We start from the raw sequence: 72,089 nt of genomic DNA on the forward strand, positions 1-72,089 counted from the left end.
AGATCGCTAGTCACGATGATGTTTAAGTAAACCCTAGGCTAGATTAACATGCGTATTCCATAGTTATGAATGCCTAGTCAATGTTTATGATTTCCGTTGAACTTAATGATCTTTGTTGAATGTCTCTATCATGCGTATTCCATAGTTAGGGATTTTGATGAGGAATAATTTGGTTGTAATGCGTATTCCATTCAATCCAATGAATCTAGGGAAATCTAAGAGTTAATTTAAGCAGACCTAATTAACTTGGAACATTGTCATTCATCGTTTGTTGAAGTCATAACTGGGAATCAAATTATATGCATATGTTCATGTGTGGATAAGGAACCCTCTAACTAGTTTCTCATCATTCTATTTCATCACAATCTGTTTTGTTTTAAGTTTATTTTCAAAGTTTAAAGTTTTAAAGTTCAATTTTCGTCAAAACAAAACCCCTTGCTTTTAAGTCTTGCTTTTAGAGTCAAAACTTGTTTCCTTTAAATCTTTTGAGTCTTTTAAAGTTATATTTTCGTCCAAATCACTTGTTAGGTCTAGAATTGAATCTTTTTTATTGTTATTTGCTGTTTTGAGTGTTTTAAGTTAGTTTTGAGTTTATAGAGTCTAGTTTAGTGTTTTTGAGTCTTATATTTGTTGATTAGCATCCCTAGTTAATCCCCGGTCTAGAACGATCCCTACTTACATCATTACTACAATTATCATCAATAGGGTTTAATTTGTGTGTCAAGTAATTTTCACATCATGAAGTAAAAGACACGTGAAGTTTACTGTTAAATCATCCAACGGCTGCCGACAAGAGTGAAAGAATAGTACCGGTTATTAATTCCTATAAATGTCAACCTTCACCCTCCATTGCAACGCATACATACGTAACCTTTCTTCATCTCCGAGAATGCCTTCCCAACAAAGCCTCTCGAGTCACTCAGTGTCCCTTATTCCTTGGGGTACCTCTGCAAACAACTCATCCAAAGCAAAAGTATTTCATATCATGAAGGTTGAAAGCAAGAGTATCTCATATCATGCTTTCTCTCTGTCCTTCTCCTTGTTGTTGTTTTCATCCGCGGGACAAGGAGAAAGAGAGCAATCAGCCAGTACTTGGTATCAATCTTCCAATCTGGAACCGACTGTCTGGAACCCCTTCCTGATTGCTTACCTAGCCTTGCTCTCGAGTACTCATCTTCAACATCTTATGCTTCCTCTTCGTCTACCACATCTGCTTGGGGAACAGATAAGGGAAGTGAAAATGATACATCGAAGCATATGGAGACAATGTGCTAATTCATCCTCAGCTAGGGACAAGGAGAAAAAAACCAAATGGTGGGCACTTGGAAAGATTGAAAAAAGAAACAGACCATCACCCTCTACCTCGTGCCTCCCTGCCATGTAGAAGAAACAAGCAGAGAAGAATGCCTACTGCACAATCAAATCAACCCAGCAGAAGGAGTCTGATTTGAAACCAAGGAACTCTGATATTCCTCACTCAGAATTCCAAACCAGTTCGAGATCAAAGCTGTGGAAAGTCGCCAAGATCATCTATCTCCAAAACCAGATTTGCGTTCTTAAACTCTACTTTGTCTGGTTTTTACTTTACCATACTTGCCATGTTTATTCATTGTTTGTTTGTTTGCTTGTTTTTTGTGTGAGTTTATGCTTGAAACATTAAGGAGAATGTTTGATTTAAGTGTGGGGGGGTAACCAAGTTGTTTTGCATAAAATTCATAGGAGTTTATCAACCATTACTTCTAGTGTTGTTCCTTACTGTTTTTAAGTGTTTTAAAGCTGTTTTGGAGTGTTTTGGTATGTTTTGACATAAAAATCCAAAAATCTCCTAAATATTTGAAAAATTGTTTTGAAAAACCCAAAAAGAGTTGTTTTTGTGTGTTTATTTGTGTCTTAGGGTACCTTCCAACACAATGATGAGGATTTGTTTTTTTAAGTACATGACTATTAAAAAGATTTATAAACATGGATGAAAATTTGATTTCCTCTTTGGTGTATGCTTGGTTGTGGTTATAATTTATGAATTCACATGCAATCATAAAGGAAAAATCAGTTTTTGTAACATGCTTGAAGGAAGGAACTCAAATGAACGCTACAACCTTGTGAGACTTGAGCCTAAACATTTATTTGGAGAGTTAATAATCTGTGCATCATTATTTTCTAAAGTCGTTGCATGATCTCATTATTCTTTGCTTGGTTGCTACTTAGAAGGTGTTTCATCATTTAGTTCCAAATGCTAGAACTCATGCCTATTTCATTCAAAGCATGCTATTGATTTGCATAACACATATTCAAGATGAAGTTGTGTAGTAACCACCAAAGCCAAATTGTCGTGCCCCTATTTCATTATGTGTTTAAGTTTAACCCCATTGAGCCTTGTTAAGCCTATGTTCTTTGTTAACCCACATTATCCTTACCTAGCCTAGTTTTAGGACCATCTATACCCTTGTTCTTGAAGCATAGTAGACCTAAAATGAACTCCTCTTTGATCAATGTATTGCAAAAAGCAAGTGTAGGGGGAAGTGATTCTTGTGTGTGTGTGTTCCAAAGTCCTTAATAAGGCATGGGTAGAGAAAAAAAAGAGTATGGAAAAGAGCTCTAAAGTGGTGTTTGTTAAAAAATGGTCCAAAACATTGAATTCGGCCCTAAGTGTTGCATGAATCTTCCCTTTGTATGTAAAAGTTGATTCTGCATTCTAAAGTGAATTCCAAGTGTCTATTTCATTGCTTTGCTTGCTATCGCTTTAAGAACGTTTTTCATTCCTATCCTTTCTTTGTTAGCCATTACCCCCAAGCCCTGTTACAACCCTTGACTTCAATCTTGAGTGTTGTGTGTTTCAATTTGTGGAGTTCGAAATTGGTATGAGCATATGATGTCAGTGGTTCTCGCATCTAAGTAGTAGCATATCATTCATGAGATCATATCGAAACATGCTTCCTTTGTTATAACATATGTGAGTCCCAGTCTCTAGTGTAGGATGTGTAGTCAGAAAATGTGTGTGAAAATAGAGAGTATCTTGTAAGGAATTGAGCAAATTCTCTAAGGCATGTTACTACATTCAAAACATTGTTTTAATTGGTTAATTATGAATTAGTAAGTAGTGACTGTGATTAAGTTTGTGCTCAAGTGTGAAGATAACCAAAATCTATGGGAATGATGATTTTTAACATATCATGTGCATTGGAAATCCCTAAGGCAAATGTTGGAAGGTTAGGTTGTGTTTTGTTTGTTTTGTTTCGTTTTGTTTCTTTTGTTTTGCTCAAGGACTAGCAAAAGCTAAGTGTGGGGAAATTTGATAGGAGCATATTTATGCAAGTTAGTTAGCTTGTTTCTTGGCATTTACTTAGTTTAATTCTAGTTATTTTAGTACTTTAAGCTATTTTCGTGTGTTTATAGGTTCAAATAACAAAGTTGGCAACAAAGTGCTATTTGGAGCATTTTTGGGCCAAGATTGGATAGTGCAAGCATGGAGACATGAGGATGGACATTTTTGAAGATTAGAAGGCTAGAAATCACCATGTGTGTGCAAGTGTGTTGACCTACAACTACAAACATCCATCCACTACACCCATTACATCCACTCATTACCAAACATTCACTCACTACACCCATTACATCCACTCATTACCAAACATTCACTCACTACACCCATTACATCCACTCATTACCACAACACTCACCCACTACACCCATTACATCCACTCATTACCACAACATACACCACAACCACCATAATTAGATGGTGGTCCTCTCCCTAGCCTATAAATACATCCACCTTTCACCATACCAAAGGGGGGGAGATCCATCCAAAGACACATTCACACGGACAGTTTAGGGAGAAGGGAGAAAGACACATTATACCGCAAGGCAGAGTCTTTTCTTCTTAAACATTCTACACATTCCCACAACAAAAACACAATTCCATGTACCTTCATTTCCCTTTCCTTGCCGTGACCTCCATCCAACCTAAACACATTCAGCCATTCCCTTCCATATATCCATACGCATCCATCAAACCACACCTTGTGCCACAACAAAGAGAAGAATGAGGACCCTTGGACGTGCTTGCCATTCAAGTTGGATTGTTGGACCGTTTTTAGGTGTTTTCATTCTTTTGTTTTCAATGTCTAAATTTGTTTATCTTTGCTTTGTGAGTATGAGGAACTAAACCCCCCTTAGCTAGGGGGAATTCGAAACCATGTTCATGCTTGCAATATGATTTGATTTCTTTCAGTTGTGATTCATAAGTTGTGAATTCAATTTACTTATCCATTTGAATTAAAAATGATTTGTGTATGTTGGTTGAGAGTGCACGCTTAATTTTCATGTAGAAATCTGATGCTAGGATATAAGGGAGTTTCACCTAATCGTTATGAACTTATATTCACAAGTAGTAAAGGTTGCTCATCACAACCGTGTTAAGTAAATTCTTAGCATAAGTTTCATGCAATTCATAGTTACAAGTGTTTCGTCAATGCTTATGATTTTCATAAAACTTAATGATTCTTGCTTATATCTCTATTATGCAATTCATGTAGGGAACTTGTAGGGAATGCTTTGGGTTGTTGTATGCAATCATCCAATTCAATGAAATTAGGAAAATCTGAGGGTTAATTAGTGCAATTCACAATTAATCTGGGGCGTTGAGAATTTGTAGTTTATTGAAAAGTAACTGGAAATCGTTTTGTTTGCAAGTGTGTCATGTGTGGAGAAGAACCTCCTAGCTAGCCTTCCATCCATTCAATCTACTCAAATTCGTGCAGATTTCATTAGTTCTTTAATTTACTTGTTTTGTTTTCAAATTCGTCAAAACCAAAACCCCATTTACCTTGTTAGGTCATATTAGTTAGAAACTGATTTAGTTTGTGTTTTTAAGTATTTCGAACCAAGTTAAAACCAAAATTCGTCCAAAAGTGTGTTTAGAGTCCAAATCTGCCCAGTTTGTGTTTTTAGGCAAATTTGAGCGTTTTTAGCTTATTTTGAGTTCTTTGAGTTTGTTTTGAATTCTTTGAGTCTAGTTTAGTGTTTTTAACTTTGTTTATATGTTTTTAAGTTAGTTTAGAGGGTATTAGCAAGCCCTCCTAATCCCCGGTCCAGAACGATCCCTATTTACATTCTTTACTACAATTGATACAACAGGGTTTAATTTGTGTGTTAAGTAAATTTCGCACCAGAAGCACTAGTGGTCTTACATCAGTCGTTGACCTTCCTACGACGATCTTTGAAGACAATGCAACATGTATCGAGCAGCTGAAGAAGGGATACATAAAGGGAGACAACACCAAGCACATAGCGCCGAAGTTCTTTTACTCACACCAGCAGTAGCAGCATCAGAACATTGAAGTCAAGCAAATCCGTTCCCAGGACAACCTGGCCAATCTCTTTACCAAGTCATTGCCCAAGTCTACATTTCAGAAGCTCGTCCAAGGAATCGGTATGCGTAAATTATCTGAGTTGAATTGCTTGTAGTTCTCTTATTTAGAAGTTATGTCTAACTCATTGGGAGTATCTAGAAGCATACTCACATGATCTTAATGTATTTTTTTTCCTACGATTAGCAGCATCCTGCCTAACGAGGTTTTAATGAGGCACCCATCCTGGGATGATCATACTCCGATAAGTTCACTACCTTTGTCCAGTTTGACGAGTGTTTAGACATTATGTATATTTTCTTACTTTTCTCCTTAGTCTATTGGTTTTCCCCATTCCTTGGGTTTTACCATAGCAAGGTTTTTGTGAATTTTTACAAATGCATACTTCAAAGTAAATTTGAGACTCGCGATCACCCGTTGTGTCGATGACTTCATCAACTATTCTACCTTATCTGCTGAAGATCTGATGCGATGGTTTGTTGAGTATTTACACACTCAAAGGGGAGTGTTGCATTCATATTTGGAATAGGAATGTGATTGTGTAAATCCTAGGGAATCTGGGAATGTATCTTATATTCCTATTAGGACTAGATTACCTATTGAATGTTGTAATCCTAAAGGGAAAGGTTTTACCTTTCCTACTACTATAAATAAAGGCACAATGGGGTAATCAAACACACCTCACAATTAAATCAATCTCTCTTCTCCCTAAAGCTTGCTGCACCTCTCTCTCTCTAACCTAGATCGCTCAATCAAATAGGCCTACAACATATATATATATATATATATATATATATAGTAAGGAAAATATAAACATAGAGGGGTTCATGCATCATGGGGAATGTTTTCATGCTTCGTGAACGTTTCAAATATCTCCCTTTATTTTAAGTGTACCTGATTGGCAGAAAACAAAGAGAAGCCTTTGAATTTTGTGAAAGATAGCCTCCTACTACGATCCGTCAATTCCTCAGCTTCTAGTAAGAGCATGCTGATAACGTGTTGTAGACCTATTTGATCGAACTAATCTAGTGGATTAGAGAGAGAGGGGGCCGGTGGCAATTAGAGAGAAGAGAGAGGTGTGTTTGAGTCATCTCATTGTGCCTTTATTTATATTAGTAAGATAGACAAAAATCTTTCACTTTAAGATTACAACTCTTAATAGGTAATCAACTCCTAATAGGAATATAAGATACATTTATATATCTACTATGATTTACACAATTACATTCCTATTTTAAATATGATTACAACAAATTTTATGTATTCAGTTAATTGTAGTAGCTTATTTATATGTTTTTATTGTTATATAATAAATTTAATTTTAAAAAAAATAAAAAAATAAAAAAACACGATCAGGTCCCGCTTAGACTCTTAGGGGCTAGGACCTACCCTTCTGTCTGACTACTTGACGCTTTTTAGAACCTAGGTACAGACGTACAGTTAGCAGTCTTGCAGATTGGTGACCATCCACAACTGCCACTGACAATGATTGAAACTTGCCGCCACGAAAGTTTTTCAAAGGCCCAGCGGCTGCAAACAAGTGGAGGAGAGGAGAACATGGACTAATCTGTCGTACATGCTCTGAAAAGAATCTTTTGGTTTTTATTTGTTTTCTGTTTTGTATGTGGTTTTTTTCTCGTACAGCCGAGAGTAAATTAGGCATGGCATCAATGTTAACATGTGCGACTTTCTGCAGTTCTCAAAAAATTCACCAGAGCATCTTCAATGGAAGACGCAAAATTTGGTTGGCCGGAAAACACTCCGGTAGGAAAAATACAAAACAATTACCTTGGTCGAAAGATATAAATAAACATATAAATTACATGTTTTATATATTTTTCAGAGGTTGACCCTGCTATTCAAAGAGAAATAAATACGACATTTCTATATTTGTTACAACTAAGATATACATCTCTCTAAAATGTAAAATAAGACGTAAATGTGATATTTATATCTCAAATTTGCATATCTACATATTAGATGCTCTCAAGGTATTAGATAAATTTAAAAACACTTATGAGAAGAAACTCAAAACTTTCAGCAACTCAAACCTACATGGGAAAGACAAAGTCTGAAAATGAAAAGATAAATCCGAAAGTCGGAGTTGATTTTCACACCCATCTTTTATTTCTGGTCCGAATTGAATAATTCAAACGAAAACAAAGGACAAGAGGTGTGTAGGATGACAAAAAGAGTATGCTTATCAATCCCATAGATAATGGCATACAGATGAAACTCAATAAGTGTTTCTGCATATTCTGAAAACATCATTCATTTATATATACACAAAGAATAACACATCTTTCTGGTTTCCACAGCCAAAATTACAAATCTGAATCACTTTTAGCCGAGGACTTCGTCTGCAGAGTTTATGGTAACCAGTAACAAAACTGTTAGCACAAGAAAGAGTAAAAGACCATAAGCAGCCAAGTTGAAGTTGCTTGTTCTTCGTGTCCTTTCTGAAGTTGAGGAGGAATCGGCCACTATTATTGTCATGCAGAGCTATTGATCCCAGTAGTTTCTAAGTTGCGACATGTGGAGCAAAAGTTCGTCCCTGCCCAAGCCAGTTACACTGCTAGTCATGATCCACGGGGGAGGTACGTGGTAGTTGTCTTTGATAAACTGCTGAAAATCCCTGAGGTTCTCATCTGCCCTTTTACCTTTGCCCGCCCTCATTTTGTCACACTTGGTGAAGACAAAAGTCATCAGTATCTAAAAAGCAGAAAGAGCACACGAATTATGAGCAATTTATGAAGAAGTTAACATAAAGTTATTTCATATCGAAGAGCAGTGTACATTGTTATGTCCAAGCCAATTAGCGCAGTTTAGGTCAATTTTCTGAGGCGGAACACTAGCATCAACAAGGAGTAGGACGATAACAAGAGTATCTCTGTTCAAAAAGAAACCTTTGACATCAACTAGTGCGTATCAAATACACTTAAACTTGGAACTTGTAACTTAAGGGGATATGTGACAAGAACGCTGCACGCTATTAAAATTTTAGTAGCAGAAACAGGGATTCCAGCAAGCTCTCTCCACCACTTATACAAAATACAGCTTACACAACAAGTTCATAAAAGTAATCATTTTCCAATGTCAGTGAGTGACATGATGGAAACTTAGTAAATTAGATTAAGAACTACAGGACCCATTAAGAATAATGTCATAGGACTTAAATATTCAGCATTTGTAAAAAACTCAAGTCACCAAAGCCCTGACCACGACTACCTGGGATGTGGGATCTGGTTGGCAAGAGAGCTGTATTCATTACGAAGCGGTAGGCAATGAAATGCATGTCAAATAATATGTAGGAATCAGGATAACGGTTAGTAAGTGAAAACTTAGTTTCATGTGCGTAGAGCATCTTCCTATACTAATTTGTATTCTTCATTACTTCACTGATACATATACTGACTTGCATGGATTGGTGACACATAATTTGCTTTTCAAATTTGGTCTCCCTGACATTACCTGACTTGCATTGTATGAACAAACTCAAACCCAACTGATCTAGAGCTAATTCCAATAAAGTTCAAGACTTTCTTCAGCGCAACTAGTTCCAAACAGTCACAAATGGAGATAACATAACCTAGGAGATTAAAGGCCACAAGCTGGTTTTTTTTTTTTTTTTTATACGAAAAAAGGAAGTGCCTTACCCATAACCAGGCAAATCCACAAAGTACCAACTGTTCGAGTCAGGAATTTTCGTCGGGGATGTTTTCTGGTCGACGAGCACACAGCTCCCCTGGAGGTTGGCACCGGTTGAGGGCTGCTGTCGGGCTTCTGCTTCGCTGTCGGGCGTTGTCGGGCAAGTCTAGTCGGGCAAGTCTCGTCGGGCAAGACTCTTCAGGCAAGGCTCGTCGGGCAAGGCTGAAAGAGAAGGACAGCGTTAACTTTGAAAGGTGCCTTTGTGGTGCCTTAGGTGTAGGCCTTGAGGCTCACAATCAAGGTTAACATTTAGGTGCTCAGGCGTGCCACTGCCATCTTTAGCATGGCAGATGTAAAATGGATGTCGCGTTTTAGTTGCATATATGTATGTATCCAAGAAACCGTGTTAGTTATAACAGGTGCCTTTGTGGGGCATTAGGTGTAGGCCTTGAGGCTTCCCATCAATAACTAAACCGGTGCTCGAACACATCATATTTGTTTTCGTGATTGCCGGAGTTTTCTAACTATTACACTTCTGATTACCTGAGTCCAAGAAGTAGAATGAACCCAAATAGGTGCCTTTGTGGGGCCTTAGGTGTAGGCCTTGAGGCTTCCCATCAGAGTTCATTCTTATACTCAAACTCTCTAGATCGCAGAACGGAATGAATCCAAATGGATGCCTTGGTGGGGCCTTAGGTGTATGCCTTGAGGCTTTCCATCAGAATCCATTCCATGCTCAAGCGTTTTATGGTAATCGTAATATAATAGAAAGAAAACTAGAGGGTAGGTCGATTACTTGCGCCCCAAGTAACTTCGGACTTCTCGTTTATCAAGGACTGTCGTGGATGGGTTAAGTCCACATAAGGTTCTTTTTTATGCCTTGAGGCCAAGGACTTTTAACTGATCAGATTTACATGCCCAAGGGCTTAGGACTTGGATCTGGTTTAAACACTGACGATATATTCAAATCGGATTCAAGTACTGAGAAAGCCTTTTAATAGTCATATTGCTAGAAATAACTTGCATATAACTGGAAGTATACAACATATTGAAAAGACAAAGACAAAGCAAAGAAGGTCGGGCAAGGTTAAACCTTATCGGGTAAGGTTGCTCGTCTTGCAGGTTCCTATCTTTGTAGTTTTGTCAAAGGTCTGAAAGCTTAGAGGGATAGAGAGAGAGATTACAAAAGATGAATCGATACTACAGCAAGGTTGAACAAGGTAGCAGAGCTATTACAAAGGGTTGAAGAGAGGGTTATCCCGAGAGGGATGAAGGCTGACTACAGCTTTGTTTTGAAGGCAAATCTGGCTTTGAGCAGAGTTTGTGCTTGCATTTGTTTGTTTGATTGAGTGTCCTTATTCCTGATTTTTCTTTCTTCTTATATAGACAACTCGGCTTGGTCTTCTGTAGCAACAGCCTTGCCCGAATGCGGTTTGAGGGTGATGACTCATCGGCTTTTTTACATGTACTGCCATCATAAAGTACTTTTTATGGGCTGTGTAGCTGATCAGTCTATACCACTTGGCCCTTGGGTAGGTAAGCAAGTGGTCTTCATGAGCTGCACCAGGTCAGAAAAGGCCCTTTCTGCCTTCTGGGTTTTGACTGGGCTTCGGCTATCTTCCCTTTCGGGCCTCCTTTTGGGCCAGCTCCTTTCTTGAGCCCAAAGTTAACTTTAAATCCAAACAGTGCCCCCTTCAATCAATGTTAAGGTTGGAATCCCAGGCGCCATCATTGATTGAATATCCGCATGCGTGTATCTCAATCTTTTGGAACTTCGTGTTTTCTAAACAGGATGAAGGCAACCCCGTTCCCCTTGCTCTTCTCACGACCTTTGAACTATCCCCTGGGGCTCTATAAATTCTGGCTCGAAATCTCTTCTGTCAAGCCATCAAATCCTCTTCAGCCTTCTCCTCCATCATCTTCGAGCGTTTCAGAAACTGAGCAATGGGTTCCTTAGGCTTTGAGTGGGGTTTCCTAAAACTCCCTTTTCGTGAGAAAAAGGGCTTTCATCAAAAGACTGCTATCTCCAACACCCTTGGTCGAACACCCCACTATCTCCAACACCCTTGGTCAGACGGTTTCCTCTCGCAGGCTCGTCTTCCCGCTTGTTGCGGTGATAAATCGGGCTTGACCATCACCTACGGCGATGGTCTTGTCTGAGGATCCTTTACCAAGCCCATGTTGGCCGCACAACCCGATCATCCAATCGGGTTCCATCCATGAAGACATCGGAAAATCAGCTGAAGATCCCATTGCATCCAGAAAGAGAATTGACTGTAATGCGTTGGCTTAGAACCTTTTGTAAATTTCATCAATTTGTCGAAATGAAATATATATTGTCTCAGCAACACTTGTTTTTCCATCTTCTTGAATGATTGATAAATATATACTGCACATTGATATCCCGAAGCTTGCTTTACCTTGCATCTTCTTCGATATAACAGTCTCTGACATCCCACAACGTAGGACAATATTTCTTTAAGAATCTAACATTAATGGGATGTTTATGCCTGTTTCCCTTAAGGTCCGCCAAGTAGTATCCCCCTCTATCCAAAACGCGACTAATAATGAAAGGACCTTCCCATGTCGGGCTCCATTTTCCAAAGCCCCTGAGCTGAGCTTCTAGAGGGAGGACTGTCTTCCATACTAAATCTCCCTCCTTGAAGGATTTCATCTTCACCTTTTTGTTATAAGCTCGGGCAACGGCTCGCTTTCCTTCTTGAACCTGGTTCAAAACTTCAATTCGGGCGGCATCCAAGTCTTCAATTCCTTGACACATGGCTTCGACATACTCTTCACTATGCAATCCAAATTGATTTTGAATTCTTAAAGAACTCACATTGATTTCCACGAGGAGCACTACATCTTGCCCGAAAGTTAAAGCATAAGGAGTTGTCCCTGTTCCTGCTCTCTTAGAAGTTCTGTATGCCCACAAAATGTTCCCCAGATTTTCATGCCATTTTTTTGGGCTATCGATCACCATCATTTTGATAATGTTGACCAGGATCTTGTTGCTGGCTTCTGCCTGGCCATTTGATTGCGGGTAGTACGGACTGGACTGGATCATCTTTATTTTGTACTTACTTGCGAATTCCTCAACTTCTTTTGAAATAAAAGATGGCCCACGATCCGTTACTATGGTTTCGGGCACCCCATATCTGTGCAGAATCTTGGTCTCGATAAAATTCTTAACTGTGGCTGAAGTTATGGATTTTACTGATGATGCTTCCACCCACTTGGTGAAGTAATCTGTTGCTACAATTATGAAGGTATGCCCTTTGCTAGAAGCTGGATAGATTTGCCCGATGAAGTCCATCGCCCACCCTCTGAAGGGCCAAGGCTTGACCACTGGATTTAAAGGTACCGAGGGCACATGCTGAAGAGGTCCGTGCCTCTGACATTCTTCACAACCTCGGGCATAAGACTTGCAATCTTTTTCTATGTCGGGCCAGAAATAACCATACCTCATAAGCAACCATCTCATCTTCGTTCCAGCCTGACCATACTCCTTCATGTACTTCGGCCATTACCCTCATGGATTCTTCTTGGCCCAAGCATTTCAATAGTAACCCATCTGGAGTTTTTCTTAGCAAGTTCATCGCCCATAAGACATACTTGGTTGCTTGCTGTCTATCCTTCTTGCTTGTAGGCGAGGAAGGATCCTTCAAATGATGAATGATAGGTGACCTCCAATCTTCTATCTCAGCCTCTAGCACCATTATATCTAGACTGAATCCCCTTTCTAAGATGGAAGGAATGTTTCTCCTTTGGATCTCGACATCTACCCCATATTTCCTCTCCTGTATTGGCACTCCTGAGGCTAGTTGTGCCATCTCGTTGGCCGCTAAATTGGATTCCTTGGGAACATGATTGACCGATATCTCAGAATCCCAGAAATTCAATAATTGCGTAGCTGCCAAGTAATACCCTGCCATTGTAATATGTCTGCACTTGAACTCCTCATTTAACTGGTTTATTACCAACTCTGAATCCCCAAAGACCTCTACCTCTACTGCCCCCAAATCCATCAAGATATCCAGACCAATAATTAAGGCCTCATACTCTGCCCGATTATTAGTATTCCCTTGGTAGTCCAAGAGAAATGAATAATAATGATAAACTCCCTGAGGGTTTACAATTACAATTCCCGCTCTTGAAGCCTTCTGAGTGTAGGATCCATCGAAATACAACTTCCAAGGAGTGATCCAGAGACCAGCTACTCTTCTTATCTCTTGCTGGACCCAGTCTTCTTTGCCCGAAATATCTTTTCTCGGCGGGATCCAAATGCTAGTAACCTCTAAGCTTCCCGGGATATTGATCACCTCACTTGGAGATTCTTGATGCTCGGTTAGGAAGTCGGCAATTGCTTGACCTTTAACTGCCCTTTGGGTACGTACTGAAAACTGAATTCCGATAAAGCTAGAATCCATTTCCCAATCCTTCATGTGAGCATTGGCTTTGACAACATGTACTTTATCACATCTGGCTTGGCGATGATGTGCACGTGACAAGGTAACATGTAATGCCTTAATTTACTGGCAGTGAAATATAAAGCCAAGCATAATCTCTCTACCGGGGAATACCTTGTTTCTATCTCGGTCAGAATTCTACTGAGGTAGTACACTGCCTGCTCCTTCCCGCCTTCATTATTTTGGGCTAGCAAACTCCCGATTGACTTTTCAGAGGCAGAAATATACAGCTTCAAGGGTTTTCCCCTTTGAGGTGGCACCAACACTGGTGGAGAAGTTAAATAGGCCTTGATGCTGTCAAAGGCCTGTTGGTGCGGTGGTCCCCATTCAAATTTCTCTTTATCTTTCAACCTTAGTAAATGAGTCAGTGGCTGGATCTTGCCTGCTAAATTAGCAATGAATCTCCTTAAAAAGTTAATTTTGCCCAGTAACCTCTGGAGTTGCACCTTGTTGATGGGTGAAGGTGACTCCATTATTGCCCGAGATTTGTTCTTATCCACTTCTACACCTCTTTGATGCACCAGGAATCCCAAGAAGTTGCCCGCTCTAACTATGAAATAGTTCCAAAGCAAATAGGCTCTGGCTTCCATCCAGGGGTTGGCACCATGATTAGATCTTCTTGAGCTCTCCTCAAGATCCTATACATCTCATGGTGTTGGCTCTGCGGCACGTGATCCCCCTCGCCTTCTGTCTTGCTGTTGGCCTTTTCCACCTCTTTCTTACTTCTCCAACGGAGCTGACTACTTCCCCCAGATGCTGTTTTCTCCAACTTGTGATTTTTGGAGGATTCGGATGTTGTGGGGGTCTTCAGGGCATTTATGTAGGCTTTGTGCTGCCTTTGAACCCTCATGACCATGGAGGCTCCCATTGGTTTGGTAGGCTGTCCGTTCTTCCCGACTACGTACCATTTTCGCCCGAGGTGGGCAGGATGCTCTTTTCTAACAGGATTGGTCATGCCATCAATCCTCTTGATTTCCCTCCCCATCTGGCCACATTGAGGATGATCTGTACCCCTTCATATTTTGGCCTCCATATCTTCTGCTTCTTCAGAAACTTCATGGTTTCGAAATACTTCTGACAAAGCTTTGGGTTGGGAATCACCTCCTAGTCGTTGAAAAACGCTTCGAGAAGTGTCCTTTTTTGTTTCCTGCTTAATCTTTTCGCGGGCTTCTCTTCTGACGTCTTCTTCCTTTCTCCTGATTAGTTCACGGTCAATGAGGACTCCAACCGGGGGAATTTCGCACTCACACTCGCATTGGCACTTACTGCACATAACCATCCCCTTGATTATGGCTGCTTTTGGATATTCGGGTGTTTTAATCACCCCTCCTGTAGGTTTTTCAGCCAATTTCTTCTCTTCTGGTTCCCTTGTAATTCTTTCTTTTCCCTTTTCAGCCCATGTCATATTGATCATATTTACAGGGACTTCTGAAAAAGGAACTGCAGGTTTGTCTACCACCAACTCTTCAGGCGGGCTGGTTTTAAGTCTCTTTCCCTCGGGAGGAACCAGGTCTGTTTCTTTTCTAAAGCCTGTGGAAGCTTTCTCCAATCTTTGCAACATTTGTAGTAACGTGGTTTGTAAACCTTCTGGCATTTTGACATCTATCTTTTGATCCAATTGAGATCCCACCGGGCGTGCCAAAACTATGTTCGCGTCAGGAATTTCCGTCGGGGATGTTTCCTAGTCGACGAGCACACAGCTCCCCTGGAGGTTGGCGCCGGTTGAGGGCTGCTGTCGGGCTTCTGCTTCGCTGTCGGGCGTTGTCGGGCAAGTCTAGTCGGGCAAGTCTCGTCGAGCAAGACTCTTCGGGCAAGGCTGAAAGAGAATGACAGCGTTAACTTTGAGATGTGCCTTTGTGGGGCCTTAGGTGTAGGCCTTGAGGCTCACAATCAAGGTTAACATTTAGGTGCTCAGGCGTGCCACTACCATCTTTAGCATGGCAGATGTAAAATGGATGTCGCGTTTTAGTTGCATATATGTATGTATCCAAGAAACCGTGTTAGTTATAACATGTGTCTTTGTGGGGCCTTAGGTGTAGGCCTTGAGGCTTCCCATCAATAACTAAACCGGTGCTCGAACACATCATATTTGTTCTCGTGATTGCCGGAGTTTTCTAACTATTATACTTCTGATTACCTGAGTCCAAGAAGTAGAATGAACCCAAATAGGTGCCTTTGTGGGGCCTTAGGTGTAGGCCTTGAGGCTTCCCATCAGAGTTCATTCTTATACTCAAACTCTCTAGATCGCAGAACGGAATGAATCCAAATGGATGCCTTTGTGGGGCCTTAGGTGTAGGCCTTGAGGCTTTCCATCAGAATCCATTCCATGCTCAAGCGTTTTATGGTAATCGTAATATAATAGAAAGAAAACTAGAGAGTAGGTCGATTACTTGCGCCCCAAGTAACTTCGGACTTCTCGTTTATCAAGGACTGTCGTGGATGGGTTAAGTCCACATAAGTTTCTTTTTTATGCCTTGAGGCCAAGGACTTTTAACTGATCAGATTTACATGCCCGAGGGCTTAGGACTTGGATCTGGTTTGAACACTGACGATATATTCAAATCGGATTCAAGTACTGAGAAAGCCTTTTAATAGTCATATTGCTAGAAATAACTTGCATATAACTGGAAGTATACAACATATTGAAAAGACAAAGACAAAGCAAAGAAGGTCGGGCAAGGTTAAACCTTATCGGGTAAGGTTGCTCGTCTTGCAGGTTCCTATATTTGTAGTTTTGTCAAAGGTCTGAAAGCTTAGAGGGATAGAGAGAGAGAGATTTCAAAAGATTAATCGATACTACAGCAAGGTTGAACAAGGTAGCAGAGCTATTACAAAGGGTTGAAGATAGGGTTATCCCGAGAGGGATGAAGGCTTATCCCGAAAGGGATGAAGGCTGACTACAGCTTTGTTTTGAAGGCAAATCTGGCTTTGAACAGAGTTTGTGCTTGCATTTGTTTGTTTGATTGAGTGTCCTTATTCCTGGTTTTTCTTTCTTCTTATATAGACAACTCGGCTTGGTCTTCTGTAGCAACAGCCTTGCCCGAATGCGGTTTGAGGGTGATGACTCATCGGCTTTTTTACATGTACTGCCATCATAAAGTACTTTTTATGGGCTGTGTAGCTGATCAGTCTATACCACTTGGCCCTTGGGTAGGTAAGCAAGTGGTCTTCATGAGCTGCACCAGGTCAGAAAAGGCCCTTTCTTCCTTCTGGGTTTTGACTGGGCTTCGGCTATCTTCCCTTTCGGGCCTCCTTTTGGGCCAGCTCCTTTCTTGAGCCCAAAGTTAACTTTTAATCCAAACACCAACTTTTGTTGACCAAGAAATGATTGACGAGCTTCGTCTTCCCTGCATAAGTTTACACAAAAATAATCAAAACCCAGATGCCAAAACACATTCAAACTGCATAAGTTCACACAAAAATAATCAAAGCCCAGAACAAACCTGGTTTCTTAGATGTAAGAACTGTTGAATTGTAATCTTGTCTTGGCCCAAAGATAATGGATCTAACCCATGCACAAAGAAAGATCTATGCACATGCTAGAGAATTTAGCAAAGTTCAAGTTAGTGGAAGAATCTAGAAGAATGGTGAGGATTCCACCAACATACAAGATTAGTGTAGATAATTCTATCTTAGGAAGGTAGTGGAATTATCTAGATATCTCTAGCATGATGCTTCCATGCTTCTCCAAGGTTCCATCCATACCTATAAAATGAGAAGGCATCCACACCATTTGAAACAACGAAGAGAGCAAGAAGTGAAAGTGCCAAGTGAGAAAATGCAACAAAGCTTCTAAAAGTGTTTGAGTATTCCTCTTGTTCTAAGTTTGTGAGTGAATAAAAATCTTGTGTAATATTTGAGTATTCTTTCTTTCTCTTACTTTGAGTATTCTTTCTTTCTCTTACCTAGCTGCATTACATTCTTCTTTGTGAGATAATCTCCGAAGTAGTGAAGTCTTTTTAAGCTCCAACAAGAACAACATCCTTCTTGCGAACCAAGGAATTAATGAGCAAGGACTTGCCCACATTGGACCGACCCAGAATAGCGAATTCAGGCCGGTCATGTTTGGGACATTCCTTAGCTCTGGCACTGCTCTTCACGAACTCCACCTCCTTAATCTTGGCGTCGCCGGCGTAGGGTCCGAGCACGATGTTCGACCCGGGTAGGACCATGTTCTCAATCTTCCCCTCGGCCGGGTCGACCCCGGGCGACATGAACAGGACGGTCTTGTCCAGGATTGAGTTAGCCGTGGCTTTTGGAGCTGAGACATGGCGTTTCGGGTTTGGGTTTTGGTTCCGACAGGTAAGGTTTGAGAGGAGGGTTCGGAAGGAGAGAGTGAAAGGTCGGGTTTTGATAGGTGGAAGGGGAGTCGGTGATAAGAAGGAAGTGATATGCAGGGCCAAGAGGCGGTTTCTGAGTAACATTGTGTGGGTTCAAGAGAGGTTTCGTTTTGTGAGGTTATAGGAAAGGCTAATTAATAAGGCCATTTTGGTGACAATGGAGGCTTGGATTTTTGCTAAGTTTGAGCGTAATGATCTTTATTTTTATTTTTATTTGTTTTTCTTGTTTTTCTATTCGTGCTATATTTTTTATAATCAAATTTGAAGTACGAAGATGAAGATTGAGCTGAATGACTAAAGAGAAGTCATGACATCGGTCATAAAATTAGCCTTAAATGCATGTTTGTAGAGATTAGACAGAGAAATTAATAAAATACCGAGCGTCAACTTCTTATGTTCCTAGGAGTTGTAATCAAATGCCCATGAGCTGGCTAAATTTGCAATGTTGTGCGATGATATTGTAATTTGGGATGGGAGAAGATTTGAACTCGAAATGATTTGAAAAGGAAAACTTAATTATCAGGATAATTCATCACTTGTAAGTAAGGATATCCATTATAATCTCATCTTTTAAAAGTTTGATTTTATGCTTGTTGAAACTTAATTTGTAGTTGACGCATTTGCTTATTTAGGATAGAATATTCTAACGCTATCTTGATTCATTTTATTCCTCTAGTAGAATTCCTGATTTTATTGTGACAATATAATTTGGGCTAGGTCATGTTGGAAGTTTGTTGATATAATTTCATTTTAATAAAATGATATGAACTTGTTATTCACAAAAATTAAACTTTAAGACGTTGAATTTAAAAGAAAAGGAAATGATTATGAGTGGCGATTGCTAAGCAAAGCTTTCCTAGTTTTAGTTATGGTTGTGGTTTGTTCAATCTCATATTCTATAGCCGGGACTGTTGTTGGTAGTGGTGTTTATGGTTTGTGCACTCGGAAAAGGACCATGAGAAGGAAACTCGGCGTTTGTTGGAGGGGACTTATAGAAGGGCTTCTTTACCAACAATTGTAAAATCATTAGAGATTGGTGCAGCCCTTTCTTCGTGGAGCCTGTACGACTCTCGGGCTTGCAATGTGTTTAGTCCTCATGATTAAGGTCTAGGGGGCGTTTGTTTGCCCTCGCTAGCTTTCATTGGACTAGACTGGATTAAATATTAGTTAGTTTGTGTTTGTTGCCTTCTAGAACTAGCTTTAATGTGACTAATGAGGACTCGCCTCACCTAAAGAACTCGTTAGACTTTCTTAGGGAGAACCCCTAAACCATGGACTCCATAAAAGCATTTCTACCCTAAACAGCTCCTCGAACAATAGGCAATTCAATCATCCCAAGCGAATAGCAACTGTCTTTAGTGAACAGTAACTACCCAAGTGCATCTCAAATCCTAAACTAAATAGTTGTGGCAATTCATATTAAAAAAACTATTTTATAAAATAATAAAAGATAATTTAATTTTTATTTCGGATGATAATAAAATATTGATTGGAAGTATTTGAAAATATTGAAATGTGGTATAAGGTGGAAGAACATGGTTAGGTATTTATAGAAAAAAAATATATATTATTTTTTTTAATTAATTTTTAGGATTTTTTTTAATAATTCTTTTGTAGTTTTAATTAATTTTTTTTAGATGTCAGCCTTGCTTCACATGGCCTAGGACTAGGCTAGTAGATTTTAGCCTAGGTGAGTGGAATGGGGTGGAGGAGTTTTGGGGGAGGGAGGGGATTCATAGGGGTGTATTCAATTAGGATTTTGAGAGATATTAATTATTTTAATGAATCTAGAAGTATTAAATTATGATTTTAAGTGATTCTCTAAAATTATTTTAATTATTTTAATGAATCTAGGAGTATTCAATCAGAATTTTAAAATAGTTTATTAAAATCCTTAGAAATCCGAGGGTATTCAATTAGGATTTTAAAGAAATTTATAATATTTTAGGTGATGAAGAATTTGAGAGAATTTGAGAGATTTCATAGTGTATTTTAGCATTCCCAAATCTCACCTCCTCCCCTGAGATTTCGAGGAAAATGAATCAAAATTATACATAGAATCTCTAAAAATCAATTAAACTCATCAAATTCTATGGATATATAAATCCAATAAAATACCTTAAATCTCAATAGAATGCACTCTCCTTAATTTGCTATCCCCTAGGAGATTTGAGAGGGGAGGAAGTGCTCTAAGACCTTTGCTTCGTCATGTTCTCTTCTTGCGTCCTCTCCTTTTCAACTAGCCCCGAACCCAAAATCACGAACAAGGCCTCAGATTCGAACCTCAATCGAAGAACCCACAAGCTCCGTCATCCAATTCACCTCAAACTCGACCTCGATTTTCGACGGAACGGGCTTTGGGCTCCGTCCTTCTTGACGTTTTAATTGCTTTATCTTCGACAAGGCCCTCATCAATTGTGTCATCTTCGTCGTTTGCTTCGCATTTTGGGGTTTTATAAAAAAAAGCCCATAAATGACATCGAGTACGTATTGAAATTTCCCTCTCTGTATCATAATTTTTGTTTTGAAATTCTTTTTTTTCTTTTATAAATTTTTACAAATTTATCTATGAATTTGGTGGTAGAATTTGTGTAAGGCTTTTTATATTAGTATCCCATAAAATGTTGGATGCATCCCACATTAAAATGTAATATTAATGACTTATTTACCCTACTATGCAATGAGAATTTTGACCCTATTAGGTTTAAAAAAATATAGAAAAATTTTAAATACACCCCAAATCACTTTTAACATATTATTTATCTTCTTCAACTATCAAAACCCCTCTCACCCTTCATTGTTGAATAAAACCTAATCAATGAAACTACAAACATGTTGATTGAGAAAAATTATTTTTGACGAATGGAACACGAAATCAGTGTTTCAAAAGCTTCACATGACGAATGTGAACGGGTTTAAATCTCCTATTTTACTTGCAAGAATCACAAGGTTATTGTAGTATAAACGGATTTCGCAAGATCATCTCCACAGGGATTATTAAATAATTCGAACTAATCAGATTCCATTTAATTATTGTAAAATAGAAATTGAAGTGATTGATTTTATAACCTAATTAAAATAAAAACGAATTTAATGAATTAAAATAAACAATCTGCAATATTAGGATTAGAGAGAAGAAAACAGTTTTGAGAAAATCAAATTAAGAAAGCACTAGGGTTCCACCATCACCTAGCAATCCTATGAATTTTTACCAATTACTTATGATCTACACATGCCACTTTGAAGGTTAGATTTTCCTAATTCATATTCTACTTGGAACCTCCAACATAGAACGTATATCTAACATGCAACCTGTCCGGACGTTCGGATCAAATCTAAACATGAAAGACTCATTATGCTTTATGAAAATCCTTTGAAAAACCATGCAATCCTTAAGACGTGATATTCATCTTAAGAGAAATTACAATTATTAATCACAAGAAGCCAGCGTCAATTTCAGGGAACCTTCCGACCAAAATTGCATCAAATTACTTTTCTAAAGATCCTAATGGTGATCAGGCATTAAGACAATTAGATAGTTTTTATCCCGGTGATTAACAATTCAAAATATGCATGCAATCAATCATAAACAATTAAATAAAAATCACATATTCATGCTAAGGCTCAAGGCTTCGCCCTAGCAAAAGAAATTAGTTCCACATATTCATAATTGAAATCATAGAAAATATTTCTAAGAAAAGGATTGAAAACACCTTCAAGTAGAAAATCTTCAAAACCCTAGCACTTCTCTCTGTCTCCAATATTGCGTAAAATAAAGCGTAGTCCTAAAACTGTAGACGGCCAAGCAATATATTTGCTAAGCCACCACACAAACCCTAGCAAACTAAAATTAATAAAAACCCTAAATAAAAATAGTAAAATTCGTCTAAAATCTGAACAGCCACGTTTTGGCCCAAAAGCTGCTCCAAAACTGGCCCAATATAGTTGGATTGAATGTTTGGAATATTCTGAACACTTTTCCAGAAGGCCACGAACCCATCCGAGGTCATTTTGGGCTCCAAAAACGCAATTAAAGCCCAAAAACGTCACTTTCCAGCACTGCGCACTGCTTCTTTATTTCATCGTCAGAAAATAACCGCTTGGTGGAAAAATCCAAAATTTTGATACGATCAAGCTAAGTGACTCACGAACGTCCTCCAATTGGAATTACTCCAAAATTCGTCCATTTGGTCCTGTTTTGCTCCAGAGGAAGTCGAAAGTCCTATATTGAAAATACAATTCAAAGTATCAAAATTCTTCCAATATATTAACCAAAATATACTAAGATTAGGGTAAAATATATAATATAAAATCTACTCATCAGACAACATTGATAATTATTTAATCTTGGTTTTGCTGCATTATTTAAGCTTCTATGTTCATATTCATCTTTTAGCGATCACAGGGATTACATGAAGAATTAAATACCTAAAATTACCACCTAATATTAAAAATAGACGACATGGGTTTTAATGGTGGAATTGAAAACGAACCCACATATGCTTAAATCCCAGGCGACATCTTTTGTCAAAATTACAGTCGGCATCCAAATAAGAAGCTTTATTGACTATTTGCATAAGACTATGCCCCCCATTTACTGATTAAAGTATTAGACTAATATTGATATTGAGTTGTATGATGATTCTTAGCAAATAAATGAGGATATGATACAAATTTTTGGTGTATTTAAACAAGATAGCATACAAGGCAATGGTTGTATGATTCTTAGAAACTGAACTGAAATATATCCAGTGTCAGGCGAGAGTACATTTGTAAAAAGAACACTATTTTTTAATGGTGATTTTCAACTAGGCAATGGTTGCAGTGAATATAGTATGGCTATGTCCTTATAGGAGATCATGAACTGATTGTAGAGTGAGAGCAAAAGCCATGGCCCTCGAAGTCTTACTCAATCTTATAATTCAATAATTAGCACTTATGAATCTCATAATTCAAAAACCATGGCCCCTGAACTGCTGCGCTATTCTAAGATGCTTTCTTGCAGGTCGACTTGGTTCGACCAAAATATGCACAAGAAAATGGAAACAACATGGTAGCTTTGAAATCATTATTAATGTTATTGAAAAACGTTCAAATGAACCTAAACATTTTTCAAATCATTCGGAAAACTAACGTTCAGATGGTTTGAAATCATTCGGAAAAATAAAAAATGAGTGTTATAAGATTTGAGAAATGTGAAGTGTATAAAAAATGTGGGGTGTATGTAGAAAATGTAAGATGTATTTTGAGAATGTGGGGTGTGAGGGTATTATGGGGAAGGAAGTGGGGTGTATTAAGATAATTTTTAATTGAAATAGCAAATATAGGGTGTATTAAGTATGAGAGGTTTATTCAATAATTTGTGGGGTATTAATATAATAAGCTTTTGTGTAAATTGCTGCCATTATGTTATGGATGTTTAGCAAAATGAGCATAACTGTCAAAAGATTTGCAGTTTTTGCAATATTTTTAGCAAAATGGGTATATATTTTGATATGCTTACATATTCATGGCCAAATTGTTATTTGTGATTGCTGCCTATGATTACTGTTTTTTTTTTTTTTTAAGCTAAACATTTCTTCACATCATTCGGTTTGCTTTTGTTTATATCCAATCTCAGAACCCAGCTTGTTTCATGCACAAAATATGCTACTGTATTTGCTACCGCTCCAGGTCTCACGCTTTCGTGTTATTGCAGCCAATGGAGGAAAACTAAGAAAATTTTGCAGGGACATTGCTCTCTAGCTCAGTGAGAGGTACAATTGTTGGTGTAAGAGATGCATTATGCTCTGTATGTATTTTAAAATTTCAATATCAATAACACATTGACATCAATTGAGCTGCCCTTGATGGCGTTAATTCAACTTTAGTGTTCATAAATGACACTCAAAGTACTTATCCGCAAAATTATCGTTCATTGCTCATGTGTTCGAATTGACATCTGTATCTAGAAGTCCACAGGAGCATCTCTTTGTGGTTCCCTTTCTGGCCGTGTCCTATGGTACAGGGTCATCTGTGCAAAAGGAAGAATCAACAACTGATGAAAAAGCCCTCGGTTTTAAGGGGCATGATATGCTTGCACCCTTTACAGCTGGGTGGCAGGGTACTAATTTACATCCTTTGATTATAGAATAGTCTGAGGGTAGCTATGTTTATGACAGCAATGTGAAGAAGTATCTTGATGCATCGAAAGTTTGATCTTCCAGCTCCATTTGTATTCTGCACGCTGACTGCCCGTAGTATAGGCGCCATCACCTTCCAGGCGAGATAGAAGAGTTCTCTACGAGACTAGCAAACAATATGACATTGTATCTATTGCCGACGATGGGGACGAGGTAATCTATGATTTCGAAGGCTTGGCTATGTGCATGGGTGTGACAAATAGAACGTTAAACCAGACCTTATATCTGTGTCGAAGGCTCTTTCTTCTGCACATATGCTAATCGGCTTTGTTCTTGTGAGCCCAGAAGTTTCAGATGTCATACACTTTTAGAGCAAAGTTTGGTTCTTTTTGTCATGGGTTTACATATTGTGGACACTCTCTGCCTGTGCAGTACCAATTGAAACACTCAAGATCTACACAAGTAGTTGAAGAATATGTGAAGGAACTCAAGTTTAAGCACAAGTAGTTGCAACTTGTAAATGCATTGATAGCCGATGATGGTGAAAAAAAATATGTAGACTTTCATGTAAAGCAAAGTCCTTTTTCCGTTGTGTTTTCTAAGATGAATGATATTTTGAATAAGACATATTTTCTCTCTTAGAAAAAGAAAGGTTTTTTAGACAAGGAAGTTTTCATAAAAGTAGAAAATAAAATTTAGTCCTAGGTAGTCCTACATCAAACGTTTCACAATTTTAGTATTGGTTAGTCTATGGTAAGTCAATCCAGCTTAGTCTTTGAAACTAGTCAATCTAAGATAGTTCGGTGCAACAAACGCATTAGGGGTTTAGGACTAAGGGTCCTCCATGATTGAAGAATCATATTGTATTTTTGATATGTTTGTAATTGTAGCCTTGTAGGGTTGTGATGTTTTATTGCATGTGTAATCTCTTGTGTTGTTCTAAGAAGCACATTTAACATGTATGTTGTATGTACTTTTTTTTTACTATTTTTAATGCAAAACAAACAGAAGTTCTATCGCTAAAAATAATAATTAGTAAAAAACCTACAATTTTCAAAAAAATTTATTGACACTCTAAAATTTTTATATTAAAAAAAAAGCATACTGTTACGAATAGTGCGCGATTTATCTGAGTTCCAATAAAAGTTGCCTGTGGGCACACTGCACACATGGTGATTGGCGACACAAGATGTCTATGGCTAAATTAAAACGAGGATAAAACGCAACGACGCCGTAAGAAACACTTTAATCCCCAGTTATAGAAGACCGACTCTGCAAGTCAGAAGGAAACACCATCATTTGGCTTTGGGCTCACAGCTTTTCGAACCGGCGTCATCTCTTCCATCCACAATGTCATGGCTGGCTAAATCCATTGCCAACTCACTCAAGCTCGACGACGACGGCGACGGTGATTACGATGGCCCAAACCCTAGCTCCCACAATGGTACAGACCCAAATTCAACCCGACCCGAATCCAATTCACCGTCGGCTCCCACCGTCAAAGGCGACATCTCCGAGCTAACCAAAACCCTAACTCGCCAGTTCTGGGGCGTCGCCTCCTTCCTCGCCCCGCCTCCCGATCCCACTACCCCTCCTCCTCCCCCCAACCCGTCCGATCCGGCCCATCCCTCCGATCCCGAACCTTCCGAGGAGGACGTGATCTCCGGAATCCGCAGCGACTTCGCGGAGATCGGCGGGAAGTTCAAGACCGGGATCTCGAAGCTGTCGAGTAACATAGCGGTTTCGGAGTTCACTAAGATCGCTTCGAATTTGCTTCAGTTTGGATCGGAAGAGGAGGCGGAGGCAGCTGGTGCTGCTTTTGGTGTGACCCAGGAAGTTCTCGCGTTTGTCAGGAATATCTCTATGCATCCGGAGACTTGGCTCGATTTCCCTCTCTCTGACGACGACGAAGACTCAGATGGTATGTTCTGCTTCGATTTGACCATTCCATTGTGTAATTCAATTCAATGTGCTTTGTTTTCATGAATTATTTGGTTATCATTATGCTTTATTTTCATGAATTATTTGGTTATCTTATTGTAAATTAGTGTCGATTTATGGTCAATGTCCGTAAATGATCAATTTGAGCTATTTGTGTTGCCAATATGGAGTTTTCGATTCGTATTTGTTTCAATTGCAGCTTTGAATTTAATGCATTGTATTCTGATTCAATGAGCTAAATCTCAGTTCAGGTTGTGATGTAAGGACTTAAAACTTTTATTTCTTCAGGGAATATTAAAATCCGAGTTGATGTTTTATTCACATGTAATTGCCAATTTGCTGCCTTGTTCAATTTATTTGGATAACTTTGTTGTAAATCATAATATTTGTGCTTGATCAATGATTCAATAGATTTGAAAAACCGTACGGCTTTGGAATAAGAACATTGTGAGTTTTGATTTTCCAGATTTTGAATTGTCTGATGTTCAACAAGAGCATGCTCTGGCTGTTGAGCGGCTTGCACCATCATTGGCTGCTCTCAGAATTGAACTTTGCCCTGAGCATATGTGCGAGTCTCACTTTTGGATGATTTATTTCGTGCTCTTGCACCCTAGACTCACTAAACATGATGCCGAGCTTTTATCTACACCTAAGGTGAGTTGATTCTATGTAGTGCTGACCCAAAACTTGTTATAATTCTGACTCTCCTTTAGACCTTGCTCTGTGATGTATCCGGCAATAGACTAAACTTAGTAAATTAGAGAATAACTAGAAACAAACAAGATTTATACTGGTTCTGCAGAACTTCTGCCTGCGTCCAGTTGTGATTTCTTTGGGTAGAGAAACTGCGACGTCTTTGATTAATAATAGAGTTACATTACTATTGCAAACCCTAAAACTAATCCCCTCTTTCCTTTCTCGGCTGTCTCTGGCTCTTCTCTCTTTTTTCTAGCCTTGCCGCACCTATTTATAAGTATAAGGTGTGGTTTACATGCCTATTCTCTAATTAAGTTTCCTATTCTATATGGAAATAGGAAAGTACTTTATTTCCTATTTTATGTGGAATATGAAGTACACTTTATTTATTTTTCCAAATATGCTTCTAGGATTCCCAATCTAATTGTACAAGGAAACTTAATTCTTTCCTAATTCTTTTAGGACAAGAATCTTGCACCTTTAGTTTCCCTAATACAATCGTAAACAAAATAGGACACTAACATTGACTAGCCAGTTCCTAACAAAGCTCCCTTTCCATTGTTCTTTCTCATTGCCTTTGTTTTCTTAGTTATTTTTTGTTTGAGCAACTATGGTTTGCTTGACTTGATTATATGTCTGCAGATAGTGGAAGCTAGAGCCATGTTGTCTCATCAGCTTAAGAAGGCAACTAATGAAAATTCAGAGACAGACCCTTCAGGAAGTAGCACTACTTATGTGAAAGGAGTTTCCGATTTCCCAAAAGAACAGCATCTTTCTGTGCCACCTAGTGCTCAATCTGACTTTGCACCACCCAATATGTCTACCATCAGATCAGCTCCTCTCCCACAGGCAGTTGATGTCGAGACAGACAAGCACCCAATTCAGAGTAGCGAAACCCAAATTATTGACAAGCCTGTTATTGAGGAAGGACCAGTAAAAGAGACAAAATATCAACTGCCACTCTCTAATTTTTCCTCTAAAGTTGTGGATGAGAAATATGAGGATGATGGTGATGATTGGTTGAAAGAGGAAACTTCAGAGATGGATGGTGTTGGTGGAACCTCCATCCCTGTAGAGAATGATGAGGATGTATCATTCAGTGATCTGGAGGAGGATGATGGAGACGCACCAGCAAGTTACAAGGTCACATCCGGATCTGATTCGTCGACAAGAGACTCAAGAGATTGGGTTCAACTTACCAGAGCCTCTGCCGATTCAGATAAGGACAGCAACTCTGTTGAGATTAGACATTCTGGGTCTGGCCAGGTAAGTGCTCGTAACTTGGAGACCAAGGAATCTAATGACTGGCTTGATGTTGAAGACATTGATGTTATATGATGAATTCATAAGAACCCTTTTCAGGTCAATATGGCCTCTTCTTCTCATTCATACCTTATTGTATAGATGTGAAATGTCTCATGAGTATGAGTTAGGCTATGAAACCGTATTATTGTACATAACGCCTGTTACTCGATTATTGTTTCTGATGAAGAATGTATTTACAAGGAGCAAGATACAACAACATGCAATAATCTGGATTTATTTCATATGAAATTGTGTTTTGTTAATCTCATTCTGGTCAATGCTGGAATCCCTAAGTAGTTGAGGTTTTATTTCTAATCCTTGATTGTTCCCTTGGGATGGTTAGATTTTGTGAGAAAGATAACCTAGGTTGAAGATTTCTACAAGACGAAAACAGGATTGAATGTGGTCTCTCTCGTTAAATGAAACTTATGTGTCATTTAATTGCTTAAAGAAGTTGAGTGATCCTAAGAGCTGGTCCTTGAGAGATGTCAAGCATATCAACTAGGAGTAATCTCATGTTTGTGCGTTGTATGAAATGTAGCCTCACTGTTTAAAGAACTTGAGAAAATTTTCAAGTGCTGTTTAATTGCTTAAAGAAGTTGAGTTATTGTTTAAAGAAGCTTATCATTATAGCTGGTGACCTGAGGGATGCTAAAGCCTATCGACAAAGATTAATCTCTCATGTTACATATAACATAAAAAGTTGTTATTTCCATTTTCGAGAATTATGTGGCGGTAGTTTTTAGTATGTTCTGATAATGTATTTGTTTTGCATTAGTTTGGATTAAACCTCTATTAGCATGTAGTTGACAATTTGGTGAATGCCTACTAGAATGGCGGTATCCCCTCACCTAATAGGGTAAGGTGTATGATTGTGTGCGTGTACATTTTTTGGTGCTTCAGGTCTGAAGCTTTTACTGTGATTTGCTCCTGTTTTTCTTCTGTTATGGAGGTTTATTGTAGTTCAGTTTTTTTTTTGGCTTTAGGGATTTCTCTGTTTGTTATTTGGGGCATCTCTCTATTCTTTCTTTTTTTTTGTACAACGTTTTGTTTTGTTCTTTGTACAACCGACTGACTTTAGTGCGTAGGCTTGCGATTTGCACTCAAGAGAAATGACTCTTCAACCGTAAGGAGCTAAGAATTATCTTTTCTATGTGTTACGTATTAATGATAACGTCCAACCAGAGGGAAAATAAAACGTGTTAGGGATATATTAATGATGGTGGTGGCTGCGGCAGCGATGGTGTTCGGTACCAGTACGTTGGAGGTTATAGATCCGATTACGAGATCTCATCCGTAGAATAAATGCCCATGAGCCTTTGCTCAAGTGGCCTGGGATGAGACTGAAGCTATTATGTGAGGTTCATATCTTCCTAAAAAGTGCAGAGGAAAAAGAATTAACCAAATCTGTACGGTGAAACATCAACCAAGCTAACCGCTGACAACATTCTCATTTACAGGCACAACCACACGTACAACACATTAAACTAAAGGACCAAGTACTTAGCAGCAACTTATGATCCGACGGGTCCGAAACTGCTGGAAAGTCGCTCCAGATGTGACCAGACCAAGCTTCCAAGTGAGAATCTTGGTCTTTCTTCTTCTTCTTCTTCTTCTTCTCTTCTATTGGCTACCTTCTGGCTCGTCCTTGACAAGGAGCCCTCAAGAGCCCACTTTTGTGATTTGTGAACTGCGATAACGGAGTCTCCGATCTCTTTTGTCACCAGCTTCACCGTGCTTGGACTTATATATCCTGTCCTCAAGCCTCTGTGACATAGATTGATCCTACTGCTTTCTCACCGCGAGATTCTTGATATTGATAGCCCGTACTCTCTCAGAACCCTTGTGACGTCGGATAACAGCCCCATCCGATTCTTAGCGCAGAGGTCCAGCCTCAGTCCCTGCAAGAATTTCCGTTTTCCATAATGTAGACAAGCAATGCTAGAAAGATCGTATTTTAGAATCGTAAGATGCAATGGTCGGATAAATGGACATACCTGTGGGATCCTCCTCTCGATTGCAGCCACCAAGCATAGAGTAAGCTTGTGTCTTTCACTCCCTGTGTTCACAGTGGATCCGTCCTTGTGCCGTACGAAGTACTCCTGTGACGTGACATTCGTATTTAAATAGCATCACACACCATACAACGAGAAAGATTTCAGTTGCCGTGCACAAGGTCATTGAAAAGTATGTACCTGATCAGCCATGGTGCCCCTGGAGGAAACCACCGCATGGAACACCACGTACTGCAAGTCAGTTAGGGCAGACACCGTGTCAAACAGTAGCGTAGGACGGTCTCGGCTTCTCACGTTCACAACCCAATACCCTTTCTCCTTACAACTCTCTATGTTTACATGGGTTCGATCACAGCCCTTCTTGTGTGCACTATTTCCACCGCCGTCACAACCACGACAACTTTCGTAATCGTCGGTGGCATACATCAATTGGTGCAGCCGCCGCTCCGTGAGGGTGTGGCCACCAGCCGGGGTGGTCAGCTTTACGCCCCTCTTCTCACCGTTCATGTGATGGGCCTCAATCACATTCCCCAGCTGCTCTTGCACATGAGCCAGTCTAATTGGATCCGTGCTGGGTCCTCCTTTCAACCCATCTTCTATGTAGAAAATGGGTTGCAGCCCAACTCCACAAGGACTGCCGATATTTCGGACATGAGTCCCGGTCGGTCCTTGCTGGTCATCTCTAAGGCCGAGTCCTCCAGTTCCAGTTTTACTTCTCTTCTTAGGCATACTCTCGGCTCCAGTGGTGGAGCCAGGAATCTTACCACAAGAGGTCTTAGTGTAAAAGTCTAAATAAAATTTAGGATGGAAAAACATATTGAAAATGAAATCATAGTACTTTCATTCATAATTCATAACGGAAACAATATTACAAGCTATAATTGTCTACGACGAGGTTTCATATTTTGAAAACGAAGCATTATAGCTTCATTTTCAATACAAGCAAAAATATCTCTCTCAATATAAACAAGTAAGCTATCACTCAACCATTGATCTCCCATTTTGTTCCTAAGTGGACCCTTAATAATATTCATGACAGAAAATGTTCTCTCCACTGAAGCAGTTGCAACTGGTAAAACTAAAGACAATGTAATAAGCAAATTTACATAATTGAATACTTGATGCATCCTTGTCTCCACCATTTTTTTTTTTGCAAGATCACCAATCCCTTCCAATTGAGAGAAATCACTACTGGAACGCACATAATGAATATAAATCTCAAGTTGATCTTCAAGTGTCAAACGATCCTCATCCGAAAAGTCTTGAGGATAAAATTGAGCAAGACGAAGTAACTTTGGTTTATCAAAAGCTACAAATGAATCTTTCGGACTCAAACATGCCAAACAAATAAGCAACTTAGTATTTAGCTCATTAAAGCGATCCTCTAACTCCGTAATTTGCTTATCAATGACATAAATAAAGAGCTTCACACAATAATGATGACGATTTGTCTTTATTTGAGCATTACGCCTTGACCTCCCTAGAAGTAGAAATGCCTCTTCCATGTTAGGAACATCAATATGATGTTTTTCACAAAAAGAATATACTTCATCAACTAATGCATCAAACCCATTATTCCTCATCCAATGTAGCTTTTCCTTGCATGATTTCACTAAAGCCATTGCATTCACAATTTCTTGATCTTTCCTTTGCAATGCTTGTGACAAATCATTTGTGAGTCCCAATATGACTTTCATCAAGAAAAGGTGAAACACAAACTCAAAAGTACGTATTTCTCTCATTAACTTATTTGCTTCACCCGCACTTTCATTGGGATTATCATCAATAACCATTTGAAGCACATGAACCACGGATGAAAACATGGAAATGATGCTAATCAAGGTACCATAGTGTGAGTTCCATCGTGTGTCACCGGCACGTTTGAGACTTGTTTCTTGATTTAAGCCTCGCCTTATTATAAGACAATCATTTTCAAAAGCTATCACAAGCTCTTCTTGAAGTTGCTGTCTAAGTAAATCACGCCGCTTACAAGATGTTCCAACATGATTAACCACACTATTAGCCATTGCAAAAAAAGAAGCAATGTCTATATTCTTCTTTGCTACGGCAACAAGAGCTAGTTGAAGTTGATGAGCAAAACAATGAACATAATATGCACAAGGTTGTTCTCTCAATATCTTTGTTTTAAGGCCATTCAACTCATCTCTCATATTGCTAACACCATCATAACCTTGTCCTCGTAGCTTGGAAATGCTCAAACCGTTGCGAGAAAAGAATGTGTCAATAGCATCCTTTAGTGAACTTGAAGTAGTGTCGGTAACATATTGGATACCCACAAATCTTTCAATTACATGCCCGTTGTCATCCACATAACGCAACACCATAGTCATTTGCTCTTTCACAGACACATCATGTGCTTCATCCACCAATATTGAAAAGAATCTATCTTTTAGACCATCCATGATAGCATCAAGTGTTTCAAGGGCACATGAATTCACAATTTCTTTTTGAATGGAAGGAGCTAGTAATTTGAGATTTCCCGGAGCATTTTCCATCACGACTTCTCTAACTTTATCATCATTATCTGCAAGGAATTGCAATAGCTCCAAGTAATTTCCCCTATTGCTTGAAGTGGCACTTTCATCATGGCTACGAAAAGCAAGACCTTGTCGCAATAAAAACTTAGTGCACTTGATTGATGCATTCAAGCATGTGCGATAAGCCTTACAAGCTTGGTCGGAGTGTTTGCTCACTGCCGTTTCAATATGTGTAGCTTGATTCATCAAATTTGTAGCAGCTTCTCTAGCCTTATTATGAACACTCCCAACCGGTCCAACATGCATCTTAAATCTTTCTCTTCCTTTCCTCCAAGTCTTAAATCCATCTCTAGTGAAAGCTTCACTACCCACTTGTTCAAAATTGGTTTTAAAGAGATAGCAATAGAGACAAAATGCCGCATCTTTAGATAAACTATACTCCAACCAATCAAACTCATCAAACCATTGGGGAATGAAGCGTCGATTAATTCCCGACATATTAGTTGTTGGGAAATTATGACCTCTAGGTTGACAAGGTCCTTTTTGTAGATATGATCTTCGGACCTCATCTCTCATATTAGCATCATAATCTATCATTTGAGTTCTTAATCCAGGATCCGCTTGAAGATTACCCAAAACACCATCTAACTGACTTTGTCTTGAACTTGGAGTTCTTGAACTACCAACAGTATTTGAACTATCAACATTATTCGAACTATCCAAACCCGATGATGACTTTCTCTTAAAAAACCGTTCCATAATAATTCTACACATACAAAATATTCAAAATAAATACTCACAATATAAACAAACCATCAACATAATCAAAATAAATATGAATTGGATTTCAATTAAATTAAATATATTCTACATATACAAAATAATGAAAATAAAAACTCACAATATAAACAAACCATCAATATAATCAAAATAAATATGAATTGGATTTCAATTTAATTAAATATATTCTACATATACAAAATAATGAAAATAAAAACTCACTATATAAACAAACCATCAATATAATCAAAATAAATATGAATTGGAGTTCAATTAAATTAAATATATATACATATACAAAATAATGAAAATTAAAACTCACAATATAAACAAACCATCAATATAATCAAAATAAATATGAATTGAATTTCAATTAAATTAAATATATTCTACATATACAAAATAATGAAAATAAAAACTCACAATATAATCAAACCACCAATATAATCAAAATAAATATGAATTAGGTTTCAATTAAATTAAATATATCATACATTACACATAGGGTTTAGAACTTACTTGAATTGTGAAATTTCACAATAACAATGAGCAAATACAAAGAGATTAGCTGGCGCGGCACCACCACCACAGCGACGACGACGGCAGGACAAAGGCACCTCAATGGTGGCAACAAGGGAGGAGATGGAGTTAAGGGTTTTTTTTTGGGGGGGGGGGTGGGTTTGAGTTTGGAGCTTAGGGTTGGAGGAGGAGAAAATAAAAAAAATTTGGGGGTTTTGGAATGGGGGATTCGGGTCTGTGAGCAGAGGAAGGAGAGGCTACATTTTTTTTTTCTTTTCAGACCTGGCCCAAAACGACGTCGTTTTGCCCAGGTTGTTTAAAAAAAAAAAAAGGCTCGTGCGCGGCACCTCCTTCTTCTTCAACCTGCAAGGCTGCTTCATCTTTCAGACATTTTGTCGGCCATGTGGTGTGCAGCTCCAAGAGGTCAAACCAGCAGCTCCAAGGGGTCGCACCAGCAACTCCAAGGGACCTCTAAGATTATTTCCATGGCTTCCAAGAGGTCGTGCGACCCCATTGACCCCACTGTGACTCCGCCTCAGCTCGTAGGAAACTATTAAATTGGTCTCCTCATACAGGTGTTATATAGTTAGGCCGATATCCTCAATGTCTACTCATTGGAGATAAAATGGTTTATATATTTTAAAAGAATGAGCTATTATAACTGGCTTACAACATCCAGTTTATATACTCATACAGAACCTCCAGTTATGCATATATATTTCATCAAGTGGCCTTTTATATATAAACATCGGTTCGTTATCACAACATCTTGACTAAAAATTTGTTTACAAACCAGTTTTGTGCAGAAAATTTAATTGTTTTTCCTCTATATGAACCAAACCAAATACGTTAACAGAAAACTGATTAATAAAATTCATGTACTTGCATTTCAGGATTATGTGCCATATGTGGAAATTCATGTACTTGCATTTCAGGATTGTGTGCCATATGTGGAACTGAAAAGAATGGAGGAAAGTAATATTCTGTATGACCAAAAAAATCAACGAACGATAACACCTTCAACAGAATATCGTTTCCAACATATCAACTGAGGATCAAAACTATGCACAACAACCTAGCATACACAAATGCAAATTTTTATGTAGTTCTTTTCACGTTGTTTTTTTTTTTAATTTTTTTTTAATTTGAAACAATAAAGTGTACCGACTACTTAACCATAAAGAGCTTATATTATTACAAAAGAAAATGAGAGGTCAAGCATATATGACGACACCGTTAACCTTATACCTCAAGCGCTTTATCTAACTTTCTCAGGTACTCATTCGTTGTCGTTCCACTCTGTTTACATTCAAGAAAAAGGATTACACTACAGAAGTTCATAATAGCAAACCACTATTATCTGATATGCGAGTGTGGTAGCAATGGCTCACCTACTCCAACCTTCTGGTCAATGTATCTCCTTGCTTCATAATCCTAAAGAAGATCAAGTAAAGGTGGATTTAAACACTTGGTTTATGCTAGAATCCTGCTCTCATAGACCTGTACAGCAGTACAGCTGGTAACTTTGGTGCAAAGAGCTTGCATCTTAGAACATTAGGAGAGCAGGAAACTTAAAAATGGATATATTCGAGTGTCGTACATATCTAGTATATAGGCTCGACCTGTTCATACAAATTAGTTATTGGAATTCCACAAGAGAGTCGAGTTAAATATTCAAATCCCCTATGAAGACATAGAAGTACCGTACTTTCGTTGGAAAAATCCGTCTCACGACCAAGGAATCATCACTCTGTATCGACATATAATGAACGATCACATCCATACAATTTTTTTTATATTATAATTAAAATTTCTAAACCTCACTATAATGCAACTATGACACATGCGGTCAAATAGTTAGTATACCTTGATGTACTTAATAGCTCAAAGGCAAAGCGTTGCAAAGAGTAATATCGTAAACGCATTGCCGAATCAACATCCGTATCATACCAAAAGCTGCCCAACAGAAAATAAAACAAAATTATGATTAAAAAAAAATTCCCAGTTAACATCAGCATAGATAACAAAAACGATAAAAGCTCTAAAAGATTTCAATCAAAAGTTTAAGACTTTAACTCACAGGAAGCTCTGTGAGTTAATTCGCTGGGCAAAAAAAATGTCCATCATTGCATTCTCATACAAAAGATTTCTTTAAATACTGATTTCATGCAATCCAACAGCTAAATGCTAAACTCAGAAAAAAATTCTTTAACCCAGATTTTTAAAATTAAAATTATAAAAATTTGAACAAAAAGAGAACCCAAAAACCAAATCCGAAACAAATATGTCAGAGAACTCACCAAGAAACACGAGCTTTCATGGGTTTGAAATTTCTTCAAATCAGAACAGCAGCCAAGCTTTTCTGGGTATAAAATTTCTTCGAATCAAAACGGGACTCAACTTGGATTTTCCCAAGAATTCACCAAATCAAACGACAAAAAATTAAGTGCAACAAACAGAGTGCAAAATTTGTTGAAAGCAACAGATCCAACATTCATACAAAGGAAATTTGATCATGAATTGAAAAAAAAAGGTGAGAGAGAGAGAGAGTGATATGTACCAATTCTCAGAGTCCTAACTCAACCTGCAAGTAGCAGCAACAATGGAGAATGGGAGGGAGGAGTAGCTAGAGAGAGAGAGAGAGAGAGAGAGAGAGAGAGATGTTTTTGTAAAATCTTTCTTTATAAAATTGACCGTTGTTCCATTACATCCACGATTGGCTACATATAGGTTCTCCAAATATTCTCTGCCAGTTGGCAAAACAAACTACATAACTAATTACTCACTTAAAACATTAAGTAAACCCTTTACTGTGATTAAGATAATCACATATATAACATTCCCCTTCCCTTCAGTTGAACCTTGTCCACAAGGTTAGACTTTTAAAGCTTGAGATCTGGAAACCTATCAATGAATTCCTCATAGTATTCCCATGAGGATTCATCTTCATTCTTGCCCTTCCACTGCAAAAGCAATTGAACTCCTGCTGCATATTTCTTCTTATAAATCCTCCTTTGCAAAAATGCTTTCGGTTCTTGAGCTTGGAGACCATCATCAGTGATCAATGGTAGTAATGGGACTAGACTTACATCAGCACCAATGTGTTTCTTCAAACAACTAACATGAAACACTGAGTGAATATTCGAACCTTCTGGTAACTTCAGTTTATAAGCAACACTGCCAATTTTTTCCAAAACTTCAAAAGGGCCATAGAACTTTGGGTGAAGTTTGTGGTAAGCATGAGTAGCTAAGGGCTGCAATTGATATGGGATGAGTTTTAGATTGACTAAATCTCCAACTTTAAAGGTTCTCTCACACTTGTGCTTAGCAGCTTGCACTTTCATGCGATTCTGAGCTACAACTAAGTTGGTCTTGAGCATATATATCATTTTATCCCTGGCCAACAGTCCTTGTTCAATGCTGTCTAACTTAGCAGTTCCCAATTCATCGGAAGCAATGTATTGTAACTCCATTTAGCCCATATGAGCCATTGCAACCATTTCCTGGGTTGACAACTTGTAAAACACCTAAGGTAGGTTTCTACACATCTGTTAACTACTTGAGTTTGGCCATCACTTTGAGGGTGATAACCAGAGCTCATGCATAACTTAGAACCTTGCATTTTGAAAAACTCTTTCCAAAAAGCACTCAGGAAAATGGTGTCTCTATCACTTACTATGGTCATATGCATACCATGTAATTTAAACACATGTTCAACGAATTCCTGTGCAACTATGCTAGCAGTGTAAGGATGACCCAAGAGTATGAAGTGGGCATATTTAGAGAGCCTATCCACAACCACTAGTATCACAAATTTACCCTTGCAACATGGTAAACCACAGATGAAGTCCATACTGATGTCATTCCAAGCTTGCTGAGGAATTAGAATGAGCTGCAACAATCCAGGGGGAGAAATTGTTTCATATTTATTCTGTTGACAGGTTCTACACTCGGCCACCTAAGTCTTGATGTCCCTCTTCATTCCAACCCAGGAAAACCTTCTTTTTTTAACCTTTGATAAGTTTTCAACACTCCCTCATGCCCCTGCCATATGAGTGGAGTGGTGTTCCTTAAAAACCTTTTTCCTCCAAGATGAGTAAGTACCAATGACAATCCTATGTTTGTATTTGAGAAAGCCATTGTTAATATGATACTTGGATAGGCTAGAGTAAACTTTTCCCGATTGATTATTGGCTTTCAATTCTATATTTTTCATTGTAATCCACTGATCATGCTCTAATTCTCTCCTCAACTCATCCAACTATCCAAAGTAAGGGTAGGTGATGGAAAATTACTCACTTTCTTCCTCCAATGCTTTCTCAAGTAATGGTAGGGAACCAGAAACATTAGACAATGCATCAGCTTCCTTGCCTTGCCTATATTGCACCTCATAGTCAAAGCCTAACAACTTTGAAACCCATTTTTGTTGGAATGGGGTGTTAGTTTTCTGACTTAAAAAAAGTACTCCAAGCTACTATGATCTGTCTTGATAATAAAATGGCACCCTTGTAAGTAGTTTAGCCACTTTTTGACTGCATAAACAATGGCAATCAATTCCCTCTCACATGTTAACAGTGCTTGGTTCCTTGGCCCTAGAGATTGGCTTATAAAAGCAATAGGTTTCCCTTACTATTGAAGCACTGCCCCAATCCCATTTCCCGAGGCATCGCATTCCACCACAAAAGGAACCTGAAAGTTTGGAAGTGCAAGTTACTGGGGAAAGGTCATGGCTTCTTTTAACTTATTGAAAGCTTCCTCAGTGTCTTCAGACCAAAGAAACCTTTCCTTGCCGGTGAGTTTGTATAAAGGTTGGCAAATTTTACCATAACCAGGAACAAACTTCATGTAATACCCTGTCAATCCCAAGAATCCCCTAAGTTCCTTCACTGTTCTAGGAGTAGGCCAGTCAATAATAACCTTAATTTTTGTTGGATCAACTGAGACACCTTCACTTGAGACAATGTGTCCTAAATATTCCACTTGGGTCTGCCCAAAAGAACACTTTCGTTTTTTTTTTTTTTTTTTTTTTACATACAATTGATGCTCTTGCAAGACTTGAAATGCCTTATGCAAATGGTCTAAGTGGTCATCCCATGATCTGCTATAAACCAGTATAGTATCGAAGAACACTAGTATAAACTTCCTCAGATAGGGCTTAAAATATCATTCATCAGACTATGAAAGGTTGCAGGAGCGTTAGTCAATTCAAAGGGCATCACAAGGAACTCATAATATCCCTCATGTGTCCTAAAGGTAGTTTTTGCAATGTCTTCTTCATGCATTTGGATTTGGTGATAGCCAACCCTGAGATCCAACTTAGTAAAGTACTTAGCTCCATAAAGTTCATCTAACAGGTCATCAATTAAAGGAATGGGATACTTGTCTTTGATTGTGATACCGTTTAATTCCCTATAATCCATGCATAACCTCCATGTGCCTTCTTTCTTCTTAACCAACAATACTAGAAATGAGAATAGGTTGTGACTAGGTCCAATGAACCCATAATGGAGCAATTCTTGCACTGCCTTTTCAATTTCATCTTTTTGGACAGAACTATTATGGTATGGTCTGATACTTGAAGGGTTGGAACTTGGAATTAAAAGGATTTTGTGGTCATGAGATCTAGCAGGAGGAAGCTGAGAATGAACTTTGAACACATTAACAAAGTTTTGTAGGATTTTTTTTAATTATGCAATCTGCTGCGGAGTTAAATTTGTTGCTTTCAACTATTCCAGGCTCTATTGAGTACAATAACACCCGAAGATTAGAGCTACCAAACTCTTTATCCAATTGTTGCAATGTCATTTCTTGAATTAGTGGTGTTGCAACCTATGTTGAAGGATTGTGGGATATCTTATCTTCATTTGGCCTACACCGAACTCCATAGTTAGGAGTTGGAAGTCCCAAAGGACATGACTCATAAAAGACAGCCATTGGACTCCGAGCACTACATCACAGCCTCCTAAAAGGAGAGAATACAAATATGTGCTATAATGATATCCTCCTAATTCTAGAGCAGTTTGTTGGCAACACCCTTGACTTCTCACCTTACCACCATCTGCATTCTTGACATCAAATGGTTTGGTTGATTGAACTACCCACCCAACCTTCTTCAATAGTCGAGAATCTATGAAGTTATGAGTACTTCCAGAATCCAAGAGAATCTTCACAAGGTGGTTATTCAATACACCCATCACCTTCATAGTTTGCAATGTATGTTTCTCATTGATGCCATAAAAGGCACACTAACTCAACTCTATTGTCTACAACTCTGCTTGTACCTCAGGTGTTTCCCCAGATTCGAACTCCTCATCCTCACACACATCTAACATGAGAAGTTTTGTGACCCTAACCCATTTTTTAGTACAGAACCATCACTCACCTTTATCTTTCTTCCTTCGAACTTCTTCTGGGGTGAGTTTTTTGAATTGGAAACGAGGGGATCTATTTCAAGGTGTTAAAATAGGCCGTGGATGGATTTTGGGTGTAGGATTTTGCCTAGGAGTGTCTACCTTCATATCAGAAAGTTTAGCATCAAGTTGCAAGGCAATGGATATGGCTTCATGAACATTACTAGGTTTCAACAATTTAACATTGTAAATTAATTCACATATTCCTTAAGAGTTTGTTTGCCTCAATTTGAACAATGCGTCCATGCAATCTTCAAATTCAGAGGGTCCAAATTCCTTACAAAAAACACTGGTGAATTTCTCCTAAGTTGGTGTAATGTGAATGCAGTTTCGCCATTTGAACCACTGAAGAGCTTCCTTTTCCATGTAAAATGAAGCTGTAAGAACCTTTTGAGGATCTAGAGTACTGTAACAAGCAAAATATTGCTCAGCCTTATAAATCCAAGCGATCAAATCATCGCCATCTGAGAATCGAGGAAATTCCACCCTCTGTTGCCACTGAGGCCTTGGGGACCATCCTCCAGGCTCATACTAATCACGATGAGGTAGATGAGGAGTCTCCAGGAAACGGAGATCAGCCTCCTTCGTAAGAATGGGCGATGGATGACCCAGATCGTGTGTTGGAAGCACTGGGTGCGCAGAAGAGCCAGCACCACCCACAAAAAACTGCTCACGCTATAATTGCTTGAATGAGAAAGCAAGTTTAGCATCCAATTCGACGGAAAAAACAACAAAGAGGGTATCGTTTAGGATGGGCAACGGTTATGGCGGGAAGATAACCGCAATTATTTATCCATAATCGTTTAAGCTTTTACTCGCATAACCGTTTACCCGTTGGGTATTTATATAAATGGGTATACCCATATCCATATCCGTTTATAAACGGTTAACCATACATATAACCGCATACCCATTTAACCATAACTGCGTACCTGTTTACTCATTTTTAACCCATTTACTCCTTTGTTTTTTCACCCGTCTACCTATTTTTTTAACAACTTAAAACTTAAAAAGAAATTTGTCATAATTTTCTTTTTCTAACAATTAAATACCATTATAAATACATTTAACATGAATTTTTGTATTAACGGCAATATTATTTATGAATATACGCGATGTCTCCCAATTATTTGACAGTCAATCTATTACAAGAATCATGCATGGTTGCAGGTTAATTAATATTCGTGTTTACAAACACACACACACACACACACATATATATATATTAATTAATATTCGTGTTTACATACACACACACACACACACACACACACACACACACACACACATATATATATATATATATGTATGTATGTATGTACGTGAGTATGTATCAGTCTACTAATAAGCTAATTTGATAAATATTTGGATTTTTATTTAGAAACATATGCTCATCGATCCAAGCCATTTAATTGATTTCTAATTTTTGGGTCCAATATTTATTGAAAACTCGAGGCCAATTAAATATATATATATATATATAGGTACTCATCAGTTGACAATAACATGTTTCTAAAAGTTCAAGGTAATCATGATCTTCAGTTGACCAAAGCTCCAAAACACTCCAAAACAAAACTATCGAACCCTCTAATGTTTTAGTACATTCAATCACATATATTAAACATTGGACCGTTCTATCAACTATATTTTTCTCTCAAGTGATACATATATATATATATATATATATATATATATATTATGGTCCTTTATAACCAAATATGTCTCAGGATACTAAACTTAGCTAGAAGCTAATTTTTTTTGTTTTAGTTTTACATATATTAAAATAAATGGTTAAATGGGTACCAGTTTATAACACGGGTAATACCCATAACCGCCCATTTAAATTTTACGGGTAAACGGTTATACCCATAACCGTTTATTTATCTAAACAGTTATCCATAACCGTAACCCTCAAATGTAAATTGGCGGATAACCACGATTACCCATAACCAATGGGTATTTGCCCATCTTAGTAGTGTTCGGCATTGAAATGGAAGAGTGAATGAGATTAGGAAGATCGGCGAGAGTAGCTTCAACGGTGGAAAGACGGGTGTCCATAGTTGTTAATTGAGTAGTCGGAGCGTGACAGAGCATACAAGAGGGAATCGAGGATCGACCAGGATGATACCAATTGATATGTACCAATTCTCAGAGTCCTAACTCAACCTGCAAGTAGTAACAACAATGAAGAATGGGAAAGAGGAGTAGAGAGAGAGAGAGAGAGAGAGAGAGAGAGATGTTTTTGTAAAATATTTCTTTATAAAATTGACCATTGTTCCATTACATCCACAATTGGCTACATATAGGTTCTCCAAATATTCTCTGCCAGTTGGCCTAACAAACTACATAACTAATTACTCAATTAAAACATTAAGTAAACCCTTTACTGTGATTAAGATAATCACAGGTATAACAGAGAGATGAACCTTGAGTTTTCTAGCAAATTGTGAAGTCTGAAGAGAACCCAGATCCAACAATTGTGAAGTTTGAAGAGAACCCATAATTCGAATACTGAAATCTTGAGTTTTCTAGCAGATTTTCCATCAATGATTTCAGTAACCCAAAATCAATTTAAAAATGTAAATAGATTTAAATTTGAAATTGGTCGTAATAATTGAAAACAGGATCAAAGCTTCAAATTACTTGCCTTATGTAGATTGGGGACCCAGCAGCTGTGGCGCCCATGTTGGTGGTGCGACACAGAGTTTGAGAAGTTGCGAACTAATCTTTTGGATTTAGATGGGAGAGAGTGGAATGAAGTAGAAGAGTCGAGAATAGGTTTCTTCAATGATGATGGAAGCGTGGGCGACGAGGGCAAATTTGCCATTTCACTATGTAAAAATAGGAAAAGATGCACGACCAAGAGCAATTGGGGGGCATTTTCGGCACTTTACTGCTCGTAAACAGTAAACGTGGGTTTTTGTGTGTGTGTGTGTAATATATAATATATAGCTTATGTTGGAAACCAAAAATTGCGCAGACAAGAATAGATAGAATGATCTATGTAATGTATTATAATTCTCATAAATACTTTACCTAATAACTTCTAACTTTTGAGTTGGAAGTCCTATTTATCACTGATTAACCGTCTTAAACAACTTGTCTCCTTTTGTTTTAGGTGAGAACAGTTTGTGGTTTTTGTTGCTTACATCTTTGGAGAAAATTAAAAGAATCCCAACTGAAATTACTTTAAGTGGTTGCTCACATTCATGATTTTCTTACAGGTGTAGAGATCAGGAAGAGGAAAGCATTCAATTGACAAGCTGTTCAACCACACTCACTTCCTTTAGTTACTTCCCAGATAACTCTTAATTAAGTTTTCATAAAAGCAAAAGTAGCAGTTTCTGAAAAAGATAAATTAGGTTCACATTCTTTTTTTTGCTATTTCATTGATTAAAATCCTATTCATTTTCAATTTTTGATCAAGGTCATTTGATATTAATAACATCATTAATTATTTAAATAATAAAATATTTTTATTTTTAAATATATTCCTTTAGTGTTAAAAATATTAAAATTAGTATATTTATATTTATGGCTAAATTTTTTATCATATATTTTTATTTTTAGTTTGTACCTATTTTTAATTTGTACACATATATTAGTTTCTTTTTGTGCCCATATTTTTTAAAGTTTTATTTGTGTTTGTACTCATATGTACATCATCACGTGACATTGTATATTTAATCAATGATAGAAAAATTACATATGGTATATTTATGTTTTATGCCTAAACTTTGTATCATATATTTATATTTTTAGTTTATACCCACTTTTAATTTGCAACATTTTTTTAAATTTGTAGTATTTTCTTTTTAGCTTTATTTTGTACCCATGTATTAATTTCTTTTAGCGCCTATATTTTTTAAATATTCATTTGTACTCATAATTTTTTAATCTTTTATTTGTACCCTAATTTATTTATAATGTACTCATTCTTCTTTATTAATAATGTACCATTTTTTAATTCTTTTGTCATTTCTTATTTCTTATTTTTACGTAGTTTTTATCCATTTATTCAATCAAAATGTTTGAATTTTTTTATTGTAACCGTTTCTAATAATATTATAATGAGGGATTTTAAATTTATAGGATTATAAATCTCATAAAATATTAAACAATTAATGTCAAAACTATAAAAATATAAATATTAATTGTAATATAATGAAGTGTACAAGATCAAACTTTGAATACCATTACAGTTTTAGTCAAAGAATATTAAGGATTAGGAACCGCATCCAAAGTATCCCTTCTGAAAAATACCAACAGATGGTTGGTTTTAAACAGACCACGGACTGTTTCATTTGAAAAGAAAAATGTTAATTTTATTTATTGTGATGTGATTATAACAATATGTTAAATACAGCATTCGGAAAAGTATTCAAGATATATTCTGGAAGATAAACTTTCTAGATTGCATGGTATTTTAATACCAATTTTATTGATTTGACATATATATATAGACCAGAAAAACAATTTTTTTTTATCTTTTTAAAAGGGGATTTCGTTATGGCAGTTCTTTTTCGGAGATTTGATAGACTCACAGATGTATTTCAGCCTCCTTCTGATCACCATCGTGTGATTTACCAGCACAAAGAATTGATCTAGGAAGTACGGTATGAAATACGAACTTGAAATTTATCCATAAATAAAATTGGAAATTGACGTTTAGGGCCTCATGGTGACATACTTTCTTTATTACAAGGTATTAGTAAATTTTCTTTTCATTTTCTTTGACATATAAATAAACTTTCTAGATTACTGAAGATTATTAGTAAGAGAACTATTATTAATACTCTAAAAATCTCATTCCACACTCTTCAGAAGTGTATTTTTCTTTCTAATTTTAGAAAGTTTGGAGTGCAAAATGAGATTTTTGAAATGCCAATAACAAGTCTCATTAGTAAATGGTCGTAAACAATGTTCTAAAAGAAGTTAGACGCAAGTTGGATGACGGGCTGGGCCCTAACGCCTAAGCAGTTAGGCAGATTTAAGTAAATTTAGTAAATATTATATAAGTAAGTGTCTATTTATATTTAAAAAAAAAACACATAATTGTATTGGGATATATAAATTCAAAATAAAATGACATACAGATTATAAAGTGTTAGAACATATTGAAAATATGGGGAACAAGCATATAATGAGTGTTCATCTAAATATTTAACAAATCTTACATTTTATTGACAAAATAAAATGCAAAATGAAAATTATTCATTTTATGTTTAAGAAAAAGTCGCAACCTAGGTGAGTGACTAGGCAGGTTTAGACGGGCTAGGCCCACTTTCTTAATTTTTAAATGACTATGGATTAAACTGAACGGTGACCGCTAGGTAGAAATTTTTAGAACAATGGTTGTAAAAGCAGGGATTCATAACCTATGGCAGCTTATTTAGTTGCAATAATAACAGAACATCATTCTTTGAGCAAGAACTAAATTAACAGATTAATGGTTCAAATTCACTGTAAGTAGTACTATATATAGAGAGAGAGAGAAAGCACAGGAAACTTGATTATATATTATCAGCTAAACTGCTACGGAACATTTCTTTTTATTGCTAACAAGTAATTCATATATAATCAGCAGATAATCACAATACATATAGTTAACAAACGTTGTTCAGGGATTATGCTTCTGTGTATAGATATAATCGACATGAGCAGCCAGAGTTCTTCTCATCAAGCACTCCTCCTCTCCAACTCCTTCACAGCTCCCAACTTCATCAACCTGTTCTGTTTCAACACCCTTAAACAACACACACACACCAAAAACCCATATATATATCAAACTCATAATCCCGGTACTCGAACACAATAAAAACGAAATAGTGTTATACTAAAACATAATAAAAACATTAAAACTCAACGAACCTCGAGTTCGGTTTTCGCAGACTTCGCTGCTGAAAAAGCTGGTTCTGGTCTTGCTGCATAAACGACTACAGTAGAGCACAGGACAAGGGCTAAGAAGAAGAGGGCTTTATATGATCCGGCCATTTCTCTCTGTGTTTTTGTACTAGAACTATATGCAAAGGGTAGGGGTATATATAGAGCTTGATATACACAGAGAAAAGAGAGTGAGGAATTGAATGAATGTATAGAAATGTGATAAGAAGATGACCATTTTAGGCTTTATTGTGTGAACTAGGAGAGAAGGACGACTTTGTGCAGCAGGAGTATGGACCCAAACGTTTTGTACTTTATGGGCCATTAATAACATACTTAATAAAAGGAAGACTTTTTCTTCTTTCAAATTCTGATTATTATTTTTATGCAGTTCTAGCCTATGACAAATAATTAATAAATTGGCAAAAATAAGTGCGACCGCTGAAAAAAGTAGAAATAAAACATAAATGATTTGAAACTCTTCTCATGGCTGATATCGCCGGGGATTTGCTTCATTGCATGTTGTTGGTAGAATAATGGCTTCAGCCAACTTACATTTTGAACCACATGAAGAGGTTTCTTTGGTCGTTAAAAAGGAAAGAGGCCAAAGAATCCAAAAATGATTTCTTGCTGGCTAAAGAATAAACTGAAAAAGAAAAAGATATATTCAGCCAAATGGTGTCAAATATTCCCAGCCAAATAAAGTATAACTCAGTCCGATGTTTAATTTCGAAAACAATAAAACTTGCATGCATTTACTGTTCACAATATTTGTTTTATGTTTGCTTAGTGATCAACACATTATTTTACATGAACGACACATGTTTCCAATGAGCGTATAAATTCTTTTCTCTAAAATGATTCATAAGGGAATTAGGTTTGGAGAATTTTCTGTACCAAAGCTCATTTGTTAATGGGCATCTGGTAAAATTAAGAGTGATACTACTGCATTTTGTATTCTATTTTTCAATCACTTTAAAGAATTTGACTTTTATTTAATGCACTGGTCATTTAACAGTCGAATAAGAGATTGTTAATGTCGAACTTAGTGGTCCACCATGCACACAAGAATGTTCTTGAGCCTTTACTCTGGTTGATTATTCAAAGAGTCAAAACCATTTCTAGAACGGCCATTCATTCTTTCATTTTCCGGCTTTGAATCATGCTATAAGTCACCATGACATGTGCATATGCATGGTTTTTTTGCCCTTTCTTTTGCAGAACCACGTATATATTCCGTTCGACTTCATTACCCTTAGCACTTAAGATTAATTACCCGTAAAGATACCTGTTGACTCAATTCATGAGAAAAGGTTTCCTCCTCTTAACGGTTTTTCTTACACTACCATCCTTTTGTCTATTATATACATCAAGTATCACTATAATTAAGAAATTAAACAGAGGCGACTTCAAATTAAGGAGTGATTAAATATATATATATATATATATATATATATATATATAATATTTGGTACACTGATAATTTTATTATGTCACGATGGAATAATTAAAGAGAAACATAAAGAAAAACTATTCCATCACGAAACGAAGTAAGAATAATAAGATATGTAGTAATATAAACAAAAGTTTTCTTCCATCCACACTAGCACTCTAACAACAATCAGATTGACATAATCATGAATTGCGCCACTTGTGCCGTACTACTTTGACAAAAGAAATAATTAAGGTTAATGAAAGTACAAGTTGATCTTAACACAGATTTCCTTGGAATCAATAATCATCTTTGCATTAGTTATCAGTGTATATATTTATGCATGTGTATGACCTCGTGATTACGTACCTTCTATAAAAGTGAAAAGAAAATAAATTATAAAACTAGATTTTAATTCTTAAATAAGATGACGTTTAGATTAATGCCTGGTATAAGATTCAAAATTGAGTTTAGCCCCTTGGTTCTACTTAAATGCCAGGATTTATATTTCATCATGTCATTTTGTTTTTGGTAATTTCATGATTTTTCTTTTTCTAAATCTACACAAATTGATTATAATATATTTCGATAAAATATTTAGGTACACTAATTCATTATAAATATATTTCAGTACAATTATTTAGACAAATACATTATAATATAGTTTGGTACAGACATTTCAGTACAAACATTTGGGTACAGACATATGATACGAACAAAGTCAATTCAAAATATTTCGGTACAGTTATTTCTATCACTACTAGAAAATATTATTTTGCCCACAAATTTTAAGCCGACAAAGTAAAATTTTGCCGCCACAAGACTCATTCGCCGACGAAAATTTTAATTTGTAGGCTCATAATTGTTGAACTTGTGCCGACAATATTTTTGTCGGCGAAAAATATTTATGCCGACAAATAAAATAACACTCGGGAAAGCATGCAGGTTTGTCGACAATCAGAAGATGGGAACGGACTAATTTATTCTCGCGCCTTTTGTTTTTTGGTCTTTTTGATTCACCCGCTTCTTCTTTTTATCGAAAAATTCCCCCTATAAAAATCATTGTATTTTCATTGAACCCTAATCTTAACTGTCGATAGCCCACCCCTCCCCTTCTCTTTGAAATCGTAACTTTCTGTCTTCCAATCGAGCTCCATCGACATCGCCGTTGCTCCGTATGCCCGACATCGCCGTCGCTTCGTGTGCTCGACATCGCTGTCGATTCGTCTGCTTGCGTCACCGTCGAAGTGCCCGACCATTCTAGCTTTGAAATTTCTAATGCCGGGTGCTTCTCTGCATTTCGTTCTCTAAAACTTTGGGTAAGTTCTCAATCTCTATCTACCCTATTCTTTCCCCGTAGCTTTTTGGTTAGTTTCAATTTTATGGTGCTTTTCTTAGATTTGTTCTACCACTGTAATTTTGAGGGATTTTAGGTAATGAATTTGGTTGAGAATCTAAGTTAGGTTTGTAATTTCTTTCTGGGCTGCCTGGGTTTGAGGATGATTAGTCTACTTTGTGAATTTTAATTACTTTTAACTTTTATTTCTGAGAAACTGCAATCAAAATGCAGTTATGGTTTTATAGTCATAATCAATTGTGAGTCTTTGCACCACATCAATCAATTCCTATGTTTAATCAATTGAAATTAGGGTCATGTTACTAATGAAGTTGTCGGGTTAAGGTTATATGATATTCTGCTTCTAGGATTTGTGTTTTTGTTTTTTAATCTTTTTCATTTTCTGTCTATTATTAATTCCTAAACGAGAACATCAATTTGGGAATGCTTCTGTGGTATTAATTTATCTTCTATCTTCATTTTATATAATTTGCTTCTGATATATGCGTGTTATTTAGATTATTGATCAAATCAACTGTGTTGGAGGCTAGGATCTCAAATAAGTGAGTAAAAAAAATCTGAATTGTCCCTCTATGTGCAGAACACTATGAGCAATGAGCTTTCTGCAGGTAAGTTTGATTGTGATGAGAATATATTTTTATATTTTGTTTTCCTCTGCCTTATGTTTATCCTAAATACATTGATGACATCCCTTGCATTTTCTTGCATGTCGGAGTAGTTTGATTATGTCTAATGCTAGACATGAGCAAGAAGCATACTGGAACAATGAGCACAGATTGGCCTACACATCTGAGATCTGCACCGCCTCTGAGGGTGACCGCTATGAGAAATCGGTCATTTTCCCATTACTCTCCCTGGTTTTTATTGCTTTTAAAGTTCCAATATTTAATCAAATTAATATTCTAGTAGTAGTAGATATCTCTACAACTGGGCTGTATATTTCATGAAAAATTTGATATGTGGTCCAATTCTTCTGTTGCAATCCTTTATTGTTCTCGGGGTATATTTTTCTCGTTGTTTTGACAACCACCAGTCATTTGGTACATGAGTCATTTTCAAGTCAATAATGTTTAGTAACTATTTAACTTTCTTTCATCATTAACTGGTTAGATTTTAATCCCAGCCTGTGTAGAAATGTTTAGTAACGGCACACATTCAGTTTGGTGATTTGGATTCATTTTTCACCGGTGTTTCTTTGGCATTATTTAATCTTCCATAAAAATAGTACTTGTACAGAAAGAGCTTGGGAGGCAAACAATGCCTGCTCTATGCGAAGAAGCGCAAGATCAAAGAAGCTCTAGAAGGTTCGTTATCTCTCTAGTCTATAACGTATATATGATCGGTTATATATGAAAGTTACTTTTTTTCTTTTGTTTATAATGTATCACTGTCGTAAAGTCTTGTGTAATCTGGTGATAATTTGAACATGTAATTGTTTAGTTTTTCATTAAGTTATGCTGTTGATTCTTCATGGCTTTCATTTCTGAATCTCAGTCCCAATGTCACATTAACAATACGTATGCAAACGCATCTCAAAGAGACCCAAAAATTTTGATGACTACTACCTGGGACCCGAGTGCTCCACTAATACAATTTGCAAAGGTTGGCCTAGCCTTTTTCCTTACTTCTCACATTATTCAAATCAGTTTTGCTGCACTCTTGTGTTCATTTTGGTGGTATCATGCTGTGTTGGTTATTGATTGTTGTTTTTGTTGCACGCGTGTCCATTTTGGTGATATTATACAAGGCAGGTGTTGATTATTGATTGTCGTTGAATCACACTGGCGCAAGAACTGAAACTCTTTTTTCCCATTGCGCTACAAATGAATCGTGGTGGCCAGGTTGGTGCACATTTTCAATGAGCCTTCTAACTATTTGGTTATTGTTTGTGTTTTGTAACATTTATTTTGCACCTATTTGGTTATGTTTGTGTTTTGTAACATTTATTTTGCAGGTGCAGGATGTTTTGTGATGCTACATGGCAGCCAATTTTGAGGAATGACAGTAGGATAATATTATTGTGTAACATATGCTTTCGTATAAGCACTCTAGATGTACATTAAAAATTTATCAATCAATAAAGTATTATTTCTTAACAACTGTGTATTGTATTTTGATATGTTTATGTAGTTGTTGAGCATTAAAGTAATTATTAATTTTTTTTTATAAATTAAATGTCCTTCCCGACGAAACCAGTTTTGTCAAGACAGAGAAGACTATGCCGACGAAATATCCATGGTGACAAACATATTTTGTTGGCTTAAAAGTACTATTGGTAGGCTAAAATGCCTTTTACTGACGAAAATATTTGTCGGGACACATGGAAATGCCGACAAAAAACTGTTTGTCGGTAAAATTTGAACCTTAGCCGACAAAATACCAAAATTTGTAGGGAAAACTCTTAGGCGACATGCTTTGCGAGACAAAATGGCCGACAAATTTTTTCGTCGGAAAAGACTCTTTGCCGACAAATTTTGGCCTTTGCCGACAAAGTAGTTTTGTAGGTAAAGTCAAAATTTGTAGTAGTGTATACACTTAAAATCAAAATCAAAATTTTGTTGTGAAGACATTAAATAACAAAAATAAATACGAATTTTATTAAAAGTATACTTCAAACAATTAAAATAAATACATAATCTAACACCAATTTTTTTTTCTTCTCAAATTTCAACATTTTTCATGAACTAATGTTCAAAAACCCCAATGTAAATTATGTAGATAACTTATGAATAGTTTTAGCCGTATGCATTGAATCAGCTAAACCGTAAAACCCTTAGAAGACAATGGTAGTGAGACCTGGTATTCATGTCATGTTTTTCGTGTTCGTGTCATTTTCCTATCATACCCGATATCTTAACGGGTCATGTCGTGTAACACCCGTTAAAATAAATGGGTAAAATGACCCGACCTGATAATATTAACATGTAATATGACTCGACCCGTTACCCGTTAAGGAAAATATATTTTACACCAATAAATAATCAAATGAAAAACATAATACTAAATAAGTATATACATACCATATTATCACATTCAAAACATAAAAACGCATTTGTCTTTCAAGTATTACATATTTACATACCCAAAATAAGAGCATAATAAAAAATAAAAAATAAAACATTAGAACATTACAAAATATCAAATGTTCAAAAGATTTGCAAAATTAAGGGAGTTATGTTTCAAGGTTTGGAACCTTGCACATTTTCTTACAAACTCTTCAATTTTCATCAATCACCATGGGAAACGGTATTGGAACTGTGGCTTGACTTCAAGAGTTTTATTGATGATATTTTTAGTGAGGCTTTCTACATTAGCACTCTCTTCTCATTTATCCTATAACTATTGTTTAAGTAAAGTCTTTAATAGTTTTTTAATTAATGTAGAAGTGTGAAAAATATAGAAACAAATATTTATAAACGCTTGTAATGACAAGCTTTACAACTTTCGTGAGGGGCTTAACTTTGAAATGTGCCACTATAATTATATAAATCATAGATCAAAATTTAACCGTTGATTGTTGTTTACATTTATGCTTCATTTTTCTCACCAAATTGTTTTTTCATATTTTTTTTTTTGAAAACTTGATCTATTAGAGGATACAGGAAGATGAAGGTTTAGATCGTTGATATTATGTTCAGAGTTTTATCGTTAATGAAAATATTACTTGGTGTTTATAAAGTTTCTACAAATTATATAACATCAACTCATATTTCAATTAACTGTAAATATCGGGATGTGATATCAAAGATTTGAACCGTTCATCTTCCTACATCCCCCAGAAGATCATGCTTTCAAAAAAGTAAATTTAAAAAATGAAATTCAATATAAAGAATAAAGCCTAAACGGCAATCGACGGTTAAATACAAATTTAAGGTTTTATGGATTATAGTGTCGGATTTTGAAGTTGACCCCTTTACGAAAGTTGTAAAGCTTGTCATTACGAGTGATTGTATATATATATATATATATATATATATATATATATATTTTTTTTTTTTTTTTTTTTTTACATTTCTTACACTTCTACAATAATTATTATTAATTTTATTACTTTTACACTCAAATAAAAAACATTATTCATGACGGTTTGGAGGGTTTTAAAAATCTAAACGATAATGTAAGTGTAACCATTGTCTACTCGTGGAGGAATTATGAATCACGAGTGTTTATATATTCTTTCACATTTTTCATACTTGTAGGGATGTCTTATTGCCTATACTAATACTATACTAGTTGATTTTAATTTTGGGCAACGACATGTTAAGTAAAATTTATCCTATTAATGATAATAAGAAACTCTCATAATAAAAATAAATAAATGAATAAAACTTAATTTTTTTTAACTTATATAGAATAATAACACAAAAATATATATTTTATATAGAATATACCAATATATACAATATGATAATTGTATTTTATAATAAATGTTTTAGTAATTAAACTTTAAAATTATAATTTATTTTTCCTAACAGGTCGAAATGGGTTACCCACGTGTTACCCGTGTGTATACCTGTTAAGAACCCGTTATTAATGGGTTCTTAACGGGTCACCCGATAATGACCCGATTAGTTATCGTGTTAATCTGAAACCCCTTATTTTTGTGTCCTATCACCGTGTCGTATAAGAAACTGTCAAGTGGTAGCCGTGTAATGAAGCAAGAGAACAGAAAAATTATACCTTGTTTACTGAATTTGACCAAAGACGGTTACAAACAATAAAGCACATCATGCAAATTAAAGTAAATAAAGAGAATAATGCAGAGTTTAAGGCATGCATATATGCCAAGGGTTTTGTGCAGCCGAAAGCCAGTGCTTGAATGAGTCAAAAGATTTCCATGTTGAAATTCTTTCGGTATAGGTAAAGTGACATTGGGTTCGACAACTTCATTTTTTTTACCTTTTATACTATTTGAAAAAAGTTGAGGTTTCATCATAAAATTAAGGGAGTTTTAATGAAACACTTCCGATACTATTCACTTTTAACGAAAAACCACATTTTTACCTTTCCTTGGTACTATTCACTACACCTTTACTTGTCATTTTTCATTAAAATTAAAGTTTTTTTGGATTTTTCGTTAGTTTTCCTTAAAATTATTAATTGATAATACAAAGATTAACTCATTCTAAGGGGTCTAGTAGTAGCCCATATAAGATCCATTCTCCCATCATTGTGAGATTCAATCTCAACACACCCACTTACGTGTGGCGAATTTTCAAGTTTAACACATAAACAACACAAACGGAACTACATAGAGCACGCGTGGTCATTAGGCTTCATACGTGGGACAATCTACTCTGATATTACAAAGAAAGTTGAGATTCCACTATATAACTAATTGATAATATGAAAAGTAAATCAACTTTTTATAAACTAATATAAAATTCCTCCTCCTATTAATGCAAAATTCATTATTAACCGAAAACAGGCTTCAGAAATTTAAAGTACATGAACCTCTGCGTGGAGATGAATGAATGGTTAGCTAGAAAATTACATGGTGTGAATGATACGCTTTAGAAATTTTTTGAGGTTTCACTGCAAAATATGACACATATTGTTGTGCGTGCATCGCGGATGTTTAAATAGAATATTAGATTTTAGAAAATGATCAGAAATCGAGTACAAGAGAAGTGGATTATCTCGTGATTAGGGTTTTTATTATTTTTTTGTTTAACTTGGTGCGTTTTGTGTTCAAATCCTTCATTACTTAAATACACATGATTCTATAAATTATTTATTAAGTAGCTATGTGCCTAGATATAGAAAATATTAGAGAGATCATATTGTCGTATCATATATTGATGTATCGTTTGATGTGACGAGCGTTCATCGCTAACCAGTTAGTGTTTTAACATGAAATTAGCCACTTGTTTGGACTTATTGAACAATATTTCTCATAATCTGAACATATCATTTTTCTTAAGGTTCTCATGGAAATATCATCCCTGCAAAAATTGACTAAAATCGAATATCATGTGGTTATCTAATTATGACATAATAAAATAGACCAAGACAGAGTTGTTGATAAAATATAAAAATGTTCACAACAATAGTTAAAGAGATATAAATGATTTTTTATTTGCATGATTTTTTACAAGAATAATTTACTAATAATATCCAAAAATCTGCGCAGTTCGAATGAGATTACATTGTGAAATAGGTTTAACAAATAATTTAACGCCGTATTACAATACTAACTAATTACGTATTTAGCGATCATATATAGGGGTGGTTCGGTATGGGATCCCGTACCGAAACCCTTGTCCCGATTCCCATACCGAAATTTTCGGGAATCCCAATTTCAATACCGATCCCAAACCAAATTTTCGGGAATCCCGAAATAGTTTCGGGATTTCGGGACAAATCGGGAATCCCAAAAAAAATTTGGGCTTTTGGACAAAAAAAAGCTAATATTGGTCCAATTGGACAAAACCTAATATTGGGCCATGCCCACTGAATGTAACAGCCCCCATATGGGCTTAACTTGATTCAACCAAATAAAAAAAATATTGGGATAATTGATGTTGGCCCGAGTCTGCCATTCTGTGCTGTTACTTATACCCTAAGGTTGGTCACAAAGTATGAAAATGTAGGGTTCACAAAGTTTTGGGTAACATCAATCTGTGTTGTTAGGACAAAAACCTATGAAAATGTAATTTACCCTATTCAAAAGCAATCTGCCAATTGCCAATCTGTGCACAATTGCATATGCCTATTCAAGTTCTACTACACATGCATGCAATAAAAATAAATTAAGTACCAAATCCAAAAGCAAAAATATTAGTTACAAGCCAAGGTTTTAAAATAAATAAAGTAACAAACCCAAAAGCAAAAAAATTAGTTACAATCCAAAGTTTTAATAATTAAGTTACAAACCAAAAGCAAAAAAACAAAGTTTCAAGTTTATGAAGATTGTTGACCTCTTCGGCCTCTTCGGCCCCTTCTTGTTGGCACTTGTAATTTTCCCCTTGATGTTGATGGTTGAGCCATTCCCCTTACAATGGGTGGTCGTGGTCGTGGAGGTAGTGATTGATTTTGACGTTGTTGAATTTGTACTTGAGGTGGTCAAGGAGGTGGAGGTGGAGGTGGCATTTCATTTTCTTGTGTTGTATTCTCCTCACCTCCCAAATTAGCCATGTCTAAAACAATAAACCACAAATCATTTACATTGAATTATAGTCTAATAGATAATAATTACTAAGAAAATAAAAGATGAAATTAAATTGTTTACTTACTTCTTTCTAAGCGTTCAAGCTCCTCGTAGGAACATAATTCGTCAAGGGTAAGCTCCTTGTAGAAACAAAATTCTTTTCCTCTAAGCCAATCACTAGTACACACTAAAGCCTCAACCGTTTTAGGTGTTAAGGAAGCTCTAAAAGGATCAACAACTCTCCCACCAAGACTAAAGGCATTCTCACTAGCAACGGTGCTACTAGGAAGGGCCAATACATCCTTAGCAACTTTACTAAGAATTGGATATTGACCACAATTTCCTTTCCACCAATCCAAAAGATTGAAACCCTCATATGTTAGGCTTTGATGTGGATCATTGAAGTACATATCCACTTCATTGGCTATCTCATTTTGTTGTGCCTCTGCTCTCTTTCTTTGGATCTTCTTTGCCATACTTGAAGCAACATCAATATCTACCATCACACCCCCCGCCCCATCATCTAGTACAACACTTGATCTTTGCTCCACATTTGAGGTAGCACTACTACTAGTACTACTACCACTACTACTACTAAGGACCACTCCCTCCTTATATGCATTATACAACTCGGTTACATAACCTTTAACCCTTACTTTCTCCTCCCTTATTTTGTCACATCCATAGCCGAGCTCTTCTAGATTTGTCTCCAACATATCAAATTTGTACCTCGGGTCGAGTGATTGGGCCACAAAGAGAATAGGATTCACCTTTTCAATGTCACCCCAATATTTGTCAAACTTGAGCTTCATTGAGGTAGACACACTTTGCAAAGTGGCATTAGAGGCGTTTGAAATTTGTTCTTCTATCTCCACTTGCAAGGCAATCACCGTGCTAAATATTAAGTGTGACGTTGGAGTAAGGGTTGCACTCAATTTCAAGGTGGCATCATAAATTATTTTGAGAAAGTGAGCAAAACTCACCGACCTTTCCCAATCATCCACCTCCGGATGACCCACCCGCTTGGCCTTTCTTGTCACCCCATCAACTTCTTTCGAGACCTCCTCTTTAAAGTAAGCAATGAAAGAGTCACACTCAAAGGCCATCTTAGAGAACACTTCTTTAAACTTGAAAGCACTATTAAGCATTTGATATGTGGCATTCCACCTTGTGACAACATCAAAAGGGATACTTGACATCCTATCAAATCTCAACAAGACACAATATTCCCTAAAAGACTCCAACCTTCCCGGGGATGAGTGTATAAACTTCACACAATTTCTTAAGGCTTCAATCTCCATACTAAGCTCCGTCATTCCATCCTTAACTATCAAATTGAGGATGTGACAAGCGCACCTCATGTGCAAGTGAGCCCCATCAAGTAAAAGAGTACCATTTGACTTGAGTCTTCTTTTTATGTATGCAATAGCGGTGTCATTTGCACTAGCATTGTCAACGGTAATGCTAAACACCTTGTCTATGCCCCAATTATTCAAGCAAACCTCTAGACATCTTCCAATATCATCACCCTTATGAAAAGTAACTTGGACAAAGTTTAGGATCCTCTTATGTAACCCCCAATTAGTGTCCAAAAAATGAGCCGTGATGACCATGTAGTTTATCATTTGAATTGAGGTCCAAGTGTCGGTTGTAATACTCACTCTCAACCCCTTAATCACACTTTTTATTTTTGCCTTCTCTTCAACATACAACTCCAAAACCGCCGCCGCCACCTTATGCCTATTAGGAAGTTTGTACTTTGGATTCAAGTCATGAATAAAATCTCGAAAGTCTTCTTGATCAACCACCCTAAAAGGCATCTCCGCTATTATAATCCACCTCACACATCTCCTATCAAGTCTTTTTTGATTGAATGTGTGAGTGACAACCGGACCTCCCATCCTCGCTTGTGTCAATGTAGGTTGATTCGGATCCACATTCTCAAAGAGACTAGAACCCGGGCATTTCCTCAAATGCTTAAGAATTCCCGTTGTCCCATGAGTTATAAGGTGTGCCGGTACTAAGAGTTTGCAATGCTTGCATTCGGCCATGTAAGATTTCTCCCCATTATTATCGGTGATCGTTACCCTCTTAGCATCATTCCACACCGGACTTGGACCCTTTCTCCTATTGCCCTTTTTCCGAGGAGGACCATCCCATTGTCTCACTACTTCTACTTCTTCTACTTCCTCTTCCCCCTCTTCCCTCTCTTCTTCTATTTGTTCTAATGCAATATCCTCCTCCATATCCGGATCATCATCCCAACAATCTTCATAATAATCATTATGCAAATAATCTTGAGGTGAGGGAGTGCCTAGTTGAAGGGTACCACTAGGTTGGGTTTGTTTTCGTTTTCCTAATACCGAGACCATATGTGTACTAGATTGGCTACTAGATCCGTCCATCCTAACAAATAAAATAATAATGCACATTAATATATCACAACCACAGTTCAACATTTATCCAAATTCCAAACAATAAATAAAATCAATGGATCAAAAATCTGAGCAGATTCTCACAAAAATATAAGTAGCCCCACCCCCACAATTTGAGCAAATGCACATAAATAAAAACCAGCTTGTTTCTAAACTAGGAGAATCTAAGTAGCCCCACCCCCACAAAGATAATACAAACATGAAAGTTGGAACCTACAAACAAGAGTTTTCAACACTTACTTGTAGCGCTTGTATGCTAAACCTTTAAAAGCTGCTTGAGAATAAATGATTCAAGAAAAACAACCTGAAGAATAATAATTCAAGAAAATAATTAGTAGAGAATCATAGTAGACTAACATGCTTAACATATATTGTGTTTTCAAACCAATATGGATACAATGCTTAACATGCTTCATGGAATACTCATCATGCAGGTTTGTTGTGGTCTTACGGACAGTTTTCTAGGACTTCTAGTTATTAAAACAACTAACATGCCGAATTCACCAAACCAAGTGGGTCAAAGTAAAATCTCAATGCCTATAGTAAGTTCAAAGTTTACTTCTTTCCCAAATACTCTTCGGATTGGCTATTGATGTTTTTAACCATTTACCCAATTGAAATTAGAAATTATACATCTAGTAAAAGCAATAACAGCTATAAGTTATAACATCAACAACCAAAAGTAAGAAAATTTGTCAAAGAATGGAAATAGTACAAAGAAGTAAGCATCTTATTTGTCAATTAGCTAACTAATAGTTAATTATGTGATTAGGCTATAATGGATTCAGGAAAGCTGATCATCTAAAACATTTTGACTGAACTAAACTAACAAAATCGTTAGCAGTTAAAACTTTAAACCATTTGAAAATTTCAAAGCAGAATCTACCAACAAAAAAAAAGACTCTACAACTGACTATCTGTTTACTAATCTCATGACAAAATTCATCATAACTCACTCATTCATCTCACATAAGTTTCAGCATCCCTTGGGAACGCAAAATATACACACACACACACTGACACACTAGATACACACACACACACACACACACACACACACACACACACACACACACACACACACACACACTGATTTGTTGGTCTTAACCCTGCATCAATCATAGAAGCAAAAACACTTATTACATATGTAATTGGTATTTTTTTCTACCCAATTCGAAAAATTCTTTCAGAGAATATGCAATCATTTCATATTACAGAGGATTGTTCATAACTTCATATTACAGAGAGAATACATACTATCATTTCAAATGACGAATATATACTAACATGCAAATGACGAATATATACTATCATTTCAAAGACGATCCAGATGAAGAGACAAAATCGCAAAAGAAAAGAGAGAGAGTGAGAGGTGTGTGTGTGACGGTGAGATAGAGAGATTTCAGAAAACTAAATTAATTACCTAATTTGGGGTGAGAGTGAGACTCAGACTCGGTGTGGTGGTGAGACCGTGAGAGAGATCCCCAGTTCTGTGACCTGACCTGTCCGTGAAAGACAATCGCCCTAGAGAGAGAGAGATCGCGAGAGAGAGTGGTGGTTGTGTGGTGAAGGAAGGCTGGAGAGTCAGAGACGAGAGTATGGTGTGGTGGTGGGCCGGTGGCTGGTCGGAATTCGACAGTATGGTGAGGGACGACGTTGGTGAGGGTCGGAGGCTCAGGGCTGCGCTTCGAAACAAATGAACGGAGGAACTACAAAAGTGAAATGTGATCTGACCTAAAAACAAATCAACGGCACAGATTAAATCCAAAACAATCAACGGTTGAAATAATTCTCTTATAATTAAAAAATTATATATATATATTTATATTTTTTTTTTTGGTTCGGTATGGGAATACCGAAAAAATGAAATGCAATACCGAATCCCATACCGAAACTTTCGGTTTGGTTTGGGATTACATCCCGAAACTTTCGGGAATTTTGGTTTGGGATCGGGATTTTTTTGGTTTGGTTTGGGATTTTTGGGATTTTTTTCCAGCCCTAATCATATATGGTCATGAATTAACAGAGAACAAATAAAATATAAAAGGTTTTCCACAGTGTGGTACAATTGCATTGCATCTAATGGCCGTGGGCTCCATGACAGAAAACATCAAAGGTTCATTCTCCACCTCCGCTGAATTCACCCATATGAAACCAAAACAGGCTTTGACTACAGCAAAGACAAATGTTCTAAAAAAAAAAAAAGTTAGGCACTAGTTAAACGGCAAGCTGAGGCCTAGAGCCTAGGTTATTAGACGGGGTAGGAGGGTCTTAGAGAGACTAAACAGATTTAAATAATTTATTATATTTCGTAATAAGTGTTTACTTTTTGGACGTAAACTACAAAGTAGATCGACATATAGATTATAAAGTATTAGAACATAGTGATTAATCGAAACATGGGGATCAAACATATAATGTGTGTTCATCTAAGTATTTAACAAGTCTCTTACAATTATTGAAAAAAATAAAATTCAAAATGCCAGGTATCTATTTTCTTCCTAAGTAGGAGTTGTGACCTAGGCGGATGCTTAGGTGGGTTTGGACGGGCTAGGCGGTCTAGGTGGGCGCCCAGGCGGTCTAGGCGGACACCTAAACAGGTCTAGCTGCCTAAGAATTAATCGAAGCAATGACTAGCCATCTAGCGCCTAAGTCCTAGACGAAGATTTTTAGAACTGTGAAGACAACACATGTAAATCTTGCCTCCTAGTCTGCATTACATGCAAGAAAAAATATGCGGTCTCATGTCCTTTCTCCCAGTTGCCCTTTTTTCAGTGGTTTGCCTTATTGAGTTTCATGGACATGTCTTTCAAGCTTTTGTAGTTGTCGGTGACAATTAGCAAACCTCAGTTCTATCTCATCATCGCATTACAACACAGAGCCGAGACTAAAGTTTGGACTTGACCAAAAATACGTTCCATCAATTGCATCGAAAAAAGGGATATATGTGAAAGTTATATGAGGAAGAGGTAGTGGAATTAGTATGCAATAATTTAGCAGTTGAGGTATTGAAAGATTGGATAAATTATGGTGAGATGGTAAATATCGTATGGTGTTAAGCCCAAACCATAACAAGTTCAATCATTACTACAAGAGATGACTTTGTACGTTTACCTCGGGTTTAATTTTGAACACGAATGATAATCATATTCTAAACTACACTAAGGGCAGGAGAGGAGTTGAACTTGAAATGCAATGAATTGAGAGAAATGCCCTAACCAACAAGACAATTCACTACTTACAAAATAAGAAGATGCAAAACTAGGGTTTAATTGTCTGCTCCTGTATTGATAACATACAAAAAATTGTTAGAATATGAGCATAAGTGTAGGAGTATTTTGGCCAGATGTTTGAGTTCAAATTGGTTTAAAAAGTCTTATTGGAATAGGTTTGGATCTTCTAATTTACATACGATTGAAAGTGGGATTGAGTCTAAAATTACCCGCTTATATTAAAAGTGGGAGACAATGTTTGTTTCAAGAAAAATAAGAAAAAAATAGTGGGAGACATTGTTGGTTTACTACAATGATTCTAATAGAAGAATATTGTTCATCTATATAAATAGTACGTCACTGTTATTACAGTAAAAATTGCTCCATATTGCACCAAATGCCTGTTGTTTGGTTAAGTATTGTGTAAATAAAGAGCTTATTGTTGAAGTCTACTGTAACTTTATCTTCTTCAATTTTCAAAGATAGATTATTTCTTACAAAAATATCTAGAATGATTGGAGAATAAATGGAAGGTTGATCAACGAATGATCTCCATGTATTCGCTTACTGCAAAAGACAGTCAAAAGAGTGGAGTGTGAATACAAAGTATCAAATTAAACCAAAAGAAAACAAAAAAATATCGTTCTCAATTTATGTTACAGTTTTGAATACAAAGTGCAGAGGACAATTATGGAAAAACGAGGGCTTATCAGTTGTGTCCCACACTCTTACTGCACTAATCAATTGATCTTAAAGGGATGCAATCAGAGTAACGATATGCTTTTCTTAATCTATACTCCATAATAAGATTTGAGCATGCGCCATGCGTAATCAATATTCAAGCAATCATGTCAAATAGTGGATTGGAGAGCTTTGAAGAAACTTGAAGTATTTTTTTTTTCTTTTTATCTAGTGAACAATTATCATTGTATATTTTAAGGTCGTTCGACCAAGAAAATACAGTTAAACAGTGAGAACTTTGATTAGCAGGGTCTTATCTGTTAATCTATTTAATAACGGATTTAATTCTTTTTCTGTGAGTGGATTGTCATGAACTCATGTCCACTTTTATCCATATAAAACCAAGACCAAGGGTTGAAATAAGAAGACAGTTACGCCAATAGAGTGCAAACAATCTCTGTAACTTATAGCTTGTTGATGCACAAAATCGGAGGTCTTGGAACAACGTAAATCCGACCGTGAATCTGCAAGAAATGTAAATGACACAAGATGTATTGTGGTTCACCCCAAGGTTTGGGCTACGTCCACACTGAATATGTATTTATCTGAGGGAGAGAGAGCTCTGAGAGTGAGAGCTTGGAGAGGGGTGAGGAGCCTTATGAATTGGCCTCCCCCAATTGTGAGGGTGAGGGGTCCTTTTATAGAACAAGGACTCCTTACTTATTACATATTTGCCCCTTCCTTTATTACATAATTACATTTAAGTCCCCCGAGTATTTATACGAGGTCTAAATACGAGGCCCTAAATATGGTATAAACAGTAGTCCCCCAAGTCTTCAGTCAAGAGAGTCTTTTGGCTGGAGACTTGAAATTCAGTCCATGTGTGGGCCGAAGTAACTAGATGTCGTCTAGAACTGATACTCGATATGAGGCGGTGCCCAATCTGAAATGATGCTCAACTAGAAGTAGCACATGTTGCGAGGCTGCTCGGCTTGTGGCTTATGTTGCCTTGGTTGGCTCGGCTTGCGGTGCTTGAAGGTGAGAGGGTCCCTTTTATAGAATAAGGGCTCGCTCCTCAATACATAAATGATGGGCTAGAGTTGATGCTCGCGGCGAGGCGGTTGCACAGTAGGCGGCGATGCTCTCTAATGGTGGTGAGGGAGTCCCTTTTATAGAATAAGAGCTCGCTCCTCAATACATAAGTGATGGGTTAGGAGTGATGCTCGTGGCGAGGCAGTTGCTCAACTGGCGGCGGTGCTCTTTAACGAAGGTGAGAGAGTCCCTTTTATAAAGTAAGGGCTCGCTCCTCAATACATAAGTGATGGGCTAAGTCCCCCAAGTATTTTTTATGAGTGCTCTCTAATGAAAGTGAGGGAGTCCCTTTTATAGAATAAGGGTTCGCTTCTTAGTACATAGATAATGGGCTAAGTCCCCCAAGTATTTTTTCATGAGGCCCAATTGAGGCCCAATATATGGTACATAATGTAGTCCCCCAAGTCTTCGGTCAATAGAGTCTATTGGCTAGAGACTTCAAATTGAATCAATGTATGGGCCGAAATGACGGTTGTTTGGAGACAGTATTTGTATACCCTGCACTGAAGCTTTGTAAGTGAAGCTTTTGAAGCTAGAGCTTTTGTAAATGAAGCTTTTGAAGCTGTAGCTCTGTAAATGAAGCTTTCGAAGCTAGAGTTTTTGTAAATGAAGCTTTTGAAGTTGTAGCTCTGTAAATGAAGCTTTCGAAGCTAGAGCTTTTGTAAATGAAGCTTTTGAAGCTGATTGACATGAGTGATGCTCATGAATGTTTATGTTGATTGACATGAGTGATGCTCATGGATGTTGTCATGAGTGATGCTCATGAATGTTAACATGAGTGATGGTCATGAATGTTTATGTATGATTGTCATGAGTGATGCTCATGAATGTTTATGTATGAATGACATGAGTAATGCTCATGTATAATTTGGAGTATTGGGCATACTTTTGATCACCTGGTTGGTGGCATGAAGGAGAGTACGGGTTGTACATTTCATCACCTGGTTGGTGGCATGAATGGCTAGTTTCCAAATGATATTAGAGTACAGGTTGTACATTTCATCACCAGGTTGGTGGTAATAGCGGCGGGTTGCCGAATAATTTTGGAGTACTGGGCGTACTTTTGGTCACCTGGTTGGAGCTATTTTGGGCTTATGGGCCTTCGCCCTCTACACGACATGCCAGCCCATTTATTTTGGGCTTTGCCGTTTTTTTTTTTGTTACCCTCTGATGGGGTTTATACAGATGTCTCCGAAAGATAAGAAAAATAAATTACATCATTAAAAAATACTGCTGCAGAAGGTGGGTATGACAAATGGTTGGATAATGGGATAGTATCTGCACAATTGAAGGTTGGGTAGTGGCATGGCAGATGGCTGCAGAAGTTTTTGCTTTTCCTTTTTCTTTTCCTTTTTTTTTTTCATTTGCTTTCTCTTTCCGCTCCTCCTCTGTCTACCCATGTTCTATGGCCTTGGAGACCATCTGACTTTAAGCTTTTAATTGCCATTGCTTTTCTTGCTTTTCTCTAAAATGACAGCTGTTTGGACAGCCCAAAACCACATGGAATAGTCAGCCTTGTCGAATCCCAATCAGTATGTGAATCAAACACCAGCACCTGCGCTCTCGTGGGCCACGCTGCTACCGGAAAACGTGCAAATCGTTTTTCCCTTTCTGCCGTGAAAAGAAATATTTTGCACTCTGATGGTGATATATCTCCTTTTGTAGCTCCCTGACCTGCCACATGAAGGTTAGACTTGAAACCGTAACTGGTCAATTGGTTTGCTCTCATAACTTCTTTTGCTAGTATGGTGTAGCCTTCACTTCGGACACAGGCCACACAATTGCCGTCTCTGTTGTGAGATTTACAGTTGCAGATGACACCTGTGGTTGATTTTCTAAAATTCACTTCACACTGGCTACACATCCTCCACATGTCATTCTTCCAACATCGAGAATAATGACATCAGTGGAGAGCGCCAAAACCTCATCGCCTCCAACAGCAGCAACCTTGGACTTGGCATCGTGAAGAACATGTGTGATGGTCCATTCTCCTTTTTCAGAATCGTGGTCGAGGAGAGAGAGGCAACGAGGGCAGCGAGGGGTGCCGAGGCCCGGATTCATGGTGGGATCGTGGTGCAGGTTCCCACTCCTCAGCTACTGTTCGTATACCTCTCGAGTCCTTATCGTCGGATTCTGAGAAAAATACTACCAATTTCAGAGAAATCGATTGACGGAGGCGATGGTAACTCAATTGGCGGAAACGACGACAGCCATGGAGGAGATGAATCAGCGTGGTGGACTGGGTGTACTGCAGGAGCAGCAGCAGCTGGGGTAGCCCCGGCAGCACCTGGAGCAGCAACGGCAGCAACAGCACTGCCACCATCAGCGCCAACATTCAGGATGAGGTCTTCAATGTTCCTCTTCTCGGCAAGCTTGGCGAACAAGCCGGGCAAGCAAGACTCAACAGTGATATTAGCATCTTTCGCCACTGTTGCAATCTTCTCAGCAATGATGGGGATGCCATCATCGTGGAGGATTAAAACGGCATAGGTCTGAAATCGACATCGTTTTTCGTTGAGGGAGATGAGATCTGAGATTGATGGGTGGTAGAGAGCTGCGCGACTGCAAAACCTCAACACTTTTTGGTCTAGGGTTTTTCGATTTTTTTTGCTTTCTGGGTTTTGTAGAGAGAGAGAGGAGAGAGAGATGGATTGGTTTCTTGGGTTTTTTTTTTTGGGAAAGCTTTGGGTTGTTGGGTTTTTGCAGATTCACAGTGGTGAGGTTTGATGAAAAAATGAAAGAGTACCGACATTGTTTTTTGTGTCGATTCCCACAGACGGCGCCAAATGTTGATGCACAAAACTGGAGGTCTTGGAAGAACGTAAATCCGACCGTGAATCTGCAAGAAATGTAAATGACACAAGATGTATCGTGGTTCACCCCAAGGTTTGGGCTACATCCACACTGAATATGTATTTATCTGAGGGAGAGAGAGCTCTGAGAGTGAGAGCTTGGAGAGGGGTGAGGGGCCTTATGAATTGGCCTCCCCCAATTGTGAGGGTGAGGGGTCCTTTTATAGAACAAGGACTCCTCACTTATTACATATTTGCCCCTTCCTTTATTACATATTTGCCCCTTCCTTAGTCTCCCGAGTATTTATACAAGGTCTAAATACGAGGCCCTAAATATGGTATAAACATAGCTCATGTCTAGTGGGATTACGTCTAGGATGACTCTCAAGTAAGCACCTTGGAAATGGATCTTTTAGGTCATTTTATATAATACTAGTCTCTCCACACGCACCCACATGTGTGCGAGGGGCATTTTTTTAGTCACGGGAACATATCTCTCCTGTAGATGTCTTGCGTTAGTTGTTTTTCATTGCAAGTATGGAGGTGAAGGATGAAATCTGCAAGATGGTTTCACATAATTGGAAGCTATTGTTGTGGATACTCTCTCACACATAATTGGTGGAACTATATACTTCCAAATTATAATAGTTTATCGTACTGGAATTCGGTCGTTTAGCTTGACAGTTAATTGTGATCTCCATGCTAATTGTTTTGTGTGGGTTGTTAGAAAACACAACTGAAACTGAGGCAATTTTTATTTTTTTTTATCTTGGATTAGTTAAAAGAAGAAGAGAACAATGGTTTTCTCAATAAGAATGCAAATTTCATTATACTTGGAGAGACCCAACCAAATTTAGTGAGTTTGTTTATAACTTAAAACTATAGTTTTACAAGCGCGTGATTTAAAAAATGCCTCTCTTGTGCTAGTTTCTTAGGGTTTTTTTGAAGTTACGTGACATTTTCTTTTTAAAACCAGGTTTTTTGTTAATCACGAGCGTTGCACGCCTCTTAAGATGTTTTACATGTGTTTAAAAATAGAAAATATAATATTTTAATTAAAAAACTGATTGTATGATGATTTGATAGTGATTGTAACTTTACATATAGCCACTGTTCTAAAAATCCCCGCCTAGGTGCTAGGTAGCTGGTCACCGCCCCAATTAATGCCTAGGCGTTTGAAAATTAAGAAAGGTCGCCTAGATCTCCTAGGCACCAGCCTAGCCCGCCCAGACGTGCCTAGGTTGCGACTCACTTAGACAGAAAATAGATAACTTTTTCAATTTGCATTTAATTTTTTTCAATAAATTGTAAGAGACTTCTTGAATACTTAAATGAGCACACACTATATGATTGTTCCCCATGTTTTCATTATGTTCCAATACTTCATAATACATATGTCATTCTATTTTGTAGTTTATGATGAAATTATATATATTTTAAGTATAAACAGACACTTATTTACACGAAATATAATAGAATTACTTAAATCCGCCTAATCCGCCTAAGCGCCCTTTTAGACCCCTCTTAGCCGCCTAGGTTTTAGACCTCAGCTCGCCGCCCAACTAGCGCCTAACGTCTTTTAGAACATTGCATATAGCTCTTATAAATTCAAAGAGTTGTACATGGCATCATTAATGAATCTATTATTGTGTAATAAAAAGGAAAAAAGAATCTAAATAGTTAGACTGAAAGAATTGTAAATCACCCATTGAATCGGTTACAGAGTTACTCTAATGAGAACTAATTGTCTCTACTTTCCTCTTTGAAGCACTATACAGTAAGTCAAATATACAGTATCAAAACGCTCATATGTCCTGCACCTATTTTTAAAACACTCAAGCATCAGTGTCTTAATAATTTCGACCCACAGTCCAAAATAGAAAGAACCTTATCCGATGAAAATGCCAATTTTTTTTTAAAAGAGGAGTCCAAAAAGTTATAACATCAACCTCATGTTGGGACTTGGCTAAAATTATATTTTTAAGCATCCAAAAAGTAAACTAACCATATTTAGTTCTTCGTACCTTTGTATGAAGATCACGTAGGAAAACATTAATGTTCCTGCATGCTATGTTGGAATTTGGGGGCTTAGGTTACAGCCACATTTGAGTTCGACGTCGAAAGTGAGGAGAACCATCTATTAGTACCACGCACACTATTGTCGAAGCCTTTGTTAAAACCTCTTACCAGTTAATCTCCCTGGTGACTAAATATATCAACAATATCTACTCGTGTGTGAGGCCCCGCTGGTGTGTTTCCACACCACATGCTCTGCAAAAGAGACACAATATCTGAATCAGAAACACATAAAGAAGAAACATATAGACTATAGATATAGCAAGAGATACTAAAGAAAACGAAAAGTTCCAAAAGAAAGCGAGTGAAATGAAACCGTCTTTCTTTTACCCAAAGTATTGAAAGTAGCAGAAACCATTTTGTTTTCCTCTTTCTCCCTTCTTCCTGCGTCCCTCACCCTTTAAAACGATAACTGATAATGAAAAATAAAAAATTGCTATTGAATGAATCTAACAAATCATTTAGCACCACCAATTGCCAACCTGCAATCTCGAGTCTGCTAACATTCCAAAATTATTAACATCAGTAAAGTCTCCATATAACCTTTTTGTTTCGCTTCATTTCCTCCTCTTTCCCAACCAACTACACATTTCTCATCATCTTTCTTATTGATATATATGACGATAAACAAATTAAACAATGTGCAAGACATACAAAGAAGTAGCAATAGCACCTTCATATTTACCATTTACACTTGCAGCAAAATCTCAAAATATTTGACAAATATCATATGAAATGCACAAAGTTGCTTAGGTGAAATCCGCTACGTGGAGGATCAAAATAGCAACAACATTAGACTGGAGAATTCCCCTTCTTGAAGTGCAATAGGTGTGAAGTTGTCCGTATTGACTGTATTAGAATTAAAGACTGGTGACTTGGATTGGTGACTCGGATGATGATTTGGCATTTAGTCAATTAATATTGTTGTAACCAATTCAGGTTGTTAGGATTGATTGTTAGAGTTAGTTAGCACATAGAGGCTATATAAGCCAATTACTGGTGTAAGAATCATTCAATCAAGTGTATCATTTCCTTCAGAAATACAAGCTATCTCAATTCATTCTTCTTCGATTTTCTCTTTGCTTCTTCCTTTCTATTTGTTTCCAGTTCTGTCATGATGGTATCATCGCCGAGGTATGATCTATGGTGCGTCTTCCGTTGTGTCTATCTGCAGTGAGTGGGGTTCTCTGAAGCTCTTGTTCAGTGATTGGTGATTTGTGCTTGGTGTTCTTCAATGGTGCACTTTTCTGGGTGATCTCAGTTTTTCAGTCTCTATTTCAGAAATTATGTCGATGAACTGTTTGTTAAATTGTCACAGTAAGAATTTTAGTTGAAAATTGATGATATTCAAGGCCGATGCCATGTCTGTTGAATGAGGGTGAAAAGTATTAGAAGTTGAAAGATTACAAAGGCCGAAGCCAGTCTTTCTTACATACAAGTTGTTTTTTTTTTGGGGTTGATCTTCAAAAAGTTTTCTGGATTTCTTTCTGCATTTCTTAAAGCTGAAGTGCAGTTTTGATAAGCATTGTTGAGTTCTTGTTTTCTGTTGTAGTGTTGAATTCTTGGTTTATCTTGAATCTATTTTGGGTGTTTCTTGATTAGTCAATCATGTCTGATTCTGTGAAAATTGAGGGGTTGTTAGGGATGTTGACTGTGAAACTTCAAGATGACAATTTTGTCAAATGGAGCTATCAATTTCAATCAGTACTAAAGGGTATGATTTGTTTGATCATTTTACTGGTGATTTGCCATGTCCACCTAGATTTGTGATTGATACTGAGGCAGGTATCACAAACGAAATTACAGTAGCATATAAGAATTAGGTCAAGAAAGATTTGGCGTTGCTCATTTTATTAATTGCTACTCTATCGGATGATGCAATGGAATATGTCATTGGATGCAAAACTTCACATGACGCTTGGACTTCTTTGCAAGAATGGTTTGCATCTATATCTGTGGTACGGGTTAATCAATTGAAAACTGAGTTTTATTCTTCACAGAAAGGTGGGGAATCTGTTGAGAAGCTTATGCTGAAACTAAAAGGTATAAAAGATCAATTGATTTCGGTTGGAGAGAAAATCACAGACAATGATTATATGATTGCTGTATTATATGGATTGCCTGTGGAGTTTGAGATGATCAAGACAGTAATTCTTGCTGGGGAAACAGCAATGTCTTTAAAAGATTTCAAGGCGCAATTACTTGGTGCTGAAGCAAGTATTGAGACACGAATTCACTCGCTGAGTTCTTCTATGGCTGCAATGGTGGTGCAAGGTGAAGGGTCTAATTCACAAAGATTCCGGGCAGTTTATGAACATGGTGAAAGTTCTAACTCTAATGGGGATTCTTATCATGAGAGTCAATCTAATGTTTCAGGAGGCTCTAGTTATGTTGGCACTAGAAATAGATCGTTTCAACAGAGGAATAATGGGCAAAACAACTATTACAGGAGGTTCAATAATGGGAGCAATAATTCAAAGTCTTACTCTGGAAGTTATGGCAACAGGAATGGGAATTCAAATGATGGCAATGGAAGTAGCAATTACTCTGGCAATGGAAAGCAATCTCAGAATGGTAACTCTTGGAATACAAGAACTAACTATTGACATGGGAATACAAATTATAAGTCCTCGGTTTCTCCAGAATGTCAGATTTGTTCAAGAAGGGGAAATACGGCTCCAAATTGCTACTACAGAGTTGACAACAGTAACACACAATCTTTTGGTGGTTTTATAGTTTGTCAGATATGTGGAAAAAAGGGTCACATCGCGTTAAAGTGTTATCATAAAAACAATTTTTCCTATCAAGGTGCTCCACCATCATCTTCATTAATTGCAATGACTGCACAAGGACATATTGGTCAGCAAGATGCATTTGCATCAACAGCTTATGATTTCTTAGCTGCTGAGACTTGAATTGTGGACACAGGGACCACACATCACATGACCGCCAATATGAATGCAATAAATCAAGCTACACCTTACACTGGAAATGAAAATATTGTTGTGGGAAATGGTGAAGGTTTGGCTGTAAAGCATATTGGGTCCTCTATTATTCCTATATCGTCGAATCATTCATTAAAATTGCACAATGTGTTGCACATTCCAATGATTACTGTGAATTTGCTCTCAGTTAATAAATTATGTAGAGACAATGCTTGTTGGTTTATATGTGATGATCTTACCTTTTTTATATAGGACAAGGCCACAAGGGTGATACTATACCAAGGAAAGAGTGATGATGGGGGGTTATTCAAGATTCCAGTGAGCACTTTTTCAGGATCAATTGCTGCGAAGTTGAGTAATTGTGCTGCTTTTTTGGGGAAGACAGTTCAACAGTCAGTTTGGCACCAAAGACTTGGACATCCATCTCAAGAGGTCTTGACTGCAATGTTGACATATTCAAAAATATCAGTTAGTACAAAGTCTAATGATTGTATTTCCATGTGTTCTTCTTGTATCAAAGGCAAAATGTGTAGGCAACCATTTCCAATAAGACAAACTAGAGCTAGTAGTCTTTTTGATAAAGTCCACACTGATGTATGGGGTCTATCTCCAACAAAGTCTATAGAAGGGTATAGATACTATATGAGTTTTGTAGATGAATATTCAAGATTCATGTGGATTTTTCCCATGATGAATAAATTAGAAGCCTTCAATATTTTTGCCAAGTTTTATGCGTTTGTTTTGAATCAAGTTTGGGATAACTATAAAGTGTTTACAATATGATGGAGTTGGGGAGTATATGAGCAAACTGTTTAGTGATTTTTTGGGGTATAAAGGCATCAAACACATGGTTTCATGTCCTTATACTCCTCAGCAGAACGGTCTTGCTGAAGGGAAGCATAGACATGCGGTGGAAACTGCA

At 37.1% G+C, this 72,089-nt stretch overlaps 2 protein-coding genes and 4 long non-coding RNA genes across 8 annotated transcripts; 3 read left to right on the plus strand and 3 right to left on the minus strand.

Annotated features, from left to right (window-relative positions):
* Window positions 1–7,623: 7,623 nt before the first annotated feature.
* LOC126602227 (uncharacterized) lies at window positions 7,624–8,974 on the minus strand. The gene is made up of 2 exons (XR_007616042.1): window positions 8,166–8,974; window positions 7,624–8,081 (listed from the first exon to the last, which is right to left on the minus strand). It is a non-coding gene; the product is annotated as an uncharacterized LOC126602227 (long non-coding RNA).
* An 8,153-nt stretch (window positions 8,975–17,127) lies between these two features.
* On the plus strand, window positions 17,128–18,039 carry LOC126602228 (uncharacterized). The gene is made up of 2 exons (XR_007616043.1): window positions 17,128–17,314; window positions 17,396–18,039. It is a non-coding gene; the product is annotated as an uncharacterized LOC126602228 (long non-coding RNA).
* A 7,087-nt stretch (window positions 18,040–25,126) lies between these two features.
* LOC126604655 (uncharacterized) lies at window positions 25,127–28,153 on the plus strand. Its single transcript, XM_050271940.1, has 3 exons — window positions 25,127–25,869; window positions 26,356–26,543; window positions 27,228–28,153. The coding sequence occupies exons 1-3, from the start codon at window positions 25,299–25,301 to the stop codon at window positions 27,921–27,923; spliced, it is 1,455 nt and encodes a 484-aa protein (XP_050127897.1). The 5' UTR covers window positions 25,127–25,298; the 3' UTR covers window positions 27,924–28,153.
* A 1,147-nt stretch (window positions 28,154–29,300) lies between these two features.
* On the minus strand, window positions 29,301–34,965 carry LOC126602300 (ACT domain-containing protein ACR1-like). The gene is made up of 4 exons (XM_050269130.1): window positions 34,951–34,965; window positions 30,086–30,664; window positions 29,888–29,992; window positions 29,301–29,791 (listed from the first exon to the last, which is right to left on the minus strand). Exons 2-4 carry the CDS (start codon window positions 30,632–30,634, stop codon window positions 29,687–29,689), a joined length of 759 nt encoding a protein of 252 aa, XP_050125087.1. The 5' UTR covers window positions 30,635–30,664; window positions 34,951–34,965; the 3' UTR covers window positions 29,301–29,686.
* A 266-nt stretch (window positions 34,966–35,231) lies between these two features.
* On the minus strand, window positions 35,232–36,067 carry LOC126602301 (uncharacterized). The gene is made up of 3 exons (XR_007616073.1): window positions 36,003–36,067; window positions 35,569–35,658; window positions 35,232–35,452 (listed from the first exon to the last, which is right to left on the minus strand). It is a non-coding gene; the product is annotated as an uncharacterized LOC126602301 (long non-coding RNA).
* A 12,205-nt stretch (window positions 36,068–48,272) lies between these two features.
* On the plus strand, window positions 48,273–50,883 carry LOC126605257 (uncharacterized). 3 transcript variants are annotated; one of them, XR_007616877.1, is made up of 7 exons: window positions 48,273–48,746; window positions 49,365–49,392; window positions 49,503–49,617; window positions 50,021–50,088; window positions 50,279–50,386; window positions 50,532–50,625; window positions 50,739–50,883. It is a non-coding gene; the product is annotated as an uncharacterized LOC126605257 (long non-coding RNA). The 3 variants fall into 3 exon arrangements; XR_007616876.1 differs by having other exon boundaries at window positions 49,503–50,088; XR_007616878.1 differs by having other exon boundaries at window positions 49,503–50,088; window positions 50,536–50,625.
* The last annotated feature ends 21,206 nt before the right edge of the window (window positions 50,884–72,089 follow it).

The sequence above is a fragment of the Malus sylvestris genome, chromosome 15, assembly GCF_916048215.2.
Source record: "Malus sylvestris chromosome 15, drMalSylv7.2, whole genome shotgun sequence".
In the NCBI taxonomy this organism is placed as follows: Eukaryota; Viridiplantae; Streptophyta; class Magnoliopsida; order Rosales; family Rosaceae; genus Malus; species Malus sylvestris.

Bases quoted from the DNA above. Each gene is read 5' to 3' on its own strand.
- LOC126604655 (XM_050271940.1), top strand. From the start codon at position 25,299: ATGTCATGGCTGGCTAAATCCATTGCCAACTCACTCAAGCTCGACGAC. The intron at 25,870-26,355 runs GTATGTTCTGCT...TTGATTTTCCAG, and splicing joins CGACGACGAAGACTCAGATG to ATTTTGAATTGTCTGATGTT. The intron at 26,544-27,227 runs GTGAGTTGATTC...ATATGTCTGCAG, and splicing joins AGCTTTTATCTACACCTAAG to ATAGTGGAAGCTAGAGCCAT.
- LOC126602300 (XM_050269130.1), bottom strand. From the start codon at position 30,634: ATGCCTAAGAAGAGAAGTAAAACTGGAACTGGAGGACTCGGCCTTAGA. The intron at 29,993-30,085 runs GTACATACTTTT...GTCACGTCACAG, and splicing joins GGGGCACCATGGCTGATCAG to GAGTACTTCGTACGGCACAA. The intron at 29,792-29,887 runs GTATGTCCATTT...AAATTCTTGCAG, and splicing joins TCGAGAGGAGGATCCCACAG to GGACTGAGGCTGGACCTCTG.